At 48.7% G+C, this 71,933-nt stretch overlaps 1 protein-coding gene across 1 annotated transcript; it reads right to left on the reverse strand.

The window, feature by feature from the left end:
• Nucleotides 1–3,547: 3,547 nt before the first annotated feature.
• LOC137425955 (uncharacterized) lies at nucleotides 3,548–55,913 on the reverse strand. The gene is made up of 4 exons (XM_068114672.2): nucleotides 55,443–55,913; nucleotides 53,798–54,030; nucleotides 53,140–53,524; nucleotides 3,548–4,754 (listed from the first exon to the last, which is right to left on the reverse strand). Exons 1-4 carry the CDS (start codon nucleotides 55,641–55,643, stop codon nucleotides 4,539–4,541), a joined length of 1,035 nt encoding a protein of 344 aa, XP_067970773.2. The 5' UTR covers nucleotides 55,644–55,913; the 3' UTR covers nucleotides 3,548–4,538.
• Nucleotides 55,914–71,933: the final 16,020 nt, after the last annotated feature.

The following is a 71,933-nucleotide window of genomic DNA, read 5'->3' on the forward strand; positions in this document are numbered from 1 at the left end:
TGATCATATAACCGCCGCGTTCCGAGACTTTGCTGGTGGACGTGAGGTGGAAGAGCCGCAGACAGAGAGCTGTAGTTTTCCAGGCAGGAACGACGCGTGGACGAGCGCTGCTGGGCTGCAGCGTGACGAGGTGCGGCATAAAGAACGAGGGCACCTTGAAGCCTGGATCCACGCACGGACTTCGCACCAAGGCATGTTCCAGCGCACAGATCTCCGGGACCCGTTCGCGGACTGACGAACGAGACCAGCCGATTGAGTTAAGTCCACCAAATAAATCACACATCGTTATTTTCATTCCAGTTCTTCCATCCCTTTTGTCTGTTTGGTTCTGTGTGCGGGAGCGCTTCATACAGGAAATTTATTTATCGTCGCGCTTTTCTTTGTCCCGGCGTTCCGTTTTAATAAACCTGTTCATTTTTGTACATTTTAAATCCGTGTTTGTTTGAGTTATTCTTTGCAGGCTTTGGGACTGCCGGCAGGATCGACAGGTAAGGCTCTTCAGTGTTTTCCCTTTTAGCTTTCTTCCTCCTATATATATCTATATATATATATATATATATATATATATATATATACATATACAAGTCCGCATTTGATCAGTCGCCTCGGAGTTAAAAGCTCGCTATTGGCTATCCGTTCCTTGGAGAGATTTTTTTATCACCAGGAACACGACAATATATCTGTAAAACATTTGTAGTTTTATCATAATCGCCGTCACTAGTGGTTTGCCTTAGGGCAGCTTTTTTGTTTTTTGTATACAGAGTGGATGCTCGTGGAGAGGCTAGAACGTAGAACAGATCAGGACGTAACAGAATGAAAAGAATAGTAGAAAGAGAGCGAGGGGTGGAGAACGGACACACCATGAGAGCAGGGTTGAAGAACAAAAAATAGAGGAAGGTCGCATACATAAGGGATGTGTGGAAGAATGAGGGCAAGGAGAGGGAGGACACATGGGGTAAACAAGATGGAGACAGCCACAAATTAACAATCACAGAAGTGGAAGGAACACCTGAAAACCCAGAAAGGAAGTGGCATTGTGTGGGGGAAGGGTTGAGGTGTGGGTGGTGGGGGTGAGGGGTTGAGAGCATGCTTTTGGATGGGGGATCATGCTTTTGAAAAGATCATGCTTTTGGATGGGGGATTCTATATGAGATGAGATGGATCATGCTATGTGAGATGGTGGTGAAGAGGTGTCTTTAAGAACTAGAGGGAAGAAGGAGATTGAAGGGAATGTGGAAGTTGGTTCCACATGTGGGGAAAAAAAGAGAGGAAGGAATGAGTATCAATGAGCAGTGAGTCTGGATTTTTGGAGTTTCACTAGATGGGGGTAACTGGCAGACCACGTGCGCCCTGTAGAAACCTGGGGGAGGACAGTGCATGGAAAGGGCAGCGTGCAAGACCAAAAAGGAGGTGGCAGAAGACCGAGAGACCACCAACCTGTCTGCAATGTGAAAGCGATAGCCCCGCTGACTTGGCTTCATAAAGGGAGATTCGAATGATTCCAAAAAGGTAACAATTAATTGTCCATTAAAAACTTCAGAAACACCTTCGTCTTCCACATTCCAGTCTCATGACGCAGGTTGTCATTCATCATACCTGTGATGCCTTTTCCCATGTTGTGAGTCGTTAATTTGCAATGACAATGCATCAATGAATTTTTTTTTATGACAATGTGTTTCCAATAGATTGAATAGGCAAGTGGCTCCAATATGAGAGAGGTGTCATGGCAACACTCTCAGAATAGGGTTTATGAAAGCACCTCAAAATAACGTCAGCCCTGGCCAACCGGTTCGTGAAAGACTTTCTTTTTTTTTTTTTTTTTTTTTTTTTTTTTTTTTTTTTTTTTTTTTTTTTTTTTTTGTATACAAGATCGAGGCTCGTGAAAGAGCGAACATTAATCACACAGAAAGACAAACAGACAAATAAAACAAATAACATCGGGAGCGGTAGACAAGATGGGGAGAGAGGGGGAAGGACACAAACACAACATTTGAGAGCAGGGACCGAGAGACATGGAGACATCGAGAGATCTGTGGGAGGGAGAGGGCTTTGGGGGGGAGGCATGTGAAGGGGGGGAGGCATGTGAAGGGGGGGAGGCATGTGAAGGGGGGGGGGGTGGGAGAGGTATAAACATATGGACACTGCCAGGATTTCCAGGAAATAAGTTGGAATTTCAAACAAGGTGGATCTGGGGTGAATTAGTGGGGGTAGAAAAGATCAAGGTTATGGATGGGGGAAGATAAGAGATGGTGGTGAACAGCTGTTTTAAAGACCTGGAGGGAGGAGAGGGATTGAAGGGAGTGTGGGAGTTTGTTCCACAGGCGGGAGAAAAGAGGAATGAAAGAGTGAAGGTGAGCAGAGAGCCGAGATTTCGGCAGTTTAACCATCAGAGGGTTGCTGGCAGATCTTGTGCGACCTGTAGGAATATTTGGGGGACAGAGCACAGAGAGAGCTGGGGGAGCAAGGCCGGAGAGGAGTCGGTAGAAGACAGAAAGACCACCTACCTGCCTGCGGTGAGTGAGTGAAAGGCCCTCAGAGATAGCTTCATCGCGGGAGATTCCAATGATTTTGAAAGCTTTGGATTCAACAGCGTGAAGCCGAGCCAGGTGTGAGGCAGGAGCACCAGCCCATAGGGGAGAACAGTATTCCATTGAGCTGCGGATGAAAGCCTTGTAAGTGGTGAGGAGCTCAGGTGTGCCGAGGAAGGACTTCGCACGACGGAGGATGCCCAGTCGGCGACTGGCTTTGGAGGCCAGCTTGGAAATGTGGTTTTCCCAAGAAAGATCATGGCAGATAGTGAGACCCAAAAGCTTGAGTGACAGAACTTCTTGGAGAGGATTGTTGAGAAAGTAGATGGGAGGGTTGTCCAGTCGATCTTTTCGGAGAGACATAGTAAGAGAGTGAGATTTGGCAGGATTGAAAGACATGTTCCACTTGTTTGACCAGTCTGTGATTTTGTCCAGGTCTTCAGAGAGTGAGGAGGCTGCAGACTGCCGATCTGAGGGAAGAGGAATGGAGCGGCAGAGAGTGGAGTCATCAGCAAAGAGATAGAGAGGATTTTCCAGAGAGTCAGAGAGATCATTGATAAAGACCAGAAAAATGAGAGAGGTGTCATGGCAAGCTTCTCCCGGCCTTGGGCCAAGCTTCTCCCGGCCAGCCCCACAAGAACGTGGGAATAATTGTGGCCGTTAAAGAAGAAGAAGAAGAAGGTATAAAAATACTGTTTTTATCACAAATTGACATCAGTTTGCAGAGAAATTGAGAGTGAGATGATGGTTCAGCGATAGCCTACTCACCTCGAAGCTACCTGGTTATGGGCTTGATAAGCCTGGTGTTGGCTTAACCGTTAAGGTAGCTGCCTTAAGATCTTAGGGTCTGGAGTTCGAGCCCCCTTCGTGCGTTAAACAACACCAGGTGGGGGTCTGGACTCAATATGGGTAAAGTGTATATTTGACCCACTCTGGATAAATTGGGAATTCCCAGGTCTATAACCGTTGCAGCAGCCTCAAAAGGATCTGTGGAACGAAGAACTTGCAACAAATCAGATCACATGACAAGTAAATTTTGTTACATTTAAAAATGAGTTTTACAGATGAAATGTACATAGAAAGTGGACGTACATTACAAAATAAATAAATAAATAAATACAACTTTGTTCTGTAGCTTAGTGGGTGCGAACCCACGTGATGAGGTGGAGGTATCAATAGAATCCGATTAAACATGATGGATCTATCAATCAACAAAAGGTTATTTTCTGCAAAAACCGTGGAGTATAAGAAACTTTAAAGATGGAGAGGGGGCTTTTTAGATTCTCAGGTGTGCAAATCTCCAATAAATAAATAAATAAATCAGTACGCACTGTTGCCATCGAACCCTCCATAAATGCCGAATGCAAAACCTTCCTAACAAATGGGATCCATAAAATAATATAATATCTCTTGCAAACTCGACATCGCCGAAACTCCGATGATTACAATTTCCTTTGTTCAAAGAAAATGATCTTCGAGGATTTTACAGGTACAGCCAAAGTGCTTTAACAGTAACTCGGCTGGGAGGATCCTGGTCCAATCACCATGGTGATCTCCATCAAACTTACCCATCTGCCCCCATCTTCCATCTCGGCAATGAATTTCCTCAAAGTACAAATGAAATGGGGATTAAAAACGGAGCTGCCATGCAGGTGTTAACGTTCGTGTGAAAAGAGCTTTGCAATAAAATTGTTACCTTTACCGTATTAGGTCAGCAACAGGTAAACACAAAGTGCACGCAAGGTGCACACACACGGTATACGACAGAGCAGACGAGCATGCAAACCTTCACATAACAATACAATCCAGCTGTTCCGATCCCTACTCCTACTAGCACACTTAGGGTCCTTGAGTGGTCAGCTCCTACCTCATCATCACATCGATTGGATTCTACTCTGACCTTCAGGTTGAAATTTGCAGTTCCAACGTCGACTCCATTACGGAACCTTCAACATTTACATCACACTGTAAGCTAACTGCACCAACACCAAAATTATCAGGCCGAGGCCTTTACTCTCGAGCTTCCAACAGCTTGTTGCTAGGGGATTCCAGCTTGCGAGCCTGGGGACTGCTGGGGATTACTCCCGTAGCGAGCTTCAATGGTTCCGGAAGGTGTGGGCCGGGCCCAGCGGGCTCAGCTATGGGCCGAGACGGCGGTTGGGTGACTTTAGTTCCATCTTGTGTCTTAGGCTTGTGACGAGAAGGTGTGGGAATCTTCTTGTCGAACTGCAAGAGGCAAGATGAACAATTGTTATTTCATTCAGGCACAGCTCCAGCAAAGGAAAAGTGATTGTGGGAAGGGAGAGATGTAGGTGCGGGCTGGAAATTCTATTGGGGGTATATGGGATAGTGGAAAAGGAAAGGTGGGTGTTCAATAAATTGCAATACTTAATCGCCAATTTGCAGAAAGATCACACTCAAAATGTCATCACATTGACTTACAGTGCCTTAAACTTGAGCTTCCAGGGACGCAGAACTCAACTGAACTGACAGGACAACTTTAAAGTAGGTCAGTTGTCTGTACTAGATTTGACTTAAATGAAAAGCCAACAACCTCGTGTAATAATTTGAAGGTCCGCGTATCCTTATACTTGTCCTTGTTTTACAATTGATACAATGTTACACTTTGCAACAATGTTGCAGAAATATGGTTGTGTAGATAAAAGGAAACGGGTGTAATTCGCTGTCAAAGTCACCCACCCCCACATCTTGTCCCAGTGAACATGCCCACAAAACGTCGCAAGTGCCTATTTAAGTGACGTCAGAAGAAATTGCGGGGAATCCTTGTCATGAAAGTTATAGGGAAAATGTATATGGACATTTAAAAATATGCCGGCCTATGGCGGCCATTTTGTGACAGATCGGGTTGACATGCGATAGCAACCTACCTTGTGTGGTAAGAGTCTCACACACCAAGTTTGATCAAAATCCATAAATATTTGTGGACGTTAAAGTCTTAACGTCGGTTCGGAGCTGAAAACAATATGGCGGCCTATGGCGGCCATTTTGTGACGGATCGGGTTGGAATGCAATAGCAACCTACCTTGTGTGGTAAGGGTTAAACATTCTGAGTTTGATCAAAATCTGTTAATATTTGTGGGCGCTAGAGTGTTAACGTCGTTTTCATGACCAAAAACAAAATGGTCGCCTAAGTCCGCCATTTTTCAACGGATCGGGCTGAAATTTAATACCATCCTGGTCCTTGGGGTTAGGATGCTGCAGGTCAAGTTTGATCAGAATCGGTTGATATTTGTGGACGCTGGAGTGTTAACGTCGAAAAGTTGAACGGACAACAGACGACAGACGACGACGACAACAACAGACGACGAACGCCGGAGGGTTCAGTATGTGATCCGTCCAGTTGAGTTAAAAAGTATTCACACCCCTTGATGTTTTTCACATTTTGTTGTTACAGCCTGAATTTAAAATGGATTAAATTAAGATTTTTTATCACTGATCTACACATAATACCCCATAATGTCAAAGTAGATTTGGTTTAGAGATCTTTGACAAAATAATTAAAAATGAAATACAGAAATATCTAATTCACATGCATAAATATTCAACCCCCTGAGTCAATACTTCGTAGAAGTGCCTTTGGCAGCGATTACAGCTCCGGGTCTTCTTGGGTATGTCTTTATCAGCTTTGCACATCTGGATTTGGGGAGTTTCTCCCATTCTTCCTTGCAGATTTGTTAGGCTCCATTCCTTGCAGGCTCCATTCATTATTCGCTCTATCTTTACAAGTCTCCCTCCCAGGTCCTGCTGCTGAAAAGCATCCCTATAGCATGATGCTGTCACCAACATGCTTCACGGTAGCGATGTTGTTAGATTGGTGATGAGCTGTGCTTGGTTTCCACCAGATATAGGGCTTTGCATTCAGGCCAAAGAGTTCAATTTTCGTCTCATAAGACCACAGAATATTTGTCTCATGCTCTCAGAGTCTTTCATGTGCCTTTTTGCAAACTCCAGGGGTGTTGTCATGTACCTTTTTCTCATGAGTGGCTTCCTTTGCAAAACTCCAGAATTTGGGCCAGATCTCCAGATCCAGAAAGAATGGGCTATTCTCCCATAAAGCCTAGATTTGTGAAGTGCGACAGAGACTTGTCATTAAGGAACTCTGTAGTTCTGTCAGAGTGGTCATTGGGTTCTTGGTCACCTCCCTGACCAAGGTCCATCTTACCGTTTGCTCAGTTTGGGTAAACGGCCAGCTCTAGGAAGAGTATGGGTAATTCCATATTCTTTCCCTTTCCCAATGATAGAGCTCACTGTGCTCTTGGGAACTTTCAATAGTCTAGAAATTGTTTTATACCCTTCCCCAGATCTATGCCTCCTCACAATTCTCTGAATTCTACAGACAGTTCCTTGGACTTCATGGTAGAGTTTCTGCTCTGATATGCACTGTCAACTGTGGGACCTTATATAGAAAGGTGTGTTTCTTTCTAAATCATGTCCAATCAATTGAATTGGCCAACGGTGGACTACAATTAAGTTGTAGAGATATGTCATGGATGACAAAAGGAATTTGCATGCACCTGAGCTCAATTTGAAGAGTCATAGCAAAGGGGTGGAATACTTATTGACTCAAGATATTTCAGCTTTTCATTTTTAATAAGTTTGTAAAAAAATTCTGAAAAAGGAATCCCACATTGCAATTTTGAGGTATTATGTATAGTTCAGTGACAAAAAAAATCTCAATTGAATCCATTAATGCGAAAAAGTGAAGGGGTGTGAATACTTTCTGAAGGAACTGTATCAAATTAAAAATGTCAGTGTGTGTGGGTGTCTCCTCCATAACTATAAAACCATGAAACTTTGTGGCCATAAACTGCATGCATGCATACTATGGAGATCCATGGGAGTGCATGAATGAAAATTGGGTATTTTGGGTACATTGAAACACCCCTTTTGAAGATAAGTAATGGGGTGCTTGCTCCCCCTCCCTCCTCTCTCTCTCCCCCTTCCCATCTCCTAGCTCTCACACCACTCTTCTCCCCTCCCCCATCCTCCACCCACACTCCCCATCGTCACTCTACCCTTCTCGCTCCCCCATACCTCCTCGCTCCACTCACTCCATTCACTCCTCGCTCCCTTCACTCCTCGCTCTCCTCACTCCTCGCTCCCTGCTTACTCCTCTCTCCTATCTCCCCCCTTCTCCCTTTTCCCTCTCTCCCACCTCTCTCTCTCCCACCCCACCCTTTTCTCTCTCCCCCCCCCCCTTTCTCTCTGTCCCATCTCTTATTATTCCCATCAGTGAAGTGACGAGTGGTATTTGCTAGTTTATTCTTACTAGTTCACCTGCTCACTGCGGGAGTGGAAAAAAGGGTCATTCCTCTTTGGGGTATGTAGATTACAGTCGATCTATGGTTGGGTCTCAAGAACATTGGGTGTGTGTTCATTTACCAAGTTTCTTGTGGAGAGATCACCAAGTGGTTTAAGCATTTGAGCAAGCACTCTATTCAAAACAGTTAAGGAACGGCTGGCTTGGCAAGCACAAGCTAGCTGCTTGGTAAATGAGCACACCGCGGTCTTCCTCCCTTTCAGTTTCGTATCAAACAGCAGGAGCGAGTTTCAAAAGTTCGCTACAAAAAATTCCACGGTAGCGGCAGAAAGGGCCATGTTATTAACCCAACATTTGTGGGTTATATAGAGTACAGTCGATCTTCGCTCAGTTCTCCAAGTAAACCTTACTTCAGGGATGTCGGGATTCCTCCAAATTTCTTCAATTAGTGTTATAAAGAGCATTAGCGACTGTTTAAAAAGCTAAGCATACGTGTTTTTGGTTTATATTTTTACTTCCTGTAGAAGCCGTTGCTCCCACGGAAACACCATTATAACTATAAGCTATTTAAACATGTTATCACTGCAAGAAAAACGCCTTGGGGAAGTGGGACATTATTAGTATTATTATTGTTTTGTAATTACATTAACAATATGCGATTATCATTAATTTTGTTATTAAAAGCGTCTTTGGAAAAACGCCACGATAAATCTTATCCTTTAGAAAAACGCCACGATAAAGCTAATATAACATTGATATACACCTCAACATGCAACCTCATTGACGGCAATGGCGGGGAAACCTACTCGGGGGGAGAAAACCCCCTTGGGGAGGGGGGGGGGCAATTCATGCGCTCCAACCTTCATTATGTATATTGAGCCTTCATATTCATATTGAGCCTGGTGTTGGCTTTGCGGTTAGGGTGCCGGCTTGGGATCCTAGGATCCTGGGCTCGAATCCCGGTCGATTGCTGAATTAACGCCAGGGGGGTTGACTCAGCCTGTCATCCTTCCGAGGTCGGCAAATTGAGTACCAGTTCACTGGTAATTCCTTGTGCGTCGCAAGAGGCGACTAACAGGGTTGGTGGCAGGAAGGGCATCCGGCCATAAAACATTGCTTCAAAAAGGGGACCACGGTGCCCAAAAAAGGCCAACCCCTGCTCTGCGGGGAAAAATGGCCTCTAAAGGTGGTTCAACCTTCATTATGTAACCGTTCGTCATCCTATCAAGTTTGGTTGACATTGGATAAGTAACGACGGATATTGTATTGGCGTCAAAAATTAATCAAACAGATAGACAGACAGACACGAAATGGCGTAGTTTAGTATTGTTATAATAATAATGATAACTAGAACGGGCACTCGGTAGAGCGCATACCTTCGCCGCAGCTACTGTTCTGTACTTGGCATGGGAGTGTAGGGAACAGAACAACAAAAATACGATTTTGACCTTTTCGTGACCTTGACCTTGACCTTTGACCCGATTGCTCCCAAAATCTAATCAAATGTGTCCCGTATAATTACCAATCATCCCACCAAATTTCATGCAATTCGGTTGAATACTTTTTGAGTTATGCGAATAACATACACACACACACACAGACATACAAATAAATACACAGCGATCAAAACATAACCTTCCGCTTTTGCGAAGGTAACAATATAAACTAGAACGGCACATGGTAGAGCGCATACCACCAAGCTGACCAGTTTACGTTTTGTATCCCACTGATAGGTCAGATCTTGATCCGGACCTGAACCAAAACTGAATCGGCTTGTTCTTATCACTGGCTAACCAACTCAACCAGCAAGTTTTGTCATAATCCGTAGACAACATTTTGGGATATTGTCATATACAGTATATCGTTTTTGGTCCTATCACTCAATGGTAAAGAATCCAGATCAAGATCTTCACCAAAATCGAAACAATTTGACCTTCTCACATACCCAACCTGTCCACAAAGTTTCGTCCGAATCCATCCATAACTTTTTGAAATATTCTGCTCAGAGACAAACAACCAGACACAGACAGATGAGTGAAAACACAACCTCCATCCACCTTCGGTATTAGAGGTAATTAGAAAGGCACACAGTCGAGTGCATACCTCTTCCAGGCTGAACAGTTTACGTTTCGTATCCACTGATCGGCCAGATCTGGATCCAGGCCTGAACCAAAAATCGAGTTGCCTTGTTCTTGACACCTAACCAACTCATCCATTAAGTTTTGTTATAATCGATCCACAACTTTTTGAAATATCGTGCTCCTTGGACTTCATGGTGGAGTTTCTTTTTTGGCCCCATCTCTCAATGGTGAAAAATCACTTGAAATTGTATCCGGATTCAGAACGGGATATTCACCAAAATTGAATCATTTGGTCCTCGTCACACACCCATCTTGTCCACCAGGTTTTATAGATTCTTTTTGGCAGAGGAATAAAGTCTAAACTATATTTTTGATCAGATGTTTTTTCATTTTTCACCCATTTAGGAAGACAACAAAGTGAAGTCCATGAAGTTATAATCTCAATAACTCAAATGTTCAATAACCGATGTAGTAACATTCATGGAGGATGTAATTCGATCATTTACATTCATGGAGGATGTAATTCGACTTCCCCTGATCATTTACAATGATCCTCTAATACACACAGCACCATCTCAGTGACAAATTGGTTAAACTCAGAAATTTTTCTTTAATGTTTATTCAGGAAGCATCCTGGTGGACAGAGTAGGCTGAAAAGGGATATGAAGGACAATGAAAAACACGAGATTTGTGGTATAAGAATGAACTGGTCCAATCACACCTTTGAACAAAATCTAGATGCAATATATTGTTATGTTTATGGGGGGGATAAGCAATGGAATACCTTCGGCCAGGTAGGATTGTATAGGGTAGTGTGCTCCATATGTCACAAAGAAGTAGAAACCCTCATGTAACTAAGTAGGAATCCGTTAGGCCGGTGCCGCGTAAGGTTGTATATTTGTCTCCATGGCGAGGGGTGGAGTTATGCTAATTAGTGCACATCGGATTTTTATGTGAAAAAATAAAAATATTTTTTCACATAAAACGGCTTTTTTGCGCGCAAAAAAATTATTTTGCTATTTTCGGAGAAAAAAAGAATTTCGCCCTTTTTCGGGAAAAATAAAATAAAATGCCCTTTTTGGTCGAAAATGTCTGGCAACGCTAAAAAAAATTAGGGAATTTTTCGAAATTTTAAACTGCGATCGAAATTTTTAACTGCGATCGATCTCAAAAACAAAACGTTGCGTCCACTTGCGTGCGTTGCGTCCCCAGCGTGTACAGCAGTGAGGCGGTGTACTACAGTGAGAGAGTGTACACAAAGTGTGAACAAGTCTCCTATCAAGATGAGTGCTGCTCTTCGTGACAAGTGGCTGAAGGAATTCAACGCTGGCGGCGATGGGGCCACCTTCAAGTACGTGTCGAGTGACACGGCTTTCTGTCGAGCTTGTGAAAAGACTTTCCGGGCGAAGCAGAAGTCTGAGCTGGCCCAACATGTCCGAGGAGACCGCCACAAGAGCAACTTGGCCTTGAAGAAGAAGAGGACGGTCACGCAAGCCACCATGGAGGACTTTGGTGGCGGAAAGAGGCACAAGTGCGACGTCGTGGCTCAGGAGCTGTGCCAGGCCATGCTGGCCGCTGGCATCCCATGGTCGAAATTGGAAAACCCTGCCCTCCGGTCGTTCCTGGAGAAGCACATCACTCTCCAGATCCCCGATGAAAGCTGGATTCGAAATAACTACCTCGACAAGTGCTACGACGAGGCCTTGGCGGGGATCCGTGCCGACCTCGGACAGCAGCCCATCTGGCTGTCCGTCGACGAGACGACCGATTCGGCAGGTCGATATGTGGCCAACATCATCGCGGGACGCTTGTCCAAGGAGGGGTACTTTCGTCCCCACCTCGTCCAGTGCATGTTTCTGGAGAAGACCAACTCCGGGGAGATCGTGCGTGCAGTCAATGACACGCTGCGCTATCTTTGGCCTGATTTCAAGCCGGAGTGCCTCAAGGTCCTCGTCAGCGACGCCGCGGCCTATATGATCAAAGCCGGCCATGCCCTGAAGGAACTCTTCCCGGACTTGCTGCAAGTGACTTGCGTTGCCCACGCGCTCCATCATGTCTGCGAGACAGTCCGAGAAATGTTCAAGGACGTCAACGACCTGATTGCCATGACGAAGAAGGTGTTCGTCAAAGCCCCGTCGCGTGTTGTCTTTTGGAAGGAGCAGCAGCCCAATCTTTCTCTCCCCCCGGAGCCCATTCTGACTCGGTGGGGGACGTGGATCGACGCCGCGGTGTTTTACGCCGAGCACTTCGAGGCCGTCAAGGACATTGTGGACCAGCTGAACGATGATGACGCGATGGCAATCCGGAGTGCCAAGGACCTGTTCGGAAAGGCGGACATCAAGCTCAGTTTGGTCTTCTTAAATGCCCACGTGTCGTTCATCCCGAAGATCCTTAAGCAGCTGGAGGAGGCCCGCATGGAGCTGGCCAAGGCCTTCCAGCTCCTTGATCAGGCCAAGGAGGAACTCGAAAAGATCCGAGGCTGCCGTAAGGAGATCCTGCTCACCAAGTTCAAGGCGGTGCTGCAGCGCAATCCCGACATTGGTGTGCTGAGGACAGTGGCTTTGATCCTGGATGGAGATCAGCACGGATCTGAGGTTGGTGTGCCGGCTGGAGTCAAGCTTGCTGACATCCCCCTCTTGAGGTACTGCCCCATCGTCAGCGTCGACGTGGAAAGGTCCTTCTCCGTCTACAGAAACGTCCTCACCGACCGCCAACACCGCCTCACCAAGGAGAACATTACCAAGATAATGATTTCAAACACCTACTTTAACCGTTCCTAAAAGGGTCTTGTCAATTTCTTCTAGTCCTCTACTTATCAAACAATGCGGTTGCAATAAAGGTACCTGGACGTCATTTTTTACCTGTTTACTAGCCCAGAGTGCTTAATGTTGTGCAGGAAAAAGCTTACCATTTTTTGTTCTTTTTTTGACTGATTTCTGAAAAACTTGGTAATAAAAAAAAATGAATAAAACGGGGGAAAAAAATATTTCGGGATTTTTTCACATAAAAAAAAAAAAATTCCGCTTTTCAAAACATAAAAGGCCTATTTTCTTAACATAAAAATCCGGAGTCTACTAATTAGTTAGGGTTTAAGGTAACTTTCCCTGTATGTAAATCGCCTCTATGGTTTTCCCTTCGTTCCTTATAACACTTGCAACACCAGCCATTCACTCCGCACCTATACTAAATACACTAAATAAAGCGGACAATCTAAATAGATGCAGACAATCAAACACTACCACTGACGCCAACATCCGAGTCATCACAAGGGCCGGCAAGAGGGGCCGTGAGGTCCCGCCCCGAGAGGAGATGAATGGTCGTGGCCATGGAGCAATGCAGTGGGACTCTTTGATTGGAGCGCACGCGGACATCATCAGAGAACGTTCGAGACCGAGGAGCAAAAAGGACACGTCCCGCCATTTTCTCTCTCTTGGCCTCTGGGGTTTCATAGTGTGCAGTCGCACGTCTCTCTTGCGTCGGACATTCGTAGTGAGCAGTCGCATGTTCTCTCTTCTGGTTCAGACATTCATCGCGTGCGCTCACAGTTCGTGTTCGCTCTTGGTTCGTGGCTGACATCGCGAGCGGTCGCAGTTTGTCTCTCTCTTGGCGGTGGCATTCGCTCGCTCGCTCTGTTCCTGGCTGCGTGGAGGGGCGGACGTATCCTTTCCTCTGATCGCGGTGGTGCTGGTTTTGTGACGGGGGTGTTCTGTGGCATGTGCGTCTGAGAGACCTCTGTGCTTTGTGGAGCGTGGGACGGCGGAGGAGAGAGTTTGGCTGCCTCGCGTGGGCGTCTGGCGGAACGCGACTTGGCACAAAGGCGCGTTTCCCACGCAAGGACTCTGGGACCTGTGCAGGGGCCGGCAGGGTTCGGGGACCACTTAGTGCAGGCAAATGCACCACACACACATTTTTACTTTCGTTCATTTATTTCTCCCTGTGTCTCTTTCATGAGTCCGTGTTGAGACGTCTGTTTAGGAATTTTAATTAACCATACATTTCTTTGTTCCCTGGCATTTATTTTTATTAAACCTATGACTTGTTGAATTTTAATTTCCCATTTGTCTTGTTTAATTGGAGGGGTGGGTTAAAGGACGTCCAAGTGAAACCCTTGTAGGTAAGCCTCGTCACCTTGAACCCTCGTGCGTGCTGAAGAGATAACACCGCCATAGTTTGGGTACGCCTCAGAGTTAAAGCACGATTGGTCACCCGTTACCCAGGGGTGTTAATCCTGGCGGTGAACACGACAATATTGTAGTTTACAACAGTGGCATAACGGTTTACAGTTTTGAAAAACCAACTGACTGTGTCATACTCATTGTAAATGTGGTGCTTATTACAGCAAAGAAGCAGACCTTTTTGCTGCGTATTCAAAACAAAGTAGGATTGGAAAGAAAAGTTTGGGGTCTGCTGCACGTGGACGATGGATCGGCAGTTCCTCTTTCTACTTCATCAAAGCAAAGTTTTCAGGACCAGATCTCTTGTGTCTTCTGTTGTATTTTCGTTCCTGTGTTGCTGTTTGTGTTGTCATGCAATTTTCCGTGTTAATCTGCCCATATCGTATGTGCCGTTTTGTCAAATTTGTGTCCGTGTAGGCCAGGCCTAGTCCTCAGCGAGGCAGCATGCAAATGATATCCCTGCTCTGATGCTGTGTGTCTTGTTCTGCTTCTTTTCTCCCAAGCATTGTCCCTCCAGCCTCCTCACCTTTATCCGATTCCCCCTCCTCACTTAAAAAAAACAAGACATCCTTTTTCTTGACTTCAAAACACGAACTAAATCTGAATGTACTACCTGTACCTCATTCTTTATCCCTTCCTTTTCTCAATATCTCCAAACTGAATCTTACTTGAAAGGAAGGCTTCTTCCTTTAAAAGCTTTCAAATACATTTTCAAATGCTTCACTTTCCTTATTTCTCCATTAAGAGCACTCCACATGTTCTTCTTCATCATGATCTATTCTTCTGCTTCTTCTTCTTCTTTCGCACAAATATTATTTTTCAACACTGTCTCACTCCTATCGTTTCGTCCATCAAAGGTCCTCCCGTACCTACAGTACCACTTTCTCTGTCCCTACAACCATAATTCTTTCCACCCCTCCCATGATCTGTCTCTGTATATCCAGATTAGGAATCTTGAGTAGTCTAGTTTGCAGATGTTGGCTGCTCACGACAATCAATGCCCCATTACATCATTTAACAATATCAAACCCCTCAGTGTTAGTATGCTCCCACACATCTCCTACATGCCCACGTCCTTCCAACCCCAACCCTTCAATGTGTCCCCCTCTTCAGTATTCCTCTACTTCATGTCCCCTTTTTCTGGAACTCCAACATCTCCATCCTATCAAAGCTTCCCATCATTTCACCCACTCAAAGATTCCCCATCACTCCACCTCCTCAAAGGTTCCCACTCATTCCACCCCCTCTCATCTTCCTTCTCTACTCACCTCCTCTCAGCTTCCCCATTGTCCCACACACTCCCAGCTTCCCCCTGTCTTGCACCCTCACACCTGACTCAATCTGCAAATCTTCCAACCCAGGTTTCTCCCCAATGGCAAATCCTCCCTTCTGGACTTGGTGATGACCAATTTCCATGCTAATGTCTCTTGCTCTTCTTCTGCTCCAATTGGTTCATCTGATCTCATATGCTTGTGAGAGTCAACATCTCTCTGGCTATTCTCAGAGAGGTGCCTCAGTGCCAGCAAGTCTAGCAGTTCACTCAGGCAAACTGGCAAGGACTGCATACAGCTTTCTCACCAGGATTGATCTCCTATATCTACCACCCCAATATTAATTCAGCCTGAGAATTCTTCCTTATGCCCAGTGTTACGTGCTCCTCCCCAACCCCCTGGTCACGGTGTACCTCCGAGCCCCGAGAGGAGTCACGGCAGAAAAATGTATTATTCTGTATGTCAAAGATCAATAGTGCAGCCACACCAATTCTTACCAACAAACAAATATTGTATTAAGATCACACAAGAAAACAGTACAACAATAATAGCAATCAAAAGTACAATCAATATATATCCTATGATGGTACCATCAGGTTCGTACAATATAACTCACTGTGCTCCAAGTGAGCGAAAAGAAGAAGATTCCCAATGTCAAAATCCCGGCTTCAAGCCAAAGTCGATCCGCTCCAGCGATCGTCAGATCAATGTCCAATCGAGACCAGAATCCCGTTGGGTTGGCAGTTACAGTCCTGCTGCCAAAGCTGCGCAAAGGCGCCCTCAAGGCGACTGGGAAATCCAAAGGCGCCCTCCAGGCGAATGGGAAATCACACCTTCGGGTATGGACGTTTCACGGCTCACAGTCGGCGAACCGCAAATTAACCTTCAAAATACACATTACACACACCCACACCAGATAAACGTCTGAATGCAGTGAAAACGGCTGAAGCGAAGCAAAGACCTTGCGCAATGCGCAAAGCGTGCGAGTCAAAATGGCGGACGGCCCGTTCTCGAGGCGTAACGGCACGACGATGATTCTCCTCGAAATCAACCGCAAAACCTGACACGCAGGTTGATCTGTCACAGCAAAAACAACTCTGTCGAAGGAATCCCTTTCCTGGGAAACCCAAAGTTCACTCGTGACTCTTGCTCGCCAACGTTCGCTCCAGACCGCAAAGCAACTATGCTTCTTCTCCGACTCACTCGCTCCGCCTTCTTTTTCTCCTCTTCCTCTTCATCGTCCGGTTCCGGTTTCATTTAAAACATTAACTTTTTTTACCTTTTGAAAATAGCAATATCCATTTCCCTCAAACGACAACAATAATAGAAAATGGAATCAAAAATGTTTGCAGTGGATGAAAACCACAACAACGGAAGTGACGAATCCGTAACACCAGATTCCTCCCATCTCATCTTCAGTTATCTTACGCATACTCTTGTCCGTGGTATACTGAATCCAGTGGTGGGACAGTTGCTTTGAAACAACTTGCATTCTCTTCCTTGAAGGCAAGCCCAAACTAAGGCAATCTTCAGTCATTCCACAAAGCCCTCAACAAGTGTGTGCCCACTCTGAGGAGAGCCAGAAAAACCATCTGTTCAACTTCAAGGTTGAACTTTCAAACTTGTCTTGCTCTTCGAAAACCTGGTGGCACCTGTTACGGATTCGTCACTTCCGTTGTTGTGGTTTTCATCCACTGTAAACATTTTTGATTCCATGTATTATTATTATTGTTGTTTGAGGGAAATAGCAATTATTATTGTCAAAAGGTAAAAAGGTTAATGTTTTAAATGAAACAGGAACCGGACGGCGACGAAGAGGAAGAGGAGAAAAAGAAGGCGGAGCGAGTGGACTCGGACAAGAAGCATAGTTGCTTTGCGGTCTGGAGCGAACATTGGCGAGCAAGAGTCACGAGTGAACTTTGGGTTTCCCAGGAAAGTGATTCCTTCGACAGAGTTGTTATCGCTGTGACAGATTAACGTGCGTGTCAGGTTTTGAGATTGATTCCGAAGAGAATCATCGAAGGGCCGTTACGTCTCAAGAATGGGCCGTCGGCCATTTTGACTCGCGTGCTTTGCGCGTCGAGCAAGGTTTCTTTGCTTTCTCAGCTGTTTTTACCGGATTCAGACGTATCTGGTGTGTGTGTGTGTGTGTGTGTGTGTGTGTGTGTGTGTGTGTGTGTGTGTGTGTGTGTGTGTGTGCAACGTGGCTTTTGAAGGTTAATTTGTGGTTCGCCGACTGTGAGCCGTGGAACGTCCATACCCGAGGGTGTGATTTCCCAGTCGCCTGGAGGGCGCCTTTGGATTTCCCAGTCGCCTTGAGGGCGCCTTTACGCAGCTTTGGCCGCGTGACTGTGACTATCATCCGAACAGGTTTCTGGTCTCGATTAGACATCGTTCTGACAATCGCTGGAGCGGATCGACTTTGGGTTGAAGCCGGGGTCGACTTTGGCTTGAAGCCGGAATCAACAACTTTGGGTTTGAAGCCGGGAAAGAGACATTGGGAATGTTCTTGGTTCACTCACTTGGAGCACAGTGAGTTATATGTTACGAAACTGATGGTACCCTCATAGGATATATTGATTGTACTTTTGATTACTATTATTGTTGTACTGTTGTTCTTGTGTGATCTTAATACCATATCTGTTTGTTGGTAACAATTGGTGTGGCTTCACCATTGATCTTTGACATACAGAATAACACATTTTTCTGCCGTGACTCCTCTCGGGGCTCGGAGGTATACCGTGACCAGGGGGTCGGGGAGGAGCACGTAACAGAAATTGGGGGCTCGTCCGAGAAATTGGGAACTCGTCCAAAATTGGCCAAAATTGAAATTGGGGTCCTCGTCCGGGATAAAATTCCCTAACATGTGTCTGGGATATAATTCCCTAACATTCCCAAAATTCCCAAATTGGAATTTTTCTAATATTCCCAAATTTTTCAAAAACAAAAATTGGAAAATTTTTGTGTGAAGGTTAACAGGTGTTAACTGATAGTCACCATGGTGTTTGACACAGAACAGTTTGCGGCGTCCCCTAATGAGGCACAGTTCCAAGCGTTAAAAAGATCGGAACTCTTTATATTGGCCAAACATTTGAACTTGGAGGTCCGAGCTCATATGAAGAAAGCAGAGAAGCAGACATTGGTGGTAGAATCTCTGGTGGGACAAGGAACATGGACAGAGGTAGCCTTGGATTGGTTACGCGAGGAAAAAGAAAATGTGGAGCTCGGAAAATGGAGATGCAACTGCAGAGCCAGGAAAGGTTAAAAGCAGAGGAAAGGAGAGCTGAAAGGGAACTCGAGGAAAGAAGAGTACGAGTAGAACAGGAATGAGAACTCGAGGAGAGAAGAGCAGAGGAAAGGAGAGCTGAAAGGGAACTCGAGGAAAGAAGAGTAGAATAGGAACGAGAACTCGGGGAGAGAAGAGCAGAGGAAAGGAGAGCTGATAGGGAACTCGAGGAAAGAAGAGTAGAACAGGAACGAGAACTCGAGGAGAGAAGAACCGAGGAAAGGAGAGCTGAAGAAGAAAGAAGAGCAAAGGAAAGAGCAGAGGAAAGGAGAGCCGAAAAGGAGTTAAAGGAACGTGACATGGAGTATCAGAAGGAACTTAAACTCAAGTTCTCACCTCGCTTTACCTCCTCGCGTAGCCCCGAGACCTCCTCACCCACACCTCGTCATATCTCCTCCTTCATCTCCTCCCTTTCTTTTGTAGATGCCGCCCTCATCTGTCCCAATTCATCCCTCTGAGCATCCAGTTTGGTTTCTACCCCGATTTTTACCTCCTCTATCTGCTCTCCCATTTGTTTAATTTCTCGGGCGGATTGCTCCCCTATCTCCCGCAATTTGTCCTCCATCCTATTTTCTAGCCCCATTAACCCATTTTTCATCCCCTCTATCTGATTCTCCTGGGCAGCCATTCTATTTTCCACCCCCGTTAACCCATGTCTCACCTCTTTTATCCCGTTGTCTAACCCCTCAAAATTATTGTCTAACTTCCCAAATTTCTTGTCTAACTCCTCAAAATTATTGTCTAACTTCCCAAATTTCTTGTCTAACTCCTCAAAATTATTGTCTAACTTCCCAAATTTCTTGTCTAACCCCTCACCGGTACCCCTCGCTTCGTCCCTCATTACCCCCATTTGGCCCCCCATTTCTCCCATACTGCTTTTCAAACCTCTAATTTGGTCTCCCAATTGCTCACTATTCTTTTCCATAAGGGCCTTCATTTGCATCATAAAAAGGTTCAAATCCACCAGCGGCGCTGCTGCGGTCACGGGCGCGGCAAAATTTGGTGCCGCTACACCCACGTGCGCGAGGACGCCATTTTGTGCGCCTGATACCCCCTCAACCGCCTCCTCATTGCTCTCCTCCTCCCTTTCATCCACATACATTTCCCCTAGGTCCTGGGTCGATTCTACCCCGTCTATCTCTCCCACCGGCATCCCGTCGCCTTGACCAGCCATGGCGCGATTTCAAAATTCGGGTTTTGCTTTAAAACAAAACAAATTTCGTCCGCTCCAAATTTTGACCAAATTTTTTCTGGATGTTTTTTTTTTTTTTTTTAATTTGGTTCGGGCCCCGAATCTCACTCCCAGACACCAATTGTTACTGCTATAACACAATTGGTGTTCCAAAATTTGGGCCTAACAAATTTAGTCCCAGGTCCGAATCCAACTCCTGACAACCAATTGTTACTGATCGCGGTTTAGATGTTATATTGACCGAGCGGTTGGTATTACCGCGACCGTTACAGGATCCCCGACTCACCCGATTCCACCCCAAACGTTGGCCAGATCGCACCGCAGCTAGTCAATGAGGGAAAAGACGAAAACGACGCAATGCAAAGAGGAAAACGAAGGCAAAGAAAGGTTTGGAAATACTACTGAATTTATTGACTATTTACACACAAGCAAAAAGAAAGCAGTCACGTTTATTTACAAGCACATAAGACGCAGGTGACACAGGGAAAATACTAGCTTAGACAGACTTAATTAACCCAGGACAGAACAAACAGAACAAACTCACGTATACAAGAAGGATGGAAAGGCAGGAGGTGGATGGCTGGAGGGAGAGGGAGGTCCAAGGGGGTCCTGCAGCTCAACCGGCGCGTTTAGCAGCCGCCGTTCCTTTTCGGCCCTGCTCCAAACCGCCGTTCAGGCCCCAAGTGGCTGTTGGGTGTTCTTGCTGCTGCGGCCTCCGCTGCGGTCCCAGGACTTGTCTGACTCGTTGGTCCAAACCCTCAACTCTTTCTTGGTCCCTCACTCTTTACCACCGACTCCTCACCGCAACGAACGCAACCACTTGACCACCACCACCGACTCCTCACCGCAACCAACGCAACCAACTGACCACCGACTCTACTGACTGACTCTTCACCACTCTCCACTTGACGACCGACTCTCAACCAACTCAGACCAACTCACTACTCACTTCCGTGCGCGCCTTTTATAGCGCCTCCAGCGATTAAGCCGCCGGCGTTTTGGACACGCCCATCGGGGTGCTCACCTCGGCCCTGGTTGGTCGCGCGACCCTCGGGCTCCGCCCTGGATGACGACGGGCGGGCACGCCCCTCCTCCCCTCTATGACGAGGTGGAGACACGCCTTTCTTCCCCGACTCGAGCCTCGTGGTCAATGGCGGTTATTGGAGGGGAGGTAATTGTGAATCGAGGGCTCAGCAATGACGAAAGGGGATGTGATAGGAAATGGAGGTTTTTGGGGATGGGAATGAAAGGGGATCTATTCTCTTTCACTGGTGCAATGGAGTACTTCAATTAATGGGAGACATAGCCTTACCCTAGAACACAGAATAAGAGATAACTATCAACAGGGGTATTCTATTACTTGGCTGACGTGTATGCTTGTGGACTAATTATGGAATGCCCTTTCACCTTTACACAGCTCCGGAGGTAGGGGGGCGCAGAATAACCAATAATAATAATAGTACAGCACACAATCAAAAAAATACAATCCTCATCTCCGCAACAATATCTATTCGGCTTCACCGATTGACCAATGTGCAGATTATGAGATAGTGAAGAAAACCATTTTCAAAGCCTATGAATTGGTCCCTAAAGCTTACCGGCAAAAATTCCAGAATGCCAGGAAGAGGGAGAGTGAGACCCTTGTGGAGTTTGCCAGAATGAAGGAAACCATGTTTGATCGGTGGTGTGATTCGAATGGGATTGGGAAAGACTTCAAACTGTTGCGACAATTGATCTTGGTGGAGGAATTCAAACAGTGTGTCCACGCGGATATTAAAGTACATCTGGATGAAAAGAAAGTACCAGAGTTGTTTGAGGCAGCAACCGTGGCAGATGACTATGCCTTGACACACAGGATGAGGTTCCACAAACCCAACTTCCCGCCTAGAGTTAGCCAGGGGAGTTATGGTAAATCCGGTGCGGAGAACAAATATTCATGGAGGCGGCCTAGAGATGACTATGGGGACAAATCTGATACCGCGACTTTTAGGGATCAGAAGACTACAGTTCCAAGACAGACTTATCTTCCGGGGGGCCCGAGGCAGTCCTCGAGTTTTTCCTCCGGGCCTACTTGCGCTTTTTGCAAGAAACCTGGGCATTTGATGTCCCAATGTTATGCCCTGAAAAGGAAATCGGGAGCGGAGTCAGACGAGTACAACTCCGAATGCATTGGCAAATGCGAGAAATCGTCCTTTGAGGACAGTGCCTTGTGAAGGTTCCCATGCCAAAGTTATGGCATCACAGAACAACCTTGTTCAAGAGGGTTACAAACCTTTTATTTCAGAGGGGTTTGTGTCACTGGATGGAGACTTGACTAACCAGAGACCTGTTAGGGTATTGAGGGTCACAGGAGCACATCAATCTTTGATGCTTGAGGGCATTTTGCCATTGTCAGATAAGACGGCAACTGGTGTTAGTGTTCTTTTACAGGGGGTTGGTGGATATGTTAAAGCTCCACTTCATGTCATCCATTTGAAGTCTGATTTGGTGTCAGGACCGGTCACCGTAGGTTTATAAGCCACTCTTCCTGTGGAGGGAATCTCTTTTGTTATCGGGAATGATTTGGCCGGTGGTCAAGTTTCTGGTAATCCGATGTTTGTTGAAAAGCCTAGTATGGAAAATAACACTGCACAGTTAGAGCAGAAGATTCCGGGTATCTTTCCATCCTGTGCCGCGACCCGTGCTATGGGTAGGAAGCGCTCTGAAGGGAAGAGGAAGGTATTGACGTCACGCTTTGCACAGACACGTCTTGTCAAGTATCCTGAAACTAAGTGTCAACACACACAAGTCATGGATGGAGGCAATGTTGGCAAGCTCTTTGTAGGTGGACTGAACTTCAACACAAGGGAAGATGTTCTGGACTCTGTCTTCGGCAAATATGGACCACTCTTGGAAGTGCTGCTGATAAAAGACAGGGAGACGCAAAAGTCGAGAGGGTTTGGCTTTGTCACGTTTCAAAAAACAAAGAACGGCAAAGATGCCGAAAAGGATTTGAATGGCAAGGATTTGGATGGTCGGACCATAACAGTAGAGAAGACAGGCCATGGGCATCGAGGGGGCTACAGAGGAGGAAAACGTGGAGGTAGTTTCAGGGGTGGCTATGGCTCCCGGGGTGGGAGTAGTAGTTTTGGTGGCGGCCACAGTCGAAATTACTATGGAGGCTCCCAGAGTTACGGCAGCTCCCGAAGAGATGATTATCAGGGTAGTGGCCGAGAAGGAGACCGCTATTCACGTGACTACAGCGACAAGCGCTCCAACCGTGATTATTATGAAAGTTAGGAAGAGTTTGAAGCACTGAATGCTGCGGAGTAGCTGAGTCAAGATTTCTACATGGATTAACCTGTGAACTCAACATTCCTAAATGCGTCCACACAGCGAATACTTCCAGGCCTCACCAACTACCATGAAACATGGCTCCCAGCTCAGCCTCCTTCAAAAAGTGCGATAGATTAGCTTTGCTTTGGATTTTTGATCACAACCCCTTAACCTTCATTCAAAAAATGAAAAATAAAACCAGAGGTTGATGAGATGGAGTTTGGCTTTGCAGGAGTTCAACTTGGAAATTGAGCATGTAAAAGGCAGGGACCATGTCGTTGCTGATGCTTTGTCCAGAGTGAACTAACTTTGGAAATTTGTGTCGGTTGTTTGGAAGTTTTGTTGCTTTATTTTTGGGAAATATTAATTATTATCGTTGCTCATGGGAATTGATGATTTGGGTGTGAGTTTTACTTTTGTTTGTTAAAAGAGTTTTTGCCTGCAAAGAAAGTTTTCACTATGTTCAACCTTTCTTTCTTGAGGGGGGGAAGTGTTACGGATTCATCACTTCTGTTGTTGTGGTTTTCATCTGCTGTAAACATTTTTGATGCCATGTATTATTATTGTTGTTGTTTGAGGGAAATAGCAATTATTATTGTCAAAAGGTAAAAAGGTTAATGTTTTAAATGAAACAGGAACCGGATGGCGACGAAGAGGAAGAGGAGAAAACGAAGGCGGAGCGAGTGGAGTCGGACAAGAAGCATAGTTACTTTGCGGTCTGGAGCGAACATTGGCGAGCAAGAGTCACGAGTGAACTTTGGGTTTCCCAGGAAAGGGATTCCTGCGACAGAGTTGTTATCGCTGTGACAGATTAACCTGCGTGTCAGGTTTTGCGATTGATTCCGAAGAGAATCATCGAAAGGCCGTTACGTCTCGAGAACGGGCCGTCGGCCAATTTGACTCGCGCGCTTTGCGCGTCGAGCAAGGTTCCTTTGCTTCGTCAGCCGTTTTCACCGGATTCAGACGTATCTGGTGTGTGTGTGTGCAACGTGGCTTTTGAAGGTTAATTTGTGGTTCGCCGACTGTGAGCCGTGGAACGTCCATACCCGAGGGTGTGATTTCCCAGTCGCCTGGAGGGCGCCTTTGGATTTCCCAGTAACCTTGAGGGCGCCTTTACGCAGCTTTGGCCGCGTGACTGTGACTATCATCCGAACGGGATTCTGGTCTCGATTAGACATCGTTCTGACAATCGCTGGAGCGGATCAACTTTGGCGTAAAGCCGGGATCGACTTTGGCTTAGCCAGAATCAACAACTTTGGGTTTGAAGCTGGGAAAGAGACATTGGGAATGTTCTTGGTTCACTCACTTGGAGCACAGTGAATTATATGTTACGAAACTGATGGTACCATCATAGGATATATTGATTGTACTTTTGATTACTATTATTGTTGTACTGTTGTTCTTGTGTGATCTTAATAAAATATTTGTTTGTTGGTAACAATTGGTGTGGCTTCACCATTGATCTTTGGCATACAGAATAACACATTTTTCTGCCGTGACTCCTCTCGGGGCTCGGAGGTACACCGTGACCAGGCGGTCGGGGAGGAGCACGTAACACACCTTGTTAAGTCTTTCTCTGGAGTATGCTTCCCTTCCATTCCTTCCCTCACTTCAAATTGCACCACAGCCGCCTCCGCTGATGAGAAGGCCGAATGCCTCAATTTTGTGTTTGTTTCCAAGTCTTGTGTACCAATCCCTCACTCTCGTTACCCATCCTACCCAGTTGCAACAACTTCCCCTGTAGTCTGCATCTTTTTCACCTGAGAAGGTGTAGAGGTTTCTGGCAACCCTTGATTCTGCTACTGGACTGGGCAGCTTCAGTTAATGTGTCCTAACAACCGACTCTAATGCTCTTGCACATCTCCTTTCTGTTCTTTTCATCCTATAATTTGCCTAGGCCATCTTCCATCTGCTTGGACGTCAGTCAACATCACTTCATTACATAAGCAAGATGCAAAGACTGATCCCCTCAACTATAGACCAATCGGCTTACTTCCAACCATTCATTATAGTTGACATCAAATCTTTCCTTTTCTCTACCAGCCTCATCTCAAATCATCAATATGGATTCAGAGCAGGTCACTCTACCTTGGACATGCTGCTTCTACTCTCCCAACAATGGATGGAGGTCCTCAATGTCAAACAGGAAATCAGAGCTGTATCCCTTGATATATCACGTGCCTTCGATACGGTCTGGCACCCCGCTCTGCTCTCCAAACTCTCTGCCTATGGCATCCAAGGCTAACTCCACTCCTGGGTTGCAGACTTCCTTTACTCTCATAGCCAATGCATGGCTCTCAGATAAATCCTCTAATGTCCTCTCCCTGTCAAGGCCGGAGTGGCCGGAGTTTTGGGTCCCCTCCTATTCCTAATCTTCATCAGTGATCTCTCTAACTCTATGGAAAGTCCTCTTTATATCTTTGCCGATGACTCCACCATCTGCCGTAACATCCATCATCCTGCAAATTGGCTGACAGCAACCTCGTCCCTCTCTGCAGACCTTGACAAAAATCACAAGCTGGTGAAACTCTTGAAATATGTTTTTCAATCCTGACATATCCCACACTCTCACTCTTTCTCTCTGAAAGGACCATTTGGCAAAGCCACCCTATCTACTTTCTTAACAATTCTCTGGAAAAAGTTCAGTCTCTCAAACTTTTGAGTCTCACTATCAACTATGATCTTTCTTGGGCAAACATTTCTAAGTTGGCGTCTAAAGCCAGTGTCCGCCTGGGCATCCTCCGCGTACAAAGTCCTTCCTTGGCACAGCTGAACTCATATGCACAGCGCACCACAACTGAACTCATATTAATCCGCAGCTTGATGGAGTACTGCTCTTCCCTCTGTGCTGGTTCCCTTACCTCACAACTTTCTCAACTTGACACCATAGAAACCACGGCCTTCAATAACATTAGAATCTCCCACGATTAAGCTGTGTCTATGGGCCTATCACTTTCACATCGCAGACAGGACGGTGGTTTTTCTGTCCTCTATCAAGTCCTTTCTGGTCTTGTACCCTCTGCTTTTTTTCTGTCCTTTGTCACCCCACTCACCCACTTCCCCTCCCCTCAAGTTTCTGCAGGGCACACGGTCCACGAGCAAATGCCTTTCTGGTAAAACTCCTAAAATCCAGAATCATTGCTCAACTCCACTCATTTGTTCCTCTCTTTTTCCCACATGTGGAACCAACTTCCACAATCTCCAATTTCATTCCTCCCTCAAAGTATTCAAGACAGCCATTCACCACTATCTCAGATCATCCCCCATCCAAAACCATGATCTTTTCTACTTCCATTAACCCTCCCCAAGCCCACCACTTTCCAAATCTCCTGTTTTTCCTTTCTGATAGTTGGCTTACGTATCCATCTTGACCTCCCAAATAAGGGATTCTTTCTCACATCCCACATTTGTCCAAGTCTCCATCAACCCTGCTGTTGGTATGCTTCACCCCTCTTTTTCTAATCTTCCTTTTGTTGTTACACCCTGATGCATTATATTTTCCAGCTCCTCCATGAGCCTAGACTTTGTATCCAAAATAAATTAGAACGGCACTCTTTAGAGCATATAACCTCGCCTCACGCACTCATTCTCAACAAAAATATCATCATTAGCTGAACACGCTACTATTATGGCCCACTGCTATTACAGCCCATATACCTGTATCATCCATGCACCCTATTAAGACAAATAGATTGCCATTATCCGTAGCTTTATTGATTATTGAATGATTATCAGGGTATTTAACAACCACTTTTGTGCACATTAATGCTAAATTGTGTCAATGAAGGTGAACATGGAAAAAACCATGGCTATAGTCGATCATATGTATGATGTTTTACATCGATCTGTTAAGCGGTTGTGGAGAAGAAGATGCTTTACTCTTTTGTTTTTAATCCAATCTAGCCGCCAGATTTCGTGACTGATGACATCATAAATTTAATTCTTCATTCACATCAGGTCGTACATCAATTATATGAAGTTTCAGATTTTTTGGATAAGGATTTTGATTCAACCAATTATGGGTGGAATACCACTTCACCGATTATGTCATCATTATCACCCTATATAATCCTTTGGGAGTCGATGACATATGGCAAGTTTCAATTTCTTTTGTTGAGCGACTCTGGAGAAGATGTGCATTTTTTGCCTTTAATACAATATGGCTGCCATACCATGTGACCTATAAAATCCGAATTATCAATAAAAATTTATCCATGGGGAATATCTCCTTTGTTTAAAGTTTCACATCGATTATACAGGCAGTTGCAGAGGGAAAAAAATTCAAGCGAAAAAATAAGTCAACAAATAAAATCAAATATATATACTGTATATATATATATATATATATATATATATATTGTTATGGATATGAGAATTGTGTTTAATTGTTGTAATATCACCCTCTTTCCTCCATGTGGTGTATAAAGGTCAAAGGTCGTTCCCGTAGTTATTCCATATACAATCACGTAGCAAATCATAGATCTCCCTGTTCAGTAGTTATCTCCTTATTATGTGTATTAGATTAAGGCTTTGTCTTCCATTAATTGACACTCCATTGCACCGAATTCAAATAAGGTAGATTCCCTTCGCATTCCCCTTTTGTCAGCAATTGCCAACTGCATTGGGCGGTTTTCTGCATTCGCCGCTGCTGCTTTGGGACCGTGTTTTTCGCTGCAAGACTCCATTGAGCACGAGGTCATCTCGGAGCAGAAGGTGGGAGGAGTCAGCCCAGCGCCAGGAACAAGGCATGGCCTTGCCAACGCCTCCTCTGGGGGCGGGATCGGTGGGCCCTCGCGGCCAATCAGGGCTGAGGCGAGCTCGCCGATGGGCGTGTCCTGGAGGCCGGCAGCTTGATCGCCCCAGGCGCAATAAAAGCACGCGCGGAAGCCTTTGAGTAGTGAGAGAGAGAGAGAGATGCGGCAGATGAGTCCAGAGGAAGGAAGTGAAAGAGCCCCACGAGCAGTACCAGGCAGCTTTGACTCCACCAGGCAGCGTTGACTCCACCACGCAGCTTCGACTCGCTGCTAGGCGGGAACCAGTTTGCGGTGGCATCGGTGGCCGTCGAGGTCCAGGCTGACGTCCCGTGCGGGATCAAGCCCCAGCCAGCGTCCAGCTGAACCTTCCTCTCCCTCCAACCATCCACCTCCTGCCATTCCTGTCATCATCCCCCGTGTAAGTGTGCTTGTAGTCTGTCTTTTGTCTTGTCCCTGGGTTAAGTAAGATTGTAGTAGGTAAGCTAATTTGCACTGTGTTTCTTCTTCTTCTGTATTTTATTTTACTAGGGCATGCCCGTACTATATATATATCTAAAATTATATCCCCCCCCCCCCTCTATTTACATGAAATGGTTTGGTCCATGAAATGTTTTGGTCCATTCGCAACGCCAAAGCGAACGGCGAACGCTTTACATGAAATGGTTTGGTCCATGAAATGTTTTAGTCCATTCGCAACGCGAAAGCGAACGGCGAATGGCTTGCGAGTACAGTGACAACCCCCCCCCCCCCCCTCTATTTACATGAAATGGTTTTAATTAGTTTTAAAACATAGTTTAACGCCAACATATGGCATGCCCGTACCCGTACTATCCGTAATGGCGCACGCTCTCACAGGAGCTCCGGAAGGTCGCATATCGCAGGAAAGCGAAAGAATCGCAAATTAGTTTTAATTAGTTTTAAAACATCGTTTAACGCCAACATAGCGCCAACATAGTTTGCCGACGGGAAATAAATGAATACGCTCTCAAATGTGCCATCCGAGGCAGAGTCTGTTCGCCACGTTCGGCACACGTGATAGCTCGCTGCTCTCTGATTGGTTGAATCGTTTTTTGGACATAGCTCGGTAACTACTTCTGCGATTAATTTAAAACCTTGAAAAGGCACATCCTCGGGTCCCCAGCAATATACCTGGCAAGTTTCAAGTATATCGGACCGGTAGTTGTCGAGAAACAGCGGTCACAGACAAACATACAAACATACAAACAAACATACACACAGAGATTACTGGAATTATAGATAGATTATCTTTCCTCCTCCTTGGTTACTTTTCATTGTGTACATAATAGGTAGAAATAAATCATATTCGTATTTCCTACTGCTGTCTTCCTCTTCTTCACATCCTTCGTCTTTGTCTTTTCCCCATTGAAAACCTGTGGCACGATTTGGCCAACGTTCAAGGATCGGGTCTAGTATCTGTTAATAGTTCGTGCCGCGGTTGCTAAAACCGCTCGGCAATTAACATCTGTCCGCGGTACGAACGGGGCTGTGCACCTGCCTTTCCGGAGGTAGCTGGGCAGCGTCAGGGACCCCGTCGGTCAGTCAGAGACGAGGGGATTAATCCCCCCCCTCGGTAAGGGGAACAGAGGCCGACGTTGGGTTCCGTAACAATTGGTGTCAGGAGTGGGATTCGGACCTGAAGCGCGAATAGCGCGCTCAAAATTACGAGTGGCCCGAGATTTTATTTATAACATCTAAATTTAAAATCGTGCCATGGATGGTCAAGGCGATCGGGTGCCGGTGGGAGAGTTAGAGGGTTTAGGGTCGACCCAGGACCCCAGGGAAATGTATGTGGGAGAAATGGAAGAGGAGAGCAATGAGGATGTGGTTGTGGGGGTATCAGGTGCGCAAGATGGCGGCCTCGCGCACGAGGTTTCAGGCGCACAAAATGGCGCCTCGCACGAGCGCGCGGTAGCCGCGCCCGCTGCGCCAATGGGGGTGGTCCAGATGCAGGCCCTCATGGAGCAATTTATGGCACAAATGCAGGCGTCCCTCAACCTGCAGGGGGACAAATCAAGGGTGGAAATCAGAGACGGGTTAAGTAATATGGGAAATAAATTTGAGGGTTTGGACAATAAATTTGAGGGTAAATTTGAGGGGTTAGAGAACGGGGTAAAAGGGGTGAAGAATGGGTTAACGGGGCTAGAAGACAAGATGGAAGACAAATTGCGGGAAATAGGGGAGCAATCCGCCCTGGAAATCAAACAGATGGGGAACCAGATAGAGGAGGTGAAAATCGGGTTGGAAGGTAAACTGGATGCTCAGAGGAATGAATTGGAACAGATGAGGGCGGCATCTACTAAAGAGATGGGAGAAATGTGGGAGGAGATAAGACAAGGTGTGGGCGAGGAGGTCTCGGGGGTACGCGAGGAGGTAAAGCGAGGTGAGGAGCGTATGGAGAAAGAGGTGAGGAATAATACGGCTAGGTTACAGGGGGGCATAGAGGATCTGACGAGGGGTGTAGAACAGCTGACGGTGGGACAGAAGGAGTTAGGGGAGCAAGTGGAGAAGAACACTGCGGTAATGGTGGGGTTAAAGGCGACGCAGAAGGAGATAAAGAATGAACTCATAGCGACAAAGGGAATGTCGGATGGTACATGAGGGGTTGACAAAGAGGTTGGACGAGGTGACAGAGGCAGTGGAGACGAAGGACCGGGAAGTGAGGACTCACATAGAGACGGTCAAGGTGGCCTTAGAGGATGAAATTGAGGAGACGCACCGGGAAATAAAAGAGGTGAAGCAAAAGTTAGAGGACGTGGAAGAGGGGGTGAGTGAAATTAAGAAGAGACGGGGGTAAACTAAGAAAGAGATAAAGGAGGAAGTGATGGAATATGTACAAGGTCGGTGCTCAAATCATGATGATGTGCTTGCTAACCAAATAAAGAGTTTGCAGGTGGTGGAGGAGGAACGGAGACGAGGTGCCAAGGTGAGTGGCGATATACTCGGAAATGTATATGGTGTGAGGGGAGATTCAGTCGGCTTGGGGGTTGGTTTGGACCCGGGTGTCCGTGAGAGGCCGCTGGTGAAGTGTACGACAGGTACAGAGTGTGAAGGAGGAGGTGTGCGAGGATGTCCGACGATGGGGTGTGTGAGGAAAAAGTGCGCGCCGAGGAGTGAGTGTGCTGTCGAGAGTGAGCTGGTCGTAGCGCGTGTGCGGGGGGGCACATGGAAGCGTGGGATGGGGAGTGTTACAGGGGATGTAACGAAAGAGTGCACACCTGTGGTGAGTGTTACGGAGGGTGTGACGGGAGAGTGTGCACAAGAGGATGCACGAAAAAGGTGTGTAACGGAGGGGTGCATGATAAAAGAATGTGCGGTCGAGAGTGGGGGTGAATGCGCGACCGAGTGTGGTGGTGAGAGTAGTGCGAGTGACACGGAGCACGAGTTGGTTGTGGCAGGTGAGAGAGAATGTACACCTGGAATGGAAGGATGCACACCTGGAATGGTCGAGCGCGTGTGGGAATGCACACTCGAGGTAGTAGTAAAGCACGTGATTGGGTGTGCAAGTGAGTGCACACCCGTGGTTGTCACCGGGGATGTGACCGAGGAGTGGGCGCGAAGAGGTGTGTTGGTGAGGTGTGCGAACGATGAGTGTGTGCTAGGGTGTGCGGTAGTCAGGTGTGTGACGAAGTCGGTGAGCGGAACAAGAACAAGTGCAATAACGAAGTACGCGGGGTGTACGGACGGCGTTGGAGCACCGAGCTCGGCGAGTCTGAAAGGGGTCGCGTATGCGTGTGAACCTGCAGGTGAAGCATCGACGCTAAACGGGATAGCGGTTAGATCGACTTATAGCCGAAGCGAGCCCTCGGTTCGTGCCGGGCTTCGTGTGCCGCGGGAACCAGCGGGGATCGTAACCACGGCGGTTTCGAAAGAACCGCTGTACGCGATCCACGCCGGGCCGCGCGCTGAACGGCCGCATCCGTGCTCCGCTAGGCAGAACGGGCGGCCCGGTAAGAAGGGTCGGGACGGCGACCCCTTTTGGTTGCGGCGTTCCGGCAGGGCGAGATCGGGTCATCAGGCGGGGGACCGAAAGGCTCCGCGCCGAGGTGGACCTTGGGATCTCGGCCCGAGTAAACCTCCTTCCCTGCACCGAATGCCGGACGGATCCAACCGCCGGCACCGAACAACCCGCATTCATTGCTCGGCTTTGCGAAGCCGAGCTTTGGAGATGAATTGGCGCACCGAGAGGCTCCAGTGAGTAGACTGTGATGATGATAGTGTTTTGGACCCGAAATTGAGATAGAAAAATTTGTGATGGGCAACTGATTGGTAGAATGATTGGCAGTTATTGGAAAATTTTTGATTGGTTGCAATTGGATGAGCCAAATTGATAGTGGGAGATACCCGATGTGAGGGGATGGCAACTTTGCCATCTCTCACAAAACAGGGGGCAAAGGAGCTATAGTTTTATGGGGTTTGGCAGTGAAAACTAGCCCGGGAGGGTTAGGATAAAGTGTGTAGGGATCTAGAGAAGATGACCATAGGTAACTGTAAGTTTAAGTAGCAACAGTGGACAGGTAGTGAGGACATAGAGAGGGTAGTTGGATTATAATGACGAGGGAGCGCAATAATGTAAGGGGCGACGGGGAAGCGCAGGTTTTAGCAGGGCACCAGGTAGGTCAGATGATGCCGTGTGTGTGTTTAAAAGTGAACAGGTGTATGGAGCAGTATATGAGTGAGTGATGGTGATGTGTGTTTTGTTGACCGAATGGTCCTGGAGGAAGGAGGGTGCAGGAAGCACCAGTAGGAGTGATGGCACAGGTGTGCAACTACAGGTGAATGGAGAATGGTTGAGTGGAATATATGGAGTATGGAATGGATGGTATGGAGTGAGTATGGTGGAAACTGTGGAGTGGAGTGGATGGTGCGAAGGTGTGGATGGACCCCATCACGAATACCCGGGGAGGGTAGTTTAAGCGTTAGGTAGAGGGTACAGGTAAATTGTGGTTGGATATTGGCATCTGTGGTGCGCGTGGAAGAATGGTGTTTGGATGGGTGCATTAGTGTTGTGGAAATGGCTGGGCGTGTGGCCTGTTAGTGTGTGTAGTTGGTTGAGCACTCCGCCACTGTTAGGATGTCGGCCAGGTGAGGCTGCAGGTGGGCTCTGGGAGCCGGTAGCATTGTGGATGGGGCCCGAGGATCCAAAGGACGGACCCGGGTAGCCCAGTGCCAGAGGGCACCGAGTGGGGAGAGTGCCAGAGGGCCTTCCCCAGTTAGATACGTTAGGGTGAGGAGCAGGTAAGCTCGGAGGCAACTACAGTGGTGGAGGTGTGCAGGTGGGTAGACCTGCTGGGAGAGCCACAGGACCCAGTCCTGAAATTGTGCAAAGGCACAGGGAGTTGAATCGGGGGAGTGAGACCCCAAATTGATGAAGCACCACAGTTTGGTCAATGGGAATTTGGTTCTTAAAACCACATAGAGTAAGATTGCCAATGGTTTGGCAGGGAAAGACCCCGGGTAGTGTAAAGTGTATTAAAGTCATTTAGAGGATAGTTAGGATTAAGAATCTCCTCGCACCATCTACATCCACTCACCTGAGGCGATGACGTAACTCCACACCATGCCATGTTTTATTTATTTTTTTGTGCAAATGTTTAGAATGTGAGACGCATCATGACGTGGGTGTGACATTGTGCTTTGTTGTTCCATCTCTCCCTCCTTATGAGGATTGATGATGAATTGGGTGATGGCAAATTTTGGTTAGAGGGATTGTGGGGACGAATTTTGTATTAGGGGAAATATGGGGAAGACGTGACGGTAGCGACGAATTTGTAAATGTGTTCGATTTTTTTGTACATATGGGGTAAGGGCAAGGGTAGAGTAGGTAACAGGGGGGGTGACGTACGGTAGGGACGAGCTTTCTCACTTCGCTCTCCGTACACACCTCGTCTTGCATTGCCTTGTTGATGTGTACCCTTGTGACCTTACCCCTCGCTCACCTGTCTTCTTCCCCCCCCCCCCCCCCCTCGTCTCCCACCCGAGGACTGTGCGCCACTGGGCACCGAGGGGAGTGTGCGGGAGTCCGCCGTTGTGCGCCCGAAACTCTCGCAACCACAGCTGTCTGCATCGATGCACCACGTATGGACCACCTGTCTGTGGCTGAGCACCATTTATGGACCCCACGGGTTGGAGCATGGCCCCTCTGCTGGAACCGGCCATGATGGCCCGAGATCTTGCTGGCGGACCTTGGTAACATGGCACCTATGCCATACAGGTGAACCACACATAGTCGGCCCTGTGGGCCATAAATAAAAAGAACAGTGGACACGTTTTGTGCATGTCATTTTATTATGTTCAAATAGGCCGCCAGCAAAGAAGAAAGACAACATCTGGAGGAACGACAATGGCCAGCAGAGGGAGCCGAAGAGGAAGACCGGCACCAGGGGTTTGTTGGGTTTTTTATTATTGAACTGTGGTGACTGTGCACCGATTGGTGCTTGATGGTGCTTTGGTGCGTTTTTGGTGCTTTATGGTGCGTCGATGCAGGGCAGGCTGTCTCCCCCCCCAAAGAACAATCACAGGTCCTGGGTTGCGTTTTGTAAATACAAGTAGCGTCACTGTAAATAATGCTCCCCCATCGTTCATGTTGTAGTTTGAAGACAATTCCGCAATTCGGTTAGCTGTGGGCGTAAATCTGTTAGATAGGGTGCAATGCAGCAGCGGGACATATTTATTTGTGTTTTAAAACTGTCACACTCAGGGTCAGGTTAAATGTAGAGGGAACTACACCTACGTGCCACACTAAAGGTAAAAGTAATAGGCCCGGTCCGTGCCTAAGAGGAGGAGGGTGCAGTGTTATGGATATGAGAATTGTGTTTAATTGTTGTAATATCACCCTCCTTCCTCCATGTGGTGTATAAAGGTCAAAGGTCATTCCCGTAGTTATTCCATATACAATCACGTAGCAAATCATAGATCTCCCTGTTCAGTAGTTATCTCCTTATTATGTGTATTAGATTAAGGCTTTGTCTTCCATTAATTGACACTCCATTGCACCGAATTCAAATAAGGTAGATTCCCTTCGCATTCCCCTTTTGTCAGCAATTGCCAACTGCATTGGGCGGTTTTCTGCATTCGCCGCTGCTGCTTTGGGACCGTGTTTTTCGCTGCAAGACTCCATTGAGCACGAGGTCATCTCGGAGCAGAAGGTGGGAGGAGTCAGCCCAGCGCCAGGAACAAGGCGTGGCCTTGCCAACGCCTCCTCTGGGGGCGGGATCGGTGGGCCCTCACGGCCAATCAGGGCCGAGGCGAGCTCACCGATGGGCGTGTCCTGGAGGCCGGCGGCTTGATCGCCCCAGGTGCAATAAAAGCGCGCGCGGAAGCCTTTGAGTCGTGAGAGAGAGAGAAATGCGGCAGATGAGTCCAGAGGAAGGAAGTGAAAGAGCCCCACGAGCAGTACCAGGCAGCGTTGACTCCACCAGGCAGCTTCGACTCCACCAGGCAGCGTTGACTCCACCACACAGCTTCGACTCGCTGCTAGGCGGGAACCAGTTTGCGGTGGCATCGGTGGCCGTCGAGGTCCAGGCCGACGTCCCGTGCGGAATCAAGCCCCAGCCAGCGTCCAGCTGAACCTTCCTCTCCCTCCAGCCATCCACCTCCTGCCATTCCTGTCATCATCCCCCGTGTAAGTGTGCTTGTAGTCTGTCTTTTGTCTTGTCCCTGGGTTAAGTAAGACTGTAGTAGGTAAGCTAATTTGCAGTGTTTCTTCTTCTTCTGTATTTTATTTTATTATCTTTCCTCCTCCTTGGTTACTTTTCATTGTGTACATAATAGGTAGAAATAAATCATATTCGTATTTCCTACTGCTGTCTTCCTCTTCTTCACATCCTTCGTCTTTGTCTTTTCCCCATTGAAAACCTGTGGCACGATTTGGCCAACGTTCAAGGATCGGGTCTAGTTTCTGTTAATAGTTCGTGCCGCGGTTGCTAAAACCGCTCGGCAATTAACATCTGTCCGCGGTACGAACGGGGCTGTGCACCTGCCTTTCCGGAGGTAGCTGGGCAGCGTCAGGGACCCCGTCGGTCAGTCAGAGACGAGGGGATTAATCCCCCCCCTCTGTAAGGGGAACAGAGGCCGACGTTGGGTTCCGTAACAATATATATATATATATATAAATATTGTTGCGGATATGAGGACTGTATTTTTTTGATTGTGTGTATTATTATTATTGTTTATTCTGCGCCTCCTGCCTCCGGAGCTGTGTAAAGGTCAAAAGGGCGTCCCATAATTAGTCCATAAAGCATCCACACCACAGCCAATCATAGAATACCCCTGTTCAATAGTTATATCTTATTATGTGTTTTAGGGTAAGGCTGTGTCTCCCATTAATTGAAATACTCCATTGCACCAGTGAAAGAGATAGATTCCCTTCATTCCCACTCCCAAAACTTCCATTCCCCCTTTTCGTCAATTGCCATTCGCATTGCCAACTGCATTTTGGGCGGTTTTCTCTTCATCCGCCATTGACCACGAGGCAGGGTTGGGGAAGAAAGGCGGGTCCCCACCTCGTCATAGAGGGGAGGAGTGAGTCAGCCCCACTCAACCAACCACGAACAAGGGGTTGGACTTGGAGAAGGTGTGGAGAGAAACATCGAGGAGGTTCGCGAAGGTTGAGGGGTGGGGCCTATATAACCCACGGCAGGGCGTTTCCAAAGGGAGATGATGAGCTTTTACCGAAACTGTGAGAGAAGTCCAGAGTTGAGCTGCAGATCGAGCCACCGAAACTGCGAGAGAAGTCCAGAGTTGAGCTGCAGATCGAGCCACCGCAACTGCATTTTACTGCAGCTGGAGCCACCGCAACTGCAGCCACAGCAGCGTGAGGCCTGGACGGCAGTTTGGAGCAGGGCCGCGAAGGGGCGGCGGCTGCCCAACGAGTCGATCGGGGCAGGACCAGTTGGACCTCCCTATCCCGCCAGCCATCCATCTCCCGCCAGTCCTATCATCATTCCCCGTGTAAGTGTGCTCGTAGTCTGTCTTTTGTCTTGTCCCTGGGTAGTAACAATAAGTCTGTATAAGCTAGTATTTTCACTGTGTCACCTGCGTCTCATGTGCTTGTAAATAAACGTGACTGCTGTCTTTTTGCTTATGTGTGTGAATAGTAAATAAATTTAATAGTATTTCCAAACCTTTCTTTGCCTTCGTTTTCCTCTTTGCATTTGGTCGCTTTCGAGTTTTCCATATTGGGCAGCCGCGGTGCGATACGGCCAACGTTTGGGTGGAATCGGGTTCTAGTCGGGGAATAACTGTTCGGTCGCGGCAACACCACCGCTCGGTAAAATAACATCTTTAACCGCGTCCATAACATATTTTTCGGGTGACATTGTCACAATTTCGGTCTTCGAGGCCGGCCGATAGGCAAAGTGTGACCAGAAGGGACGAGGTTCTCCTGACCACGTGGCCCTCGACTTGGTGGGGTTTGTCCGCACAATGTGGGCGCTTTCAGGATGACCTTTAGCCGGGGAGCGTTTGGGCGCCCCGGTCTGATACTGCCGCCCATGCGCAGAACAACTTGTGAGTGCACGTGGGTCCCGGCGGTCCCACTGGCCTAGCGCTACCATGTTTAGACAGCGAACTCCGTCCCCGGGCACCGGCACCTACTCCCGGAAGTTTGAGAGAATAGCGGCGCCGGGCACGGAAGGACACCCGCGGAGCCCCGGCGGACCAGGGACGCACGAGCCTACGCGTTAGCGTGCTACGGCGGAATCAACGGCTTCGGCCACGGCCGGGCCGATACTCGGCCCGGTCGCACCGGAAATGGACTGGTTCGACGCCCGCGCTGGAGAGGTCGCGGGCGACTGAGATGTATTAACAAATTAATTAATTAATTTGAGACGTCCGATTTCTAGTGTTTGGAAATTTGGAAGAGCTTGACCCTAGCCTTTCCCTTGCGAGGGCAAGGAGGAACTTAACGCTTGATACTTAAGCTTAGTTTGAAGTGCACCCTGACCAGCGCTCACGGTGGGACGGCAAGGTAACCAGAAGGGACGAGGTTCTCCTGACCACGTGGCCCTCGATCTGGGAAGCGAGAGGCGTTCCATTAGTGGACGCGCCCCTCACGCCCGACTTTTGGGCGGCCCCGGCAGGCCGTTTGTTTTGACGTTCCGTGACAGGCCCCGCACCCCCACCTCAGGGCCGACCGGGCGACCGGAATGAATCCCGGTGTCCCGATCCGAACCTTCAGAGCGGGCCGGCTGGTAGAATTGCTGGTAGAACTGGTAGAACACAACTTTTCATTGGTAGCACTGGTAGCTGGTAGAACACAACTTTTCATTGTGTACATAATAGGTAAAAATAAATCGTATTCGTATTTCCTACTGCTGTCTTCCTCTTCTTCACATCCTTCATCTTTGTCTTTTCCCCATTGAAAACCTGTGGCACGATTTGGCCAACGTTCAAGGATCGGGTCTAGTTTCTGTTAATAGTTCATGCCGCGGTTGCTAAAACCGCTTGGCAATTAACATCTGTCCGCGGTACGAACGGGGCTGTGCACCTGCCTTTCCGGAGGTAGCTAGGCAGCGTCAGGGACCCCGTCGGTCAGTCAGAGACGAGGGGATTAATCCCCCCCTCTGTAAGGGGAACAGAGGCCGACGTTGGGTTCCGTAACAATATATATACAGTGGTACCTCGGCTTACGAGTGCCCCAACGTACGAGTTTTTCGGGATACGAGCCGTCGCTCGGGCGGTTTGTTGCTTTGGGATACGAGCCGAGATCCGATGTACGAGCTCAAAAAAATTTTTTTTTTGAATTTTCCGGTTGTGGCTTCCGGTTCCGGTCACGCGGTTATCTTGCCGTGAAAGCATCTCTGCTTGGATATAAAACACGCAATCGTCGAAATACATGAGCGAGGAATCTCCTTGCTCCAGCCGGTGACGTCATCGGCGGGGATCCCCGCCTCCAGAGTGGCTGGTCACGTGACCGCCAAAGCGTGTCGCGCGTGCGGGTATAATGAGCTACACCTGTGGATCACGTGACCACGGAAGCACGCCTCGCTTGAGAGGCATGGCTTTCGGTTTGCGTTTTGCTTTATAAGGCGCGATAAATGGGCTTTTGAGTGTTAGCGGTTCATGGCGTTGACGGTTCATGACGGTTCATGGCGTTGACGGTCAAAAACCCATTACATCAATTTTACCAGGCACTGTACAGTAAGTACAGTGGACACCAAATGCACGGTGGAAGGCTAGAAGTAGAAGATCGTCCAAGACAAGTGAGAATAAGCCATACTTTGGAGATGACGTCATTCGCTGGTCCGATAACCAAAGATGTGGTATAAAAAACCAGGTGAGCTAACAATGCAGCAATGAAGGAATTCGGCCAAGGCACCGGCACACAACGACCTACCTACATCGAAAGACTCAATGCCAATGGTGACAGAAGCCAAGACGGCCGGCTTAAACACCGCCGAAAGACCACGGTGTACCAACTTACGATGCAGAACATCTTGCACTTAATATGATGACAACAGGTGCCATCCTCTGACGTACCATTACAGGTACAGGTACAGTACACGTGAGCACAGAGCAAAAGTTCACTGAAACCGAGATTAAGAAAAAAGAAAAAACACCTCGTGGTCCGTGCTCGATATCCGAGTTTCAATCTTTTCAAACACATGATGCTCTCGGTCACGGTATCTCCTGCGAGCTGCTTCTCCTTCAACCACACAAACAACAACTTCTCCATATCTTCATGGATAGAGGTCCGGAGCTTTGAAATAATCGTAACGCCCTTGGCTGGCGTTATAGCCTTTATGGACTCCTTCTGCTTCAAAATCGTACATATCGTAGAAGGAGTACGATCGTACTGCCTGGCCAAGTCGACAACACGCACACCTCACCTGGCATGCTCTTCTCCTCTGCTTAATAAAACCAGTTTATTTCTTTACATTCTCTTGTATTATGTACAGTATATACGAGGTCGTGCTTGTTTATACATTATTTGTTATTTATAAAGTACATTTTTGTTATTTAAAAGCACCTAACAAAAAAAATTGGTGTTTTTTTTTTGAGGCTGGAACGGATTAATAGCATTTCAATGCATTTGAATGGGAAAATTTGCTTTGACTTACGAGCGATTTGGCTTACGAGCTCCGTCACGGAACGGATTAAACTCGTAAGCCGAGGTACCACTGTATATATATATATATATATATATATATATATATATATATATATATATATATATATATATATATATATATATATATATATATATATATATATATGTATATATATGTATATATATGTATATATATATATATATATATATATATATATATATATATATATATATATATATGTATGTATATATATGTATATATATGTATATATATATATATATATATATATATATATATATATATATATATATATATATATACATATTGTTATGTATCCGTCACTTCCTCCTTTGTTGGTACAGTGGAACCTTGACTTACGAGTTTAATTCGTTCTGTGACCGAGCTCGTAACTCAAATTGCTCGTTTCTCAAATCAAATTTCCCCATTAAAATGCATTGAAATGCTATTAATCCGTTCCAGCCCGCCAAAAACCACACCAATTTTTTTTAAAATATACAGTATATATAAAAATATCTCGCGCTTTATATTTCACCTGTATGCAGCATACAAGTTGGCAGGATGGCCTGGACTGGAGGTACGCACACTTGACTCTAAAGTCTAAACTGTCCAGCCTGGGTTTGAATCCCGACCCAGCTATAACCTGTCATGGGTGAATCACAGGCAGGGTGATTCATCAATGTGTGTACCGCTAAACTGGGCGCCCCGTTTGCGTCCCATTAGTTGTTGGATGTTAAGGATCTCACCGTGTTTTCCACAAAGAGAAGGCGAGCTATCGCCGGCACTCTGAACAAGTTGTGGCCTGGCATGCTCTTCTCCTCTGCCGTTATATACGTCCTCCTCGGCACCTCGCTCATGTTTTTCGACGATTGCGTGTTTTATATCCAAGCACAAGTTTTATATAAAACACGACGATTGCGTGTTTTATATCCACAAGTTGTGGCCTGGCATGCTCTTCTCCTCTGCCGTTATATACGTCCTCCTCGGCACCTCGCTCATGTTTTTCGACGATTGCGTGTTTTATATCCAAGCACAAGTTTTATATAAAACACGACGATTGCGTGTTTTATATCCACAAGTTGCGGCCTGGCATGCTCTTCTCCTCTGCCGTTATATACGTCCTCCTCGACACCTCGCTCATGTTTTTCGACGATTGCGTGTTTTATATCCAAGCACATCATCCTCTTCTTCTTCTCAGTACCGTGTTTTCCACAAAGAGAAGGCGAGCTATCGCCGGCACTCTGAACAAGTTGACGGCAGAGATACTGTACTTGCATGGCAAGATAACCACGTGACCGGAACCCACCTGGCGGCGTAAACTCAAAATAACCAACATGCGAAAACAAAAATGCAGCGCTATACGACAGAGATACTGTACTTGCACGGCAAGATAACCACGTGACCAGAACCCACCTGGCGGCGTAAACTCAAAATAACCAACATGCGAAAACAAAAACGCAGCGCTATACGACAGAGATACTGTACTTGCACGGCAAGATAACCACGTGACCAGAACCCACCTGGCGGCATAAACTCAAAATAACCAACATGCGAAAACAAAAATGCAGCGCTATACGACAGAGATACTGTACTTGCACGGCAAGATAACCACGTGACCGGGTGGCGAAAGCTCGTAACTCAGATCTCGGCTCGCATCTCAAAGCAATAAACCGCCCGAGCGACGGCTCGTATCTCGAAAAACTCGTAAGTTGGGGCACTCGTAAGTCAAGGTTCCACTGTATTATGTACTTGTAGGATTTTTAGTTTCAGGTAATATTGTTGTTAAGATTTTTGTGTGAAATAGAGATGACTTCAGTAAAAGGTAAAAATAAATGTTGGTGAAGGAAAAAGGAAAATGCGGCAAAGGAATCGGAAAGTGGAGGAGGAGGAGAACGACCATGATAGAGATACAGCTGTGAATCGCATTAAGGCTGCGAGCGGACTTTGTGATATTGGTCGCGAAGGAGTTGAGGTTTCCTGTGAAAGGGATTGTTTGTGACATCGTCCTATATTGCGAGTGCAATTAAACCTGCGTCTCAGGGTTTATCATCAAGTGTGAGTCGTTGTTGGAGAAATAAAGCGCCTCCATTACGGGCCTATACGACATTTTGTCCTCGAAGAAGAAGAGGATGTCCGCTTGGTGCATCTTGTCTTGTCGTTGGGATTTCCATATCAACCTCACCGTGTGGAGTGCCGTTGATTTACATATCGGCTCAATTCCCGTATCGACCTCTCACCTCGTAACTCCTCGTTCGCCGTCGTATCGATACCTGCCTATTGTTCTCTTCATTCTACACGGCTTCAACCAGCGTGGAGATCTGTGCACGGACTTTGGGGAATGTTACATCCCACTCACATTTGGCGTGTCGTGAGTTTGTTGCTTTGAGAGCATTGGGGAATGATGGTACCATCATATGTATTATCGTGTGGACGACTCTATTAAGACAGAGCGTCCACGGATAGCAATCAAGCTTAATGAAGCGTTATCCAATTCAATGGTGGATCATACGCGAGCATGGGGGTTTGGGGGAGAATGCCCACTTACCTTTACGGCCCCGCGCAGTCTTCAACCTGCGAAAAGTAACTCACGAACAAAAACGGAATTTATGGTACAAAAGGAATATTTATTACACGGAACCCGAGAACAATGGACGCGACGGAAGAACTAAACTAATGGAGCGCTCCCACACTGACTTCGACTACACAAGACAAATGGAAGGATAATAAAATAAACGTTTCGTTGTGTTCTGTGGTGCGTCTTATCTGTCTGGTTGTCGGGTCCGTTCGGCCGTCCAGGCTCCGATGTTCGCGCTCCGTCAAGCCTCACTGAGCGCCTCGCTCACGCCGGTCTCGCCCACTCAGCGGCAAGCCTCGCTCGCCCGTGAACGCCAGGGAGCAGAATCGACAGCGCTCCAATGTTTCTCCAATGTCCGTCGTAGCGCAGGCAATTTGCGGGTCGCAAAGGAAACTCGGGACAGGCAGAGTGTCCAAGAACGAGAGAGGTGGGTCTCACCGAGAGAAAGGCAAGGGCAGAAGGGGGGTCCAGGCAGGAAGGAAGCCAAAACGAGAAGGGGGAAATGTCGGCTCGCGGTTCGTGGTGTGGCTTGTCCTCTGATGTCACCTGCCCTTCCTCGACCACCCCTTCGCAAGGTGGGCGTGGCCTCAGCCTGCCTGAGCAATGAATGTTGCAATGCCAGCTGGTGATGTGGCTGGCTGTAGCTGCATCGGCGGTGCCCCAAACTGGCTATCGGTGAGTTTTATAATAAGGGGGGAATTAATTAATGTGTGCGCTAATGGGGTTGGATTCCTAGCTAGCGTCTATGTGCGTTGCCATATGGGACAATGGGTAGATCACAGAGGGGTCGATACACCGGGGAATTAGCATAATCCCTACAACTACTTAACATGCCCCACTCCCTCGTGGCAGGGACACATATCCAACTTATCCGGCATCCATGCTAGAAAGGTCCTCTACTTATTTACATTGAGATGGTTCTTGCTATCCATGATCATCGGAGCACCTACCTATGCAGATCTAACTAAATCTATATATGCCCCTACCCCAAAATTCATAACAGTATTGTTCATGTGATGCAAGTGACATTTTCATTGTACTTTCCTTAATTGTGTAATTATTGTGTATGTGAGAGTTCTTAATACAATATTACTTGTTTTGTTCTACAATTGCATTGGTGTGGTTTTACCATGGTTTACTAGAACACTCAAAATCACAAATCTTTCTGCCGTATTTCCGCTCCAGACTCTGAGGTGCACCGTAACCGGGGTTTGGGGGAGGTAATACGTAACAGTATATATATATACTGTTACCTGTCTGTCAGTACAGACACACATATATATATATTTGGGGTTGGCATCAGGAAGGGCATCCGGCCATAAAAACATTGCCTCAAACAGGGAACCATGATTGTCATGGGGCCCGCAAGGTTAACCCCTGCTGTAGCAGGGAAAATGGCCTTCAAACGATCATTCATTCATTCATATATATATATATGTATATATATATATATATATATATATATATATATATATATATATATATATATATATATATATATATATATATATATATATATTAAAAGTATATATATATTAAAAGTATATATTAATATATATATTAAAAGTAATATATTGTTGCGGTTCTGTCGCCGGCCTTCTCCCCTTATCAAGGGGGGATTAATCTCCTTGTTTATATTGGCCTGGCGCGAACCGAGACCTATTACGTCCCTTCCGGACAGCGCAAAATAAGGTTTCGGGACCAAATTCTCGCTCGTACCTAAGTACTCGCGCTGCCCTGGAAGCGAGGAAACAAGCCTCGCACGAACCACGTGAGGTTGGAATACGCCGAGCGGTTTGCGTACACGTGATCCGTGCAGCTATAACTAATGGAACCCGATTGGAGCGATCTTATTCGTGCCACGCTTAGTCAATTGGAGAAATCATGGGAACGATCAAATTCAGAAGAAAGGAAGAACAGATAGGTTTAATGATTATTGCACGTATATACAGTTCAGGACGAAGAGACACAGAGAAATCCTTATACAGTCTTATCCTTAATTCCCAAAGACAACGGGCCCGTCTGACACACTCACACGGGGTATTGCAGATGGGCAGGTGTTCCCCAGCGCGTCCCAGGATGGTTCTCGTGCAGCTCTCCACGGTCCCCGGCACGTCCGCGAAGACAAGGCCACGCAGCGCGTCTCTCGAGCAAAGGCGATATATCGGGGCGAATGGCAGGGAGGGCTTTTACGGCAAAGGCGGGACGGCTTTTATGGCGAAGGGCGGTTGCGCAGCTTCGTTCACTCGCTCGGCTGAAACGCGCAAGTTATAATCGCCCTGGCTGCGCCCGCTAGCGATAGTCAAGTTCATACAGTGCAAGTGATGCAAGTCCTCTCCCTCTCCTCTGCAAGTGCTCTTCCCCCGGCAAGTCCTGTTCAAGTCCTGTTGAGGGCTTTGCGCATCGGGTTATATAGGCCCGCCCCGCAAACCTTCTGGAACTCACCAGACTCTTCTCACCACGCCCTCTGACGCCGACACCTCTGAGCCCTGATTGGCGGCTCATGCTTACCGTCATCGCCTCTGCCGCTCCCGACCTCAACGCCGCCCCCACCTTTTTAGGCCTACCTCATGTTAACTCGACGAGTGAGCGAGCAAAAGGCAGCAAAATGGATTGCGCATGTAGAGGTGGAATGGTTTGCAGAAGTAGGACCTATTCTCCTGTCTTTACACAACACAGAATTAACACTGGAAAGGGCCTACTCTCACACATACGAAGACATAACTATACTACAAATGAGGCTACATGTTGCTTGTGTGACTATCTATGGGGGGCAACCTTTAACCTTTATTGAGCTCACTGTGCACATCTCAAAACCGTAGCAAATACAGACTTGGCATTTAATATAGAATTTTTTTTTTTCTTGACTTGGGTTTACTTTCTTAACTCAGTATATCAATCTGGTGAGTTTCTTTTACACTTTGGTGATGTATTTGTTAAAAGAACCATGTCACTGATTGTCTGTCGCAGCAAGAAGTCAACAACAGGATTATATCACAGGTGGCATCGCAAAATGTACGGACAGGTGCATTTGATGATTGGCTTCACAGTCGGGTATACAAGGGTTGTTGCGTTCTGTATTAGTGGAAAACAACTGCTGCACGTCTCCAAAAGTTATTGCAGCTTCCTCTGGAGATGGTCCGTCAACTCGACAATGCTGTTTGTCATGGAGTGGTGGCTTTATGAAATTACGGCATGAAACAGCGTGCTATTGCTCGGCAGTATGGCATCACTCAAGGTCAGGTGTCAAAGATCCTGAAACGAAATGCTCAGAGGGGTGTCCCTACTCCAATACCGAGGGCAGGACATCCCCGCAGAACCACGAGGGATGATTGCCAGCTGCACCGGTTAGTCCGCAATGGCCGTCCCAAGTCAGCTAATCGGCTTAGGGCTGAGTGGCAGCAACTGACAAATGTGCCTGTATCCAGAAGGCTAGTAAACCAACGACCGGTTCAAGCAGGCTATCGTGCCAGGCGTCCCCTGAGAAAGCCACGCCTGACCAGACAACACAACCAGCGCCGATTGCAATGGCCAGAGAGCACTGCCAATGGCAGCCAGGACACTGGAATCACGTGATCTTTAGTGGCGAGTCTAGATTTCTGGTCTATCGTCAAGATGGCCGCGTCCAAGTGCGCAGACAAGTGCATGAAGCCTACAACAAAGATTGTATAGTGCCAAGAGTCCAAGCTGGAGGTGGTGGGGTGACCGTTTGGGCTGCTTTTCATGCAGGGGGGCAAAACTGACCTGGTTGTTCTGAATGGAAACCTGAACCAGTTCAAGTACAGGGCCATTCTGGAAGAAACATTGCTTCCATTTGCTCGTGCAGCCTTTCGAGGAAACTTTGTCTTCCAAGATGACAATGCACGGCCTCATCGTGCTCGCATGATCCAACACTTTCTTGCTGACCGTGGTGTAGAGCATACGGAGTGGCCTGCCATGTCCCCAGATATGAATCCGATAGAGAACTTGTGGGCAGAATTAACGCGTCAAATCGACCACTTGGACCAGCAGCCGACCTCTGTGCGTGAATTGCAGCAGGCTATTGTCACTGCATGGCAAGCGATTCCTGTCCAAACCTTGGCAAAACTCGTGAGCAGCATGCCTCGATGTGTACGTGCTCTCCTGAATGCTCGTGGGGGTTACACGAAGTACTGAACTGTAATTTTACAGTCCGTAATCCCAGTCGTAATTGAACTTTTGTTTTTGTTTAAAAAATTTTTTGGGTAATGTGCAAAATAAAGAGATACTTCTGGAAAACGTACAGAAGTTTAACACAGTACTGTCCATGAATTGAGTTCGATATCAGTTTACATCACTTTCAAGGATCAATTTATTTGTTTCGAAATGTCAAATGTGGTTTTTGTTTCTTTTAAAGGTCACATTAACAAAATCTCGAATAATTTCAACATAATTCCAATGAACTTTTGGTTCTAAGACATTTTGAAAAGTAAGTTCACCCCCACAAAAAAAATATTCCATATTAAATGCCAAGTCTGTTTATCAATATATATATTAAAAGTACCCGGCTTTGCCAGGTAACAATGAGTCGCTTCCTGACGGGAATATGGTACACACAATCTGGGTTCTTCATCTCGAGGGTAATTTTAAAAACAGATCGTGAGTACACTGGAGCAGTGGTGTATCGAGGAAAAATGACGGTCGGGGCGAGATGTCAAATTGCTGTCCCTCGTAACTTCCCATAAGTCTTTGAATGGTGTGTGTGTGTGTGTGTGTGTGTGTGTCCATGTCTGTGTGTGTGTCCCCATGTGTGTGTGTGTATGTGTCCATGTGTGTGTGTGTGTCCCCATGTGTGTGTGTGTGTGTCCCTGTGTGTGTGTGTCCCCATGTGTGTGTTTGTGTGTATCCCTGTGTGTTTGTGTGTCCCCATGTGTGTGTGTGTGTGTGTGTGTGTGTGTGTGTGTGTGTGTGTGTCCCTGTATGTGTGTGTGTCCCTGTATGTGTGTGTGTGTGTGTGTTCCCATCTGTGTGTGTGTGTGTGTGTTTTGGTTTCAGACTAGGTCACTCTACTCTGGACATGCTGCTTCTGCTGTCTCAACAATGGATGGAGGTCCTCAATGCCAAACAGGAAATCAGAGCTGTCTCCCTTGACATATCACGTGCCTTCGATACGGTCTGGCACCCAGCTCTGCTCACCAAACTCTCCTCCTATGGTATCCATGGAAATCTCCATGCATGGCTTGCGGACTTCCTCTCTGGTCGTAGTCAACGTGTGGCCCTGAATGGATTTCTCTCATCTCCCCTTCCCGTTCAGGCTGGAGTTCCCCAAGGCAGTGTGCTGGGCCCTGTGCTTTTTCTGGTCTTTATCAATGATCTCTCTGACTCTCTGGAAAATCCTCTGTATCTCTTTGCTGATGACTCCACTCTCTGCCGCTCCATTCCTCTTCCCTCAGATCGGCAGTCTGCAGCCTCCTCACTCTCTGAAGACCTGGACAAAATCACAGACTGGTCAAACATGTGGAACATGTCTTTCAATCCTGACAAATCTCACACTCTTACTATGTCTCTCCGAAAAGATCGACTGGACAACCCTCCCATCTACTTTCTCAACAATCCTCTCCAAGAAGTTCTGTCGCTCACGCTTTTGGGTCTCACCATCTGCCATGATCTTTCTTGGGAAAACCACATTTCCAAGCTGGCCTCCAAAGCCAGTCGCCGACTGGGCATCCTCCGTCGTGCGAAGTCCTTCCTAGGCACACCTGAGCTCCTCACCACATACAAGGCTTTCATCCGCAGCTCAATGGAATACTGTTCTCCCCTATGGGCTGGTGCTCCTGCCTCACACCTGGCTCGGCTTCACGCTGTTGAATCCAAAGCTTTCAGAATCATTGGAATCTCCCGCGATGAAGCTATCTCTGAGGGCCTTTCACTCACTCACCGCAGGCAGGTAGGTGGTCTTTCTGTCTTCTACCGACTCCTCTCCGGCCTTGCTCCCCCAGCTCTCTCTGTGCTCTGTCCCCCAAATATTCCTACAGGTCGCACAAGATCTGCCAGCCACCCTCTGATGGTTAAACTGCCGAAATCTCGGCTCTCTGCTCACCTTCACTCTTTCATTCCTCTTTTCTCCCGCCTCTGGAACAAACTCCCATACTCACTTCAATCACACTCCTCCCTCCAGGTCTTCAAAACAGCTGTTCACCACCATCTCTTATCTTCCCCCATCCAAAACCTTGATCTTTTCTACCCCCACTAATTCACCCCAGATCCACCTTGTTTGAAATTCCAACTTCTTTCCTGGAAGTCTTGGCAGTGTCCATACGTTTTATACCTCTCCCACCCCCCCCCCCCCTTCCCATGCCTTCCCCCCAAAGCCCTCTCCCTCCCACAGTTCTCTCGATGTCTCCATGTCTCTCGGTCCCTGCTCTCAAATGTTGTGTTTGTGTCCTTCCCCCTCTCTCCCCATCTTGTCTACCGCTCTCGATGTTATTTGTTTTGTGTGTCTGTTTGTCTTTCTGTGTGATTAATGTTCGCTCTTTCACGAGCCTCGATCTTGTATACAAAAAAAAAAAAAAAAATCTGTGTGTGTGTGTGTCCCCATGTGTGTGTTTGTGTGTGTGTGTCCCTGAGTGTTTGTGTGTCCCTGTGTGTGTCTGTGTGTGTGTGTGTGTGTGTGTGTGTGTGTGTGTGTGTGTGTGTGTGTGTGTGTGTGTGTGTGTGTGTGTGTGTGTGTGTGTGTGTAATGTCCATGCCAGGGCTGTAACCTTTTTACCATTTGAATTGGAGGTTTTTTTATTTTTGTTTTTAAACAGGATCTAAGGCTCGTAGTGTATCTGACATTCAGACATACGCATATGCACACACACACAAACACACACACACACACACACACACACACACACACACACACACACACGACACAACACAGCTACTGAGAGGAAGTGCCGTCACTTATAGGGGTACTCTGGGTACCAGCAATGCCACAACAATGGTGCCGCCCTTCTCATCACACTCAGTGGGGCATTTCCATCGGAAGAATTTCCCCCTCCCCATGGAAGCCAACCGAAAGGGATTGTTTGTGCTCTATCATTTCAAATGCTGAAGATTAAGCAAGGAAGCAGCACGTACCGTTTTTTAATTCTTTGGTATGACTCAACCAGAGTTTGAACCGCCGACCACCCAGACTCAGAGCAGACGCTATAACAATCACACTACTGAGTCAGGTTATGTTAGACATGCTTCTTCCGGTCCGGTCTGCGAGAGGACGCTGGCGTTATTTGTTCGCCGCTTCTCTGACTGGGTCATTGTATATAGTCTGCTTTTCTGGTGGTCGTGGCGTGGCGGTGATCCACGTTTCTGGTGGATATTCATACATCAATAAACCATGCTCGGAGGGCCGAGGTGGTGGAATTGCCGTAATTCACCGACAGGACATCAAGACCAGCCTCATCTCCATCTCATCTGCTCCATCATTTGAACACCTGGCTTTTAAACTCTCTGGTCACACACAGTCAGTCATGGCAGTCGTCTACCGCCCTCCCAAACCACACCCATCATTCCTGTCTGACTTCTCTTACTTTCTGACCCAGCTCTGTTCCTTCTCCCCCTCAATCCTCCTCCTCGGTGATTTCAATATCCACATGGACTCCACTGACTCCACAATAACCACTGACTTCACTGATTTACTCACCTGCTTTAACCTCACTCAACATGTCAACTTTCCTACCCATAACCGTGGTCACATTCTCGACCTTGTCTGCTCTACTGGACTAATTTTGCACCATCTCTCTAGCTCCGACCTCACCCTCTCTGACCACTTAGCCATCACTATGACCATCAACATCCCCACCCCAGCACCAAGGCATTATCAACTTCCGTAAGCTAAACTCTCTTTCACCTACCTCATTCTCATCCACCCTCTCTGAAAAAATGTCCACTTCTCCCTTCGTTGACCTCCACACCCCTTCTGACCTCACTGACTACTACATTGTACTACAACCACACTCTCTCCTTCTGCCTCGACCAGCTTGCGCCTATAAAAACTAAAACAGTTTCTTTCACCCATTCTGCTCCCTGGTTTACCCCTTAACTCCGCCTGATGAAAACTCGTGCTCGCCAACTTGAAAGACTCCGCAATAAAACAGGTCTCGCAATTCACTCCCAGGCCTACAAGGACCACCTGCAGCACGACAAAGATGCCCTCTCGCGCACCCGCTCTGCCTACTACTCTCAAATTATCCACTCTGGCTCCGGAAACCCAAAAGCACTCTTCTCTACAATAAACAAACTCCTCAGCCCCCTGGACACCACCACCCAGTCATTCACAGTAGACAACTGCATCTCGTTCCTTTCATTCTTCCAAAGCAAAATTGACAACATCTACAACAGCTTAACCACCACCGCACATGCTCCCCCTCAAACCACCTGCCCCCCCTTATCCTGCCAACCCCTGTCTCAGTTCTCCCCAGTCTCCCCTACTGACCTCTCTGAACTCCTCATAGGAATGAAAACTGCCACCTGCACTCTGGACCCCATCCCCTCCAGCTTTGTCAAGGCCTCCCTTCCTGCTCTCTCTCCACTTATCACTGTAACAATAAACTCCTCCCTGTCTACAGGCATCGTCCCACCATCCCTCAAAATTGCTGCTGTTACCCCCATTCTGAAAAAACCTGGTCTCAACCCTGACACCCTAAATAACTTCAGACCCATCTCCAACCTACCCTTTCTGTCAAAAGTTTTGGAACGCACTGTAGCCACTCAACTCAAACATCACCTCTCTGCCAATAACCTGTATGAAACATTCCAATCTGGATTCCGCTCCAACCACAGTACTGAAACTGCTGTCCTCAAAATCACCAACGACCTTCTCCTCTCCTCTGACACTGGCAACCTCAACATTCTCATCCTCCTCGACCTCAGCGCCGCCTTTGACACCATCAATCACACCATCCTCCTCACCCGACTTGAAACCACCTTTAACATTACCGGCACTGCCCTCTCTTGGATCAAATCATACCTCTCTGACAGACGCCAGTTCATCTCCATCAATAACTGCAAATCCCCCACTGCTCCCCTCCCCCAAGGTGTCCCCCAAGGTTCAGTTCTCGGCCCCCTCCTCTTCATCCTGTACCTGTCCCCCCTTGGTCACTTAATCCGCCGTCATGGTCTCCAATTCCACTGCTTCGCCGATGACATCCAGCTTTTCATCTCCACCAAGTCAATCTCCACCGCCACCCACTCTATCCTGACAAACTGCATCACTGAAATAAAATCCTGGCTTCAAATCAACTTCCTCAAACTTAACTATGATAAATCTGAAATAATCATCATTGGCCCAAAAACGCTCACCAAATCCACCCATAACTTCGCCCTCAACATTGACGGTTTCCCAGTATCCACCTCCCCTCACATCCGGAATCTTGGCATCATCTTTGATCAAACCCTCTCCTTCGACAAATACACTAAACAAATCACAAAGACAGCCTTCTTTCACCTGAAAAACATCGCCCGTCTCCGTCCATCCCTCTCCTCCACGGCTGCAGAAACCCTCATCCACGCCTTCATCACCTCCCGTCTGGACTACTGCAACAGCCTCCTCTATGGTTCACCCTCAATAATCATCAATAAACTCCAATACATTCAGAACTCCGCTGCCCGTCTACTCACCCATTCCCGGACCCGTGACCACATCACCCCCGTCCTTTATAAGCTTCACTGGCTCCCCATCCCCCAGAGAATCCAGTACAAAATCCTCCTCTTGACCTACAAAGCCTTCCATAACCTGACTGACCTCCTCTCCAGTCACACTCCCACCCGCAACCTCCGCTCTGCTGGCGCCAACCTCCTGTCCCCCCCCCCCCCCCCCCCCATCCAGACCAAATTCAGATCCTGGGGGGACAGGGCCTTCTCCATCGCTGCTCCCACCCTCTGGAACTCACTACCTCATACCATCAGAGACTCCTCCTCACTCACCACATTCAAAACATCACTCAAGACCCACCTGTTCAACACTGCATTTAACATTTAACCCACAGCATTTAACCCCTGACTATCTCTTCTCCTTCTCCTTCCTTTTGCTTTGATTATTTACCTATTTATTTTTGTCTTTTTGCACTTGTTTTTTGTACTCTGTCAAAGCGTCTTTGGGCTTCTTGAAAAGCGCTATATAAAATAAATGTATTATTATTATTATTATTATTATTATTATTATTATTATGCTTAGTTAGGCATTTGTAAGTTACATGTTGCTTGTTTCCACTCGGCTTATTGCCATTTTCAATATTTACCAGCATTTGGGAATCTTCAAATTAATTTCAAAGGTGAAGATGATTTGCGAAAGAAAGCTGCCATTAGAAAAGATAATACGAGTAGCATCATTTTCCGGGGTCGCCAATACAGTGCCCCCTGTAGGTCAGCATGAATTTGTCCAGGGAGCTGGTGATAGCTCATCTACTGGTTGTAGGGGAGTGGTTGGGTGAGCTGGTGTATCCATTTCAATAAAGGGGAAGCCACTTTGCCAGTTTTAGAGAAAGGTTGGGGACTTTAACCCCTGGAAGCCCAGCGGTGGGGCCATGCCCAATTTAACTGAATAATTTAAAAACACATTACTAATCACATATTGCAGGTGCAAAGCTTACCTTGTCAACTTCTTTCTTTCGGGGGGTTTCATTCAGTCTGCGGCTTCCAGATCCTGACATCCTGGTTCTCCCCATCTCTTTCCTCTCACCAACCTTTCCAGGGGCACTTCTTCGCTTCCCATCAGCAACGCCAGTCAGGCTGCCAGGTTCCCTGCGCCGTGCCGAGGTGCTGCGGACCCTGCGTCGTACATTTCCTTCGTCCCCCAGAGCCTTCTGGTTCACAGGCTCAGCTCGAGAGGCTGACACGCTGCTCCGGGTGGTCGGGCGACACGGCACCGAGGCTGCAGACTCCGCGGCCAATTTGTCAAACGAGGAGCGGAAGACAGGGTGTAGTTTGGCAGCTTTCACCGTTGTTGGTGCTTCCACTTTTTGGCAGAATTGCTCTCTGGAAAAGTATTACGTTCGGTCAACAACGAACCTGTTAAATTGGCAACAAAATGCATCCATCTTGTGGTTACTCAAATTAATATGCCATTGCCTTTGAGCCTGAGTGGTCAGGTAAGACAAGCTCAGTGTTTTCTTCCAATTCAAGTCCCAAATGAATGACTTACTCTGTCATCTTCATTTTATAATTAGAGGAAGTTCGCTCAATTGAAGAAGAGAGTCTAATTGTCAATGGTGTGTGGCAATTGCTTCAGAAAGTGTCCTACGCTCTTACCTGTACGACGTCATCTCGAGGGACCGGTCCGTGGGTCCTGAGTCCAGCACGCTGCATCGGCTCTCAACGCATCGCCTGCCCGTGCGGGTCCTGGAGTTTGGTGGTGCTGTGAGCTCGCGGCTGGGCAGGGGCCAGGGCCGGTAGTCGGTCATGTACTGGCTCTCGGTGGCGAAAGGCTGGCTGCTGAGCTGGAACTCGCACCTTGGCTTGCAGTTTGGCTCTGGACGTTTGGCCTGCGAAGGTATACACATTGTTTTTGGCCTGCAAAGGTATACACATTGTTTTTGGCCTGCAAAGGTATACACATTGTTTTTGGCCCGCAAAGGTATACACATTGTTTTTGGCCTGCAAAGGAATACACATTGTTTTTGGCCTGTGAAGGTATACACATTGTTTTTGGCCTGCGAAGGTATACACATTGTTTTTGGCCTGCGAAGGTATACACATTGTTTTTGGCCTGCGAAGGTATACACATTGTTTTTGACCTGCGAAGGTATACACATTGTTTTTGGCCTGCGAAGGCATACACATTGTTTTTGGCCTGCGAAGGAATACACATAGCTTCGACGTAGACTTTTGGAACATGGTGGATCCATCCTTCGATATAACATTACGAAGTGTACACTTAAGGCGTTTTCATCTCAATGATAGCCGGCGAAGCCGGTGTTGTGAATGAATGCGTACGTATTATGTTGAAAAACCAGATTTTGCTGGATCCTTTGAGAATTCCAAGCTTTGACGCACCAAATCGCTCCATGGAGGCCGCCATCTTGCGGATGCGGAAGTATGCATAAAAAATTGCGAAAAAGTTAAATAGGAGTTTGTTTCACCCGTCTTTGTTTGATTCACAATCGTATGCACCTTTAATTTGTAATTAAGATACTTTAAGACCAACCTCGTTCCCCGGGCCCTGGTTATCTTCAACGAAAATCGTCACCAAACACCGAAACCAATGAGATTCGAGCATTTGAAAAACTATTTTTAAAAAGCTTATTACGCGTTTCGGACGCTGAAAACGGCGTCAAATATTCTAAAATTGACGAAGAATTATTTTTTAGAAATCTCGCGGCCGTAGGGGATAGTTTTTCACGGCCGGAAATATCCGAAGTTGAGACGGAATTCACCGAATTAATCAAGAAGGAAATTTTATAAATTTTAATCTCATCCAGAATGCAAATGGTGTCATTTTGAACTAGGTACGGTACCTACTACACCTACCTACTACCTACTACCTAACCTACTGATGCCAGAATGATGGGTAAAATAGTGGCAAGAGGCTTTGGCTACGCTGGCTCATTGCGGCTTTGCGGTAGGGTACTAGTATTTACAGGTAAAGTGATTTAATTGTTTGGTTCAGCGACATCCAAAATAATAATGGAAGAAAAACATTTGGAAAACATTGTCATTTCATGCCATTCAGGTGAGGTTTCAATTTCTGGATAGTGTTAAGATCTAATATGCCAATGGTGAAATGGGTTCTGCTAAGTTTGCTGAAACCGGTAGTGACGTCACTGCAGTGACCAATAAATCTCACTTCACCTGTAAAATAGTGTTTCGGTAAACGTTATACCGGTACTGGTTAAATGCACACTGCTGTAAAAAAAAAAAAAAAAAAAAAAGCGGGAAAGGGCACACACAACTCCACCTTCCATGGACGGTAGTCTCGACGAGTCACCGACTCCGAGGCTTCGAGTCCCGTGACTTCTTGTGTTTCGACCCTTTGGGGCTCGTCGAACAGTCCCGCGTACTTGGGCGTCACGAGGGGCACCGCGAGGTCCTCTCGCTCCATGTGTCGCGTCCAAAAGCGCGCCAAACAGCAGGCGCGCGCCACGCACGGCCACGCCATGGCGAGCACGGATCACCTCGGAGAGGGAGTAATAATGTGACAGGAAATCTGGAGGAGTCAGGAGAAGAAGAAGGAGGAAAACACGGAGGTCGAGGTAACGGTATTAAAAGTTATCGATGGATGAAGGGTGAAGAGGAATAGGGATAGTATTAGTAACGATCTCAGGAATGAAGATGTCGTGAAAAGGACGTGAAAAGAAGATGTGAACGTGAACGGAGCTGTCGACTTCAGCACTGGATCGTGCCTTGTTGGGAGACCTCGTGCGCATGCGCAATTGTCATTTGGGGAGCAACGTTCGGTGATTCGTCGATCCGAATCGGCCAATTCCCATTGATTAATATTTAAATGTATAATCTTTGGTGTTGTACCATTGGTACGTGTATTTTAAAATAATATCAAGTGGTAGTCCCGCAATACCAAGGTGCACATCTTCGGTTGGCTCATTGCATGTCAAAAGTAACACATAACACAATCCTATCGGGTTGTGAGGGTTAGTGTTGCCATCGAAACACAGGTAGGCCTACGGATGGTTGACAAGGATTACAATAACAAGGAAATGAGATGCAGCAAGGGGACACTCGTCCCATCATGTCTGCGTCACACCAGCAGAAGAATGAATACATCTGTTAAGACGACTTGATCTCATGGGGGGTGGGAGCCCTCCTCCTCCTCCTCCTCCTCCTCCCCCTCCTCCTCCTCCTCCTCCTCCTCCTCCTCCTCCCCCTCCTCCTCCTCCCCCTCCTCCTCCTACTCCTCCTCCCAATCTCATGGGGAGGAATGTCATGGTTCATGGTGCTGGAAATCCACGTTTGAATCTGCATACGGTGCATTGTTGATGTTTTCCCCTCTCTCTCCAATGTTGATGTTTCCCTCCTTTCTCCACTGTTGATATTTTCCTCCTCACTCCACTGTTGATGTTTTCCCCTCTCTCTCCAATTTTGATGTTTCCCTCCTTTCTCCACTGTTGATATTTTCCTCCTCACTCCAATGTTGATGTTTTCCCCTCTCTCCACTGTTGATATTTTCCTCCTCACTCCACTGTTGATGTTTTCCCCTCTCTCTCCAATTTTGATGTTTCCCTCCTTTCTCCACTGTTGATATTTTCCTCCTCACTCCAATGTTGATGTTTTCCCCTCTCTCCACTGTTGATATTTCCCTCCTCACTCCAATGTTGATGTTTTCCCCTCTCTCTCCAATTTTGATGTTTCTGAAGGAGCTGTGCTCCAACTCGAATCGAAAGAATGGACGCGACAAAAAGCTGGAATTCGTCCGAGTTTCTTTATTGCATCAAATCAACTCGGGTACTCTGAAAAGCCCGTTTATCGGGCAGCATTATATACAAGCACTCGAATATCTCATGCGTTTGCGTTTGCCCTTAAAAGGCGCGACTGGGCGTGTCCGGGAGACCTGGGCGAGTCTGGACATGCCCGGGAACGGCGAGACTGGGTGTCGCCGGACGGGCCGGGCGTGCCTGGACATGCCCGGGAACGGCGAGACTGGGTGTCGCCGGACGGGCTGGGCGAGCCCGGGAAAGGCGAGTCCGGGCATGCCTGGGAAAGGCGAGACTGAGTGTCGCCGGACGGGCCGGGCGTGCCTGGACATGCCCGGGAACGGCGAGACTGGGTGTCGCCGGACGGGCCGGGCGAGCCCGGGAAAGGCGAGTCCGGGCATGCCCGGGAAAGGCGAGACTGAGCGTCTCCGGGCGGTCTGGGCGAGCCCGGCACAGCGATTGCTCCGTGGTTGCGTACTCGGCAGGTGTAAGGCGATTGTGTATGTTCAGCGGCAACCGCTACACACGCCCCCCCAGAATCGACTTGCACCGGCAGGGTCAATTTAAGGGGGGTCCTGATGACCCGGCCGAAGTGACCCCTGGAGGGTCATGGGGGGGGGGGTCCGGTGTGGGGGGGGGGGTGGTCGAGCGGGAGGCACAGTGGACGGGGGGCGGCCTCGCCGCGGAGGAAGGGCCAACCGAGGTGGTTGGTCGATGTCCACGTGCGCCGGCTTGAGGCGGTCCACCGAAATCCGGTCCGACCTGCCGCCGACGTCGATGACGAAGGACTTGTCGTCCCGTCGCAGGACCCGGAAGGGTCCGTCGTACGGCGGCCTGAGTGGCCCCCGGTGTGCGTCATGACGCACGAAAACGTACTCCGCTGTGCAAAGCGCTGGGGGGACGTAGGCTTGTGGGTCACCGCGGTGGGACGTTGGCACGGGGGCAAACCGTCGGGCGGTCTCCTGGAGGTCCGAGCGCTGGCGAGCTGCGGACCAGGGACTGGTGGCGTCGGGCACGAATTCGCCCGGGACGCGTAGCGGCTGGCCGTAGACCAGCTCGGCGGTGGACGCCCGGAGGTCCTCTTTGGGGGCCGTGCGGAGGCCCAAAAGGACCCACGGTAGCCGGTCGGTCCAGCCGCCGTCCTGAAGGCCGGCCATGAGTGCGGCCTTCATGGAACGGTGGAACCGCTCGCACAACCCGTTGGCTTAGGGGTGGTAGGCCGTGGTACGGTGGAGCCTGACCCCCAGGTTGCGGGCGACCGCGTCCCACAGCTCGGAGGTGAACTGCGGTCCGAAGAGATGTCCGCCGGTGTGCCGAAACGGGCGATCCAGGTGGCGATGAAAGCCTGCGCCACGTCGGCGGTGGTGGTGGAGACGAGGGGAACGGCCTCCGGCCACCTGGTGGTCCTGTCCACCATGGTGAGCAGGTGTGTGAAACCCCGTGATGGGGGGAGGGGGCCCACCAGGTCCACGTTGACGTGGTCGAAACGCCGTTCAGGCACGGTGAAAGGTGCCAGCAGGGCCTGGGTGTGTCGGTGGACCTTGGCCTGTTGGCAGGCCGTGCAGGTACTGGTCCAATCGCGGACATCCCGTCGAAGGCCGTGCCAGATGAATCGCGCCGACACCAGCTTCTGGGAAGCTTTCCGGCCCGGGTGGGAAAGGCCGTGGAGGGAGGCGAAGATGCGGCGTTGCCAGGTAACGGGCACGATGGAGCGAGGCTGGCCTTGGGAGACGTCGCAGAGCAGGACAGTGTCCGCGAAGGGGACGTCGGCCAGGCGGAGGCCCGTGTCCGCCGCCCGGAAGGCTTGCACCGTGGTGTCGGTGGGCTGGTCAGCCGCCATAAGCGCGAAGTCCACGCCGAGGTGGACCGCGTTCGCGCTGGCCCGAGAAAGACAGTCGGCCACGGCGTTGTCTTTGCCGGCGACGTGCCGGATGTCCGTGGTAAACTCCGACACGGCGGAGAGGTGGCGCTGCTGGCGGGCCGACCACGGCTCCGTGACTTTGGCCATTGCGTAAACCAACGGCTTGTGGTCGACGAAAGCCGTGAAGGGTCGGCCCTCCAGGAGGTGGCGGAAATGGCGAACGGCCAGGTGTAGACCGAGGAGCTCGCGGTCAAACGTGCTATATTTGAGCTCGTTCGGCCGGAGTTGCCGGCTGAAAAAAGCGAGTGGCTGCCAAACCCCGTTCACCCATTGCTCATGTACGGCGCCCACCGCGTAGTCGGAGGCATCCGTGGTGAGGGCGATGGGAGCGTTGAGCACCGGGTGAGCGAGCAGTGTTGCGTCGGCGAGGGCCCGCTTTGAGCTTGTAAATGCCGCGTCCATGGCTGCGGACCAGACGACGTCGTGTTTGGCCGGCTTGCCCCGGAGGGCTTCGTAGAGGGGCTGCATGAGCTGAGCAGCGCGGGGCACGAAGCGGTGATAGAAATTCACCATGCCGAGGAACTCCTGCAGGGCCTTGATGGAGCGGGGATGCGGAAACGCGGTGATGGCCTCGAACTTGGTAGGCAGCGGCACGGCCCCGTTCTTGGTGATGTGGTGGCCCAAAAAATCAACGGCCGTCGTGCCGAAGTGGCATTTGGCCGGGTTGACGATTAGGCCGTGCTCGCTGAGGCGCCCGAACAGTGTTCGGAGGTGGAGGAGGTGCTCGGCCCGGGACGCGCTGGTGACGAGGATGTCGTCCAGGTAGACGAAGAGGAACGGCAGGTCGCGCAGCACGCCGTCCATCAAGCGCTGGAACGCCTGAGCCGCGTTCTTGAGGCCAAATGGCATTCAAAGGAATTCGAATAAGCCGAACGGCGTGATGACGGCCGTTTTTGGGACGTCGGCCGGCCTGACAGGTACCTGGTGGTATCCCCGTATCAAATCGATCTTCGAAAAAATGACCCGTCCTGCCAAACGGGCGGAGAAGTCTTGAATGTGCGGGATCGGATACCTGTCGGGGGTGGTAACGTTGTTAAGGCAGCGGTAGTCGCCACATGGGCGCCAGCCGCCCACCGGCTTCGGTACGATGTGTAGTGGTGAAGCCCACGTGCTGTCGGAGCGCCGCACGATGCCGAGGTGTTCCAAAGCGTCGAACTCGGCTTTGGCCACGGCGAGCTTGGCTGGGTCGAGGCGGCGGGCTCTGGCGTAGACCGGCGGGCCCGTAGTTGGTATGTGGTGCTCGATACCATGTCGTACCGCAACGGCCGAAAACGTCGGCCACGTGAGGGCCGGGAACTCCGCGAGCAGGCGAGCAAACTCGTTCGCTGCCGGGAGGGCGCATGCTAGCTCGGTTGGCACGGAGCTGCTCAACGTGCATGCCAGGGAGCTGAAGGTCTCGGCATTGACGAGGCGACGCCATTTGACGTCAACCAGCAGCCCGTGTGCGCAGAGGAAGTCGGCGCCCAGCAGAGCCATGGGCACGCTTGCGGTCACAAAAGTCCAATGAAAGCACTGGCTGCCGAAGCAGAGGGTGACGTTGCGCGGGCCGAAGGTGCGGATGGCCGATCTGTTGGCCGCCACCAAGGAGGGGCCGCAAACCGTGGACTGCCTGTCCTGATCGGAGGCGGGTATGACGCTCAGTTGGGTGCCGGTGTCACACAGGAAGCGCCGTCCGGACGCTTTGTCCCTGATAAAAAGTAAGTTGCCCGTGTGGCCGGCGCTCATGGCTGGTAATGAACGCCGGCCCGGCCATTTCCCGACTTGCCGAAAGTGCACGGGGGTCGACATGTCCGGGCCTTTTGTCCGAACCTGGCATGGTAGTAACACCACGCCTGGTCAGGTGTAGGCCCCGGTCGTCGTGTTGGAGGCGGTCGGCGCGGCGTAGTGGCCGCCAATTGCGCCGGCAGTTCGGCCGCCGTCTGTGCCGGGTGCTCGGGCGCCATAGGCGTTGCTTCGGACGGCGGCGGGCTCCAGGTCGCTGCCCCGATGCGTTGGCCTGCCGAGGAGATCTTGTCGGCTTCCCTGGCGAGGGCCGGGGATCCGTGATCTGCGTGCTTGCCAGGGCGAGGCGTACCTGGCTAGGCAGCTGCCGGAGGAACAGCTCTTGAAAAAGAAAATCCGGGGCGTGCTCCCCGAGCAACGAGAGCATGTAATCCATTCGCTCGGATGGCGCGTGTCGCCGAGCTCGGGCAGGTCGAGCAGGCGCCGTGCGCGTTCCGCCGATGAGAGGGCGAAAGCGTCGAGGAGGAGCTACTTGATCGCGCCGTACTTGTCAGCGGCTGGCGGGTGCTGGAGGAGGCTGAGGGCAGGGCCGCGGTGGCTGAGCCGAGTGCTGCTACCACATGATGGAAGCGGGTGTCGTCGGCGGTGATGCCTCGCAGGGCGAACTGGGAGTCCGCCTCGGCGAACCAAACCGCCGCGTGAGCCTCCCAGAAGGTAGGCAGTTTGAGGGCAACTGCCGTGTCCATGTCGGTAGGTCACCAATGAAAGAGCTGTGCTCCAACTCGAATCGAAAGAATGGACGCGACAAAAAGCTGGAATTCGTCCGAGTTTCTTTATTGCATCAAATCAACTCGGGTACTCTGAAAAGCCCGTTTATCGGGCAGCATTATACACAAGCACTCGAATATCTCATGCCAGAGCGTTTGCCCTTAAAAGGCGCGACTGGGTGTGTCCGGGAGACCTGGTCGAGTCTGGACATGCCCGGGAACGGCGAGACTGGGTGTCGCCGGACGGGCCGGGCGTGCCTGGACATGCCCAGGAACGGTGAGACTGGGTGTCGCTGGACGGGCCGGGCGAGCCTGGGAAAGGCGAGTCCGGGCATGCCCGGGAAAGGCGAGACTGAGTGTCGCCGGACGGGCCGGGCGTGCCTGGACATGCCCGGGAACGGCCAGACTGGGTGTCGCCGGACAGGCCGGGCGAGCCCGGCACAGCGATCGCTCCGTGGTTGCGTCCTCGGCAGGTGTAAGGCGATTGTGTATGTTCAGCGGCAACCGCTACATTTCCCTCCTTTCTCCACTCTTGATATTTTCCTCCTCACTCCAATGTTGATGTTTTCCCCTCTCTCTCCAATTTTGATGTTTACCTCCTTTCTCCACTGTTGATATTTTCCTCCTCACTCCAATGTTGATGTTTCCCTCCTTTCTCCACTGTTGATATTTTCCTCCTCACTCCAATGTTGATGTTTTCCCCTCTCTCTCCAATTTTGATGTTTCCCTCCTTTCTCCACTGTTGATATTTTCCTCCTCACTCCACTGTTGATGTTTTCCCCTCTCTCTCCAATTTTGATGTTTCCCTCCTTACTCCACTGTTGATATTTTCCTCCTCATTCCAATGTTGATGTTTTCCCCTCTCTCTCCAATTTTGATGTTTCCCTCCTTTCTCCACTGTTGATATTTTCCTCCTCACTCCACTGTTGATGTTTTCCCCTCTCTCTCCAATGTTGATGTTTCCCTCCTTTCTCCACTGTTGATATTTTCCTCCTCACTCCAATGTTGATGTTTTCCCCTCTCTCTCCAATTTTGATGTTTCCCTCCTCTCTCCAATGTTGATGTTTACTCCTCTCTCCGCTGTTGGTGTTTCCTCCATTTATCTGCTGTTGGTGTTTCCTCCTCTCTCCACTGAAGGTGTTTCCCCCCTCTCTCCACTGAAGGTGTTTCCCTTCTCTCTCCACTGAAGGTGTTTCCCCCCTCTCTCCACTGAAGGTGTTTCCCCCCTCTCTCCACTGAAGGTGTTTCCCTCCTCTCTCCACTGAAGGTGTTTCCCTCCTCTCTCCACTGTAGGTGTTTACCCCCTCTCTCCACTGAAGGTGTTTACCCCCTCTCTCCACTGAAGGTGTTTCCCCCCTCTCTCCACTGAAGGTGTTTCACCCCTCTCTCCACTGAAGGTGTTTCCCCCCTCTCTCCACTGAAGGTGTTTCCCCCCCTCTCTCCACTGAAGGTGTTTCCCCCCTCTCTCCACTGAAGGTGTTTCCCTCCTCTCTCCACTGTTGATGACTTCCACCTCTCTCCACTGTTGATGTTTTCCTCCTCTCTCCACTGTTGATGTTTTCCCCCTCTCTCCACTGTTGATGTTTCCCACCTCTCTCTGCTGTTGGTGTTGCCTCCATTTCCCTGCTGTTGGTGTTTCCCCCATTTATCTGTTGTTGGTGTTTCCCCCCTTTCGCACTGTTGGTGTTTCCCCCTTTCTCCACTGTTGGTGTTTCCCCTCTCTCTCTCCACTGTTGGTGTCCCTTCCCTCCTCCCCCTCTCTGCTGTTGGTGTTTCTCCCCAATCGCACTGTTGGCGTTTCCCTCCTCTCTCTGCTGTTGGTGTTTTCCCCCTCTCTCTGCTGTTGGTGTTTCCCCCCTCTCACACTGTTGGTGTTTGCCCCCTCTCTCTGCTGTTGGTGTTTCCCCCCTCTCGCACTGTTGGTGTTTCCCCCCTACTCCACTGTTGATGTTTTCCCCCTCTCTCCACTGTTGGTGTCTTCCCCCTCTCTCTGCTGTTGGTGTTTTCCTCCTCTCTCTACTGTTGGTGTTTCCTCCCTCTCACACGGTTGGTGTTTCCCCCTCTCTCTCTCTCTGCTGTTGGTGTTTCCCTCCTCTCTCTGCTGTTGGTGTTTCCCCCCTCTCTCTGCTGTTGGTGTTTCCCCCCTCTCGCACTGTTGGTGTTTCCCCCCTCTCGCACTGTTGGTGTTTCCCCCCTCTCGCACTGTTGGTGTTTCCCCCCTCTCGCAATGTTGGCGTTTCCCCCCTCTCGCACTGTTGGTGTTTCCCCCCTCTCTCTGCTGTTGGTGTTTCTCCCTCTCTTTCTGCTGTTGGTGTTTTCCCCCTCTCTCCACTGTTGATGTTTTCCCCCTCTCTCCACTGTTGATGTTTTCCCCCTCTCTACACTGTTGATGTTTCCCCCCCTCTCTCTGCTGTTGGTGTTTCCTCCATTTCTCTTCTGTTGGTGTTTCTCTCCTCTCACACTGTTGGTGTTTCCCCCTCTCTCCACTGTTGGTGTTTCCCTCCTCTCTCCACTGTTGGTGTTTCCCTCCTCTCTCCACTGTTGGTGTTTCCCTCCTCTCTCCACTCTTGGTGTTGCCCCCCTCTCGCACTGTTGGTATTTCCCCCCCACCTCCCTCTGCTTTGGTGTTTCCCTCCTCTCTTTGCTGTTGGTGTTGCCTCCATTTCTCTGCTGTTGGTGTTTCCCCCATTTATCTGCTGTTGGTGTTTCCCCCCTCTCGCACTGTTCGTGTTTCCCCCCTCTCTCCACTGAAGGTGTTTCCCCCTTCTCTCCACTGAAGGTGTTTCCCTCCTCTCTCCACTGAAGGTGTTTCCCCTCTCTCTCCACTGAAGGTGTTTCCCTCCTCTCTCCACTGAAGCTGTTTCCCCCCTCTCTCCATTGAAGGTGTTTCCCCCTTCCTCTGCTGTTGGTCTTTCCTCCATTTCTCTGCTGTTGGTGTTTCCCCCATTTATCTGCTGTTGGTGTTTCCCCCCTCTCTACTGTTGGTGTTTCCCCCATTTATCTGCTGTTGGTGTTTCCCCCCTCTCTACTGTTGGTGTTTCCCCATTTCTGTGCTGTCGGTGTTTCTCCCCCCTCTCTCCACTGTTGGTGTTTTACCCCTCTCTCTACAGTTGGTGTTTCCCCCTCTCTCTACTGTTCGTGTTTCCCCCATTTCTCTACTGTTGATGTTTCCCCCCCTCTCCACTGTTGGTGTTTTCCCTCTCTCTCTACTGTTGGTGTTTCCCCCATTTCTCTGCTCTTGGTGTTTCTCCCCTGTCTCTCTTCTGTTGGTGTTTCCCCCCTCTCGCACTGTTGGTGTTTCCCCCCTCTCTCCGCCGTTGGTGTTTGCCCCCATTTCTCTGCTGTTGGTGTTTTCCCTCTCTCTGCTGTTGGTGTTTCCCCCCTCTCTCCACTGTTGATGTTTCCCCCATTTCTCTACTGTTGGTGTTTCTCCCCTTTCTGTCTGCTGTCGGTGTTTCCCCCCCTCTCTCGACTGTAGGGGTTTCCCTCCTCTTTTTCCTGTTGGTGTTTCGCCCATTTCTCTGCTCTAGGTGTTTCCGCCTCCCTTTTGTTGGTGCTTTTCCCCCTCTCTCCCTGCTGTTGTTGTTTCCCCCCTCTCTCTCTCTCCACTGTTGGTGTTTTCCCCATTTTTCTGCTGTAGGTGTTTCTCCCCTTTCTCTCTACTGTTGGTGTTTCCCCCATTTCTCTGCTGTAGGTGTTTTTGCCCTCTCCCTGCTGTTGGTGTTTCCCCCCTCTCGCACTGTTGGTGTTTTCCCCCACTATCCACCGTTGGTGTTTGCCCCCATTTCTCTACTGTTGGTGCTTCCCCCTTTTCTCCCTACTGTCGGTGTTTCCCCCCCATTTCTCTACTGTTGGTGTTTGCCCCATTTCTCTGCTCTTGGTGTTTCTCCCCTGTCTCTCTACTGTTGGTGTTTCCCCCCTCTCGCACTGTTGGTGTTTCCCCCCTCTCTCCGCCGTTGGTGTTTGCCCCCATTTCTCTGCTGTTGGTGTTTCCCCCCTCTCTCCACCGTTGGCGTTTGCCCTTTCTCCCTACTGTCGGTGTTTCCCCCCATTTCTCTACTGTTGGTGTTTGCCCTCTCTCCCTGCTGTTGGTGTTTCCCCCCTCTCTCCACCATTGGTGTTTGCCCTCTCTCCCTACTCTCGGTGTTTCCCCCCATTTCTCTACAGTTGGTGTTTGCCCTCTCTCCCTGCTGTCGGTGTTTCCCCCATTTCTCTGCTGTAGGTGTTTCTGCCCTCTCCCTGCTGTTGGTGTTTCCCCTCTCTCGCACTGTTGGTGTTTTCCCCCTCTCTCCACCGTTGGTGTTTGCCCCCATTTCTCTCCTGTTGGTGTTTCCCCCCTTTCTCCCTACTGTCGGTGTTTCCCCCCATTTCTCTACTGTTGGTGTTTGCCCTCTCTCCCTGCTGTTGGTGTTTACCCTCTCTCCCTGCTGTTGGTGTTTGCCCTCTCTCCACTGTTGGTGTTTGCCCTCTCTCCCTGCTGTTGGTGTTTCCCCCCTCTCCCTACTGTCGGTGTTTCCCCCCATTTCTCTACTGTTGGTGTTTGCCCTCTCTCCCTGCTGTTGGTGTTTCCCCCCTCTCGCACTGTTGGTGTTTTCCCCCTCTCTCCACCGTTGGTGTTTGCCCCCATTTCTCTACTGTTGGTGTTTCCCCCCTTTCTCCCTACTGTCGGTGTTTCCCCCCATTTCTCTACTGTTGGTGTTTGCCCTCTCTCCCTGCTGTTGGTGTTTGCCCTCTCTCCCTGCTGTTGGTGTTTGCCCTCTCTCCCTGCTGTTGGTGTTTGCCCTCTCTTCCTGCTGTTGGTGTTTCCCCCCTCTCTCCACTGTTGGTGTTTCTCCCATTTATCTGCTATAGGTGTTTCTCCCCCCCCTCTCTCCACTGTTGGTGTTTCCCCCTCTCTCCACTGTTGGTGTTTCGCCCCTTTCTCTCTACTGGAGGTGTTTCCCCCCATCTCTCTCCTGTTGGTCTTTCCTCCATTTCTCTGCTGTTGGTGTTTCCCCCATTTATCTGCTGTTGGTGTTTCCCCCCTCTCGCACTGTTGGTGTTTCCCCCTTTCTCCACTGTTGGTGTTTCCCTCCCTCTCTCTGCTGTTGGTGTTTCTCCCCTCTCTCTGCTGTTGGTGTTTTCCCCCTCTCTCTACAGTTGGTGTTTCCCCCCTCTCTCTACTGTTCGTGTTTCGCCCATTTCTCTACTGTTGATGTTTCCCCCCTTTCTCCCTGCTGTTGGTGTTTCCCCAGTTCTCTACTGTTGATGTTCCCCCCCTTTCTCTCCACTGTTCCCCCCTTTCTCACTCCTGTTGGTGTTTCCCGCATTTCTCTGCTGTAGCTGTTTCTTCCCCCTCTCTCCACTGTTGGTGTTTTCCCCATTTCTCTGCTCTTGGTGTTTCTCCCCTGTCTCTCTACTGTTGGTGTTTCCCCCATTTCTCTGCTATTAGTGTTTCCCCCTTTCTCCCTGCTGTTGGTGTTTCCCCCCTCTCTCCACCGTGGGCGTTTGCCCTCTCTCCCTACTGTCGGTGTTTCCCCCCATTTCTCGACTGTTGGTGTTTGCCCTCTCGATCCCTGCTGTTGGTGTTTCCCCCCTCTCTCCACCGTTGGTGTTTGCCCTCTCTCCCTGCTGTCAGTGTTTCCCCCATTTCTCTGCTGTAGGTGTTTCTGCCCTCTCCCTGCTGTTGGTGTTTCCCCCCTCTCGCACTGTTGGTGTTTTCCCCCTCTCTCCACCGTTGGTGTTTGCCCCATTTCTCTACTGTTGGTGTTTCCCCCCTTTCGCCCTACTGTCGGTGTTTCCGCCCATTTCTCTACTGTTGGTGTTTCTCCCCTTTCGCCCTACTGTCGGTGTTTCCCCCCATTTCTCTACTGTTGGTGTTTCCCCCCTTTCGCCCTACTGTCGGTGTTTCCCCCCATTTCTCTACTGTTGGTGTTTCCCCCCTTTCGCCCTACTGTCGGTGTTTCCCCCCATTTCTCCACTGTTGGTGTTTGCCCTCTCTCCCTGCTGTTGGTGTTTCCCCCCTCTCCCTACTGTCGGTGTTTCCCCCCATTTCTCTACTGTTGGTGTTTGCCCTCTCTCCCTGCTGTTGGTGTTTCCCCCCTCTCCCTACTGTCGGTGTTTCTCCCCCCTCTCTCCACTGTTGGTGTTTTCCCCCTCTCTCTACAGTTGGTGTTTCCCCCCTCTCTCTACTGTTCGTGTTTCGCCCATTTCTCTACTGTTGGTGTTTGCCCTCTCTCCCTGCTGTTGGTGTTTCCCCCCTCTCCCTACTGTCGGTGTTTCCCCCCATTCCTCTACTGTTGGTGTTTGCCCTCTCTCCCTGGTGTTGGTGTTTCCCCCCACTCTCCACTGTTGGTGTTTCCCCCCTCTCTCCACTGTTGGCATTTGCCCCCATTTCTCTACTGTTGGTGTTGCCCCCCTTTCTCCCTACTGTAGGTGTTTCCCCCCTTTCTCTCTCCTGTTGGTGTTTCCCCCATTTCTCTGCTGTGGGTGTTTCTCCCCCCCCCCCCCCCTCTCTCTCCACTGTTGGTGTTTTCCCCCTCTCTCCACTATTGGTGTTTCTCCCCTTTCTCTCTACTGTAGGTGTTTCTCCCCCCTCTCTCCACTGTTGGTGTTTCTCCCATTTATCTGCTATAGGTGTTTTTACCCCCCCCCCCCCCCTCTCTCCGCTGTTGGTGTTTCCCCCTCTCTCCACTGTTGGTGTTTCGCCCCTTTCTCTCTACTGGAGGTGTTTCCCCCCATCTCTCCTGTTGGTGTTTCCCCCCATTTCTCCTGTTGGTGTTTCCCCCCCATCTCTCCTGTTGGTGTTTCTCCCCATTTCTCTAATGTTGGTGTTTGCACCGAAAGTACTTTTGTTATCCACTGAAAGTCCATAATATATAGTCAGAGATGCAGTGGACAAAAGTCGAGTAGTTTAAGAGATAATTCCACCGATGGAGATACAGAGGGAGAAACATAAAACAAATACAAGGACAAAATTAATAATCGCAAGAGAAAAATCAAGGACTGTACAATAATAGGATGTAGTAGTAGTAGCAGTGGTAGTAGTAGTTGTCGTAGTCGTAGTGGTGGTAGTGGTAGTAGTAGTAGTAGTAGTAGTGTTTAGTAGTAGTAGTGTTTAGTAGTAGTAGTAGTAGTGTTTAGTAGTAGTAGTAGTAGTAGTAGTGTTTAGTAGTAGTAGTAGTAGTGTTTAGTAGTAGTAGTAGTAGTAGTGTTTAGTAGTAGTAGTGGTGATGTTGAAAGTGTAAAAGCTGTGAGTCGTGGTATGTTCAAGCTGGTTGCGCACCCCGTTACGGAACTGAGTGTTGTAATGCTGGGGTGGAACACTTCACTTGTACCCGCCAAGTTTGGACGCTTTCCTGTATAAATAAGGTAAAGCATGCCAGTGACGCATGGTCTTGAACACGTCATATAGATGTTGTTCCCACGTTAACATAGGTCTTGACTCATTGGATTTGCATAAGGATGCAATCTCTCCTCACTTTCCCCAAAAAACTCATATTGGTGGTTCACCCGGGACAGATCCCGATTGCAAAGTGCTGGGTCCAATTCCTAGACACGTGTACCGGGAGGAAGGGGTCACGTCACCACTCCAAATTCATTTCTCAAGGGGTAGGGAACGCTTTGGAAAAGATTAGACCGCACACGATATCTGTTCGAGTTACAAAAAGTGGAGAATCCCACTTCCAATTAACTACCGTATCAGAAATAGATATCGGATGTTATTTGCTCCTGGAGTCGTGTCCACTGGTCCTGCCTGTTTGAGATTCCTTTTCAATGCTTTCTGCTGTCACTATGGAAATGATTAACAGGCCAGCTGCTCCTTCATTCATCCATAATATCCCAGCACAGCAGCAGGTTCCATATGACTGGTTTTCAGATCCTGCTCCCCGAGCATCACAGGGAAGTACATGCAGTACTAGAAAACGCAGAGGATAGAAAATCGCAAACCTTTCATGGAATCCACAAGGCAACTGGACAACAGTCAATGTATAATTATTTTTTGTGTTTGTCTATGGTAAAAATTTCTGTCCTCTCTATTTTGTCCTACCCAGGATAATTAATTTAATAAACTGATAGAGATTTTAATTAATGTGATGTTTATAAAATGCAGCCATGATGTGCCAAATGGGCAGCCTTGTCCAAATTATTTGCTTGTCTTGTACGTATTGTTATGAATTTTGGGTAGGGAGATATATAGATCCAGGTAGATCTGCATAGGTATCATGCTCTGACTGTCGCGAAGAAGAAGAACCATCTCGATGTAAATAAATAGAGGACCTGTCTAGCCCGTATGTCGGATAAGTTGGATATTTGTCCACGCCACGAGGGGGCGGGGCTTGTTGACCAGAATTAGGGTGGAAGGATAAGATTCCATTCTATGTCATCCCCTCTGTGGTCATTCCTGTGTCCCGTATGGCAACGCATCACATACATTAATTAGGCCCATTAGCACCACACTAATTAAATTCCCCCTCCGCCACAATGAAAACCCACTTGGAGTTTGCAAAAAAGCACCTAAAGGACTCTCAGACTGTGAGAAGTAAGATTCCGTGGGCTTTCATGTGTCTTTCACTGAGGAGAGGCTTCCGTGTGGCCACTCTGCCATAAAGCCCAGATCGGTGGAGTGTTGTAGTGATGTTGTCCTTCTGGAAGTTTCTCCCGTCTCCACACAGGATCTCTGGAGGTCAGCCAGAGTGACCATCAGGTTCTTGGTCACCTCTATTACCAAGGCCCTTCTCCCCCGATTGCTCAGTTTGGCCGCTCTAGGAAGCTCTAGGAAGAGTCCTGGTTGTTCCAAACTTCTTCCATTTAAGAATTATGGAAGCCATTGTGCTCTTGGGAACCTTCAATGCAGCAGAGATTTTTTTGTAGGCTTCCCCAGATCTGTGCCTCGACACAATCCTGTCTCTGAGCTCTGCAGGCAGTTCCTTCTACCTCATGGCTTGGTTTTTGCTATGATATGCATTGTCAGTTGTGAGACCTTATATAGACAGGTGTGTGCCTTTCCAAATCATGTCCAATCAATTGAATTTACCATAGGTGGACTCCAATCAAGGTGTAGAAACATCTCAAAGATGATCAAGAGAAATGGGAGGCACCTGAGCTAAATTTCAAGTGTCATAGCAAAGGGTCTGAATACTTATGTAAATGTGATATTTCAGTTCTTATTAATAAATTTGCAAAACTTTCTAAAATCCTGTTTTCTCTGTCATTATTGGGTATTGAGTGTGGATTGATGAGGGAAAAAATGAATTTAAACGATTTCAGCATAAGGCTGCAACATAACAAAATGTGAAAAAGTGAAGGGGTCTGAATACTTTCTGAATGCACTGTACACACACACACACACACACACACACACACACACACACACACACACACACACACACACACATTATGCACATATATACACATACATACACACACACACATGTACACACACACACACACACACACACAGGGCGCCGAGGGCGTGTTTTCCTGCGTGGGGACTCGGGGACCCGTTCGAGGACCTACGGGGTTCAAGGGCCACCTAAAGCTGAGTACTAAGCAGACAAACCAAACACATTTTATTAATTTCATTTCTTTCTCCCCCTGCGTTGTATACGAGTCCCTTTGGGGGCTCCCCGATTAGGAATTAGCTTTTATCGTGCATTTCTTGTTCCCTGGCATTATTTTTATTAAACCCTTTATTTGTTGCATTTTAATTCCGTGTCGGTTTGGTTTGATTATCGTGGTTCGAGGACGCTCCAGTGGAATCCGTGCAGGTAAGAGCCTTGCTGCCATCCTCCCTCCTCGTGCGTATAAGAAGATCCACCATAAGTTGACAACGCCTCGGAGGTAAGCTCGATCGGTCATTCGTCCGAGGCCGGTCTTTATCGGCACGGACACGACAATATGCACATACATACACATATACACACACACACACATACATCTTGTTTTTTTTATTTTTGTTTCTCACAATTCTATCTCATGATTTTCAATTCTTATTAGACCCCTACCGGTGTACACCGGAGGGGACTATAGGTTTGCACTCCGTCCCTCTGTCTGTCAGTTCGTCACGCAAAGAACAGCTTTCCGGACTTTTTTTCTAAACTCTTAATGCTAATGATTTCAAACTTGGTACGTGGTTTCCACATGATAAGTTACAGATCAAGTTCGAACTTCACGACGTTTCGATCATTTTTGACAAAGTTATGGCACTTTGAACTTTGGTAATTTCCCCAACAGTTTTCCGGACGACAGACTGCCGGTAGGGGACATGTATTGCAGCGCAATACTCAGAATGCTTGTTAGTCCCCTACCGGTGTACACCGGAAGGGACTATAGGTTTGCACGCCGTCCCTCCGTCTGTCAGTCTGTCCGCCTGTCAGTCCATCACGCAAAGAACAGTTTTCCAGACTTTTTTTTCTAAACTCTTAATGCTAATGATTTCAAACTTGGCACATGGTTTCCTCATGATAAGTTACAGATCGAGTTCGAACTTCACGACGTTTCGATCATTTTTGACAAAGTTATGGCACTTTGAACTTTGGGAATTCTGATAATTCTGATGATCCTTAACTCAGTGCCATTTTAAGTTTTACTTTCCTTTAAAAAGGATTTTCTCTGCAATAATAGGACCG

The sequence above is a fragment of the Myxine glutinosa genome, chromosome 4, assembly GCF_964187855.1.
Source record: "Myxine glutinosa chromosome 4, kmMyxGlut1.1, whole genome shotgun sequence".
Classification (NCBI taxonomy): domain Eukaryota; kingdom Metazoa; phylum Chordata; class Myxini; order Myxiniformes; family Myxinidae; genus Myxine; species Myxine glutinosa.

Excerpts from the sequence above, each read along its gene's own strand:
- LOC137425955 (XM_068114672.2), bottom strand. The coding sequence starts at position 55,643 with ATGGCGTGGCCGTGCGTGGCGCGCGCCTGCTGTTTGGCGCGCTTTTGG. Across the intron at positions 54,031-55,442 it reads GAGACTACCGTCCATGGAAG|GCCAAACGTCCAGAGCCAAA; the intron begins GTGGAGTTGTGT and ends ATACCTTCGCAG. Across the intron at positions 53,525-53,797 it reads CTCGAGATGACGTCGTACAG|AGAGCAATTCTGCCAAAAAG; the intron begins GTAAGAGCGTAG and ends ATACTTTTCCAG.